Source organism: Topomyia yanbarensis, chromosome 1 (genome assembly GCF_030247195.1).
Source record: "Topomyia yanbarensis strain Yona2022 chromosome 1, ASM3024719v1, whole genome shotgun sequence".
NCBI lineage: Eukaryota > Metazoa > Arthropoda > Insecta > Diptera > Culicidae > Topomyia > Topomyia yanbarensis.
The window spans coordinates 21,103,476-21,175,564 of NC_080670.1; the positions used below are offsets into that span (position 1 = coordinate 21,103,476).

The 72,089-nt window shown below is 38.8% G+C and overlaps 1 protein-coding gene across 1 annotated transcript; it reads left to right on the forward strand.

Moving 5' to 3' along the window:
• Window positions 1-10,772: 10,772 nt before the first annotated feature.
• LOC131693746 (5-hydroxytryptamine receptor 1A) lies at window positions 10,773-58,241 on the forward strand. Its single transcript, XM_058981866.1, has 6 exons — window positions 10,773-11,415; window positions 38,311-38,930; window positions 46,974-47,076; window positions 47,154-47,279; window positions 56,933-57,101; window positions 57,552-58,241. The coding sequence occupies exons 2-6, from the start codon at window positions 38,465-38,467 to the stop codon at window positions 58,239-58,241; spliced, it is 1,554 nt and encodes a 517-aa protein (XP_058837849.1). The 5' UTR covers window positions 10,773-11,415; window positions 38,311-38,464.
• The last annotated feature ends 13,848 nt before the right edge of the window (window positions 58,242-72,089 follow it).

Below are 72,089 nucleotides of genomic sequence, written 5' to 3' on the forward strand. Positions count from 1 at the left end.
ATTTCGATTTTGAAATGTTCACTGTACAATACGTAATATGTAATATTTAATATCAGTTTTGGTGGTCGAATCTGTTTTGGCATGATTTTGAGTTAAGTTTTGCTTTTTTGTGTTTCGAATTCATCTCGTCAGTAACTAGCACCATCTGGGTGTCTAATTAGACGATGTATCTAAACTAGTACCCAAATTAGCACTAGATAGACACAAAAAATTCCAAACAGTTCACACGACATATGTGATTGTATCTTTTACTGCATGATTTTGAGTTTAGAATGAATTTAAAATAGAAACTAATTTGAAATTTCTCAAAAAGTAAAATTGGGGGGGGGGGTCCGGACCCCCACGACCCTCCTCCTGGATCCGCCACTGCCATGCACTCTTCTCTGACTGCATCAGATCTTGCTTTCTGAGCGCGTTTTCTGGTTTTTAGGCAGGCAGCCCGGAGGATGCTTAGCCTTTCGTTTCACCAGTACGTCGCACAGTGGTTTAAAACGCGAAAAACGTGATCGTTTTGAATAACTTCGAAATGGTTAGTTATAGCGATATACTATCTTCGGAAGAATTTATGACAATGAGACGCCCCATCTTTATAAGTCAAAAGTTTGATGATTAATCCTCCTATAAGTGAGATTCAAAATTTATTTCTCATATAATTAGAGATAGCAAATTGGTGTATTCTGCAAAGTTGTAGTAAATTCTACTACAAGAAACTTTACTAAAGGTGATAATAGTCTATCTTTAATAGTCTTTGAGATATAGAGCATTATTAGAGGAAATACCGAAAAAATCAATTTTTTCATTATAACTTCTTTCCAAGATTTTTTTGAAGTTCAAAATGTTCTACAAAACTATCACAATTGATGAAATACAAAATTTCGGTGAAGGAAGCAACTTAATATGTTGAGCAGATTCTGAGATATTTACGATTTTTATTCGAAAAATGGCCTACTTTGCACTCAAATAATTCATGAACGGGCAAAAACGGGCAGACCACTCTATATGTATTTGAAAGTACAAGAAAGATGCTGCAAGATTCTGTATGAATCACATGTATCCGGTTGTATCCATGGCTCTGGTAGATGGATTTAAAGAATATCATTTATTAGTCTAAAATATTGATACGAAACATATTCGGTAAAGCTGTTGAGATAAAGTGATGGTACCTTCGGCAAAGTGTCGGGGAATATTCTTCTTAGAAACATTACCGAAGACACCAGTTTGCCATCTTTACCAGTTTCTTAGATACGGTGCAATATTTATGGAAAGCCTACTAAAAGCGATTCATTCGGTAATCGCGCATGCTTTGATTACTTGTTTAGCATTGTCACTGTATAGCGTTACATATTCGGTGAACTGAAGAGATAAAGTGGGACTATGTTCGGCATTCTATGTGGAATGTTCTCACAAGAGACATTGAAGACAGAAGCTTTCTGTCTTGACTGGTTTTTAGATACAGTGCATTGTTCGGTGGTACAGAGAGTAATGCGTTATCTTATGAGCCATATAGTCGAATCCTAACAAGGAACGATTTTAAGTATAAGTAGGCTGTGTATTATCTCTGAAATCGGTTGCAAAGTTTGTCAACACAGAAGGTCAAGTTCCACAATAGAATGTAGTACCAGGGCTTGGAACATTAACATAAGCAAACCGTTTATGTTTGCTATGAACGACTTGACAGTTGAATTTGTATTGTTATATGAAAGAAAGCCTTTTAAAAATTTGTTTATTATCCACCTTCGCGATTACTGCAAATACAAATCATTCGATCCAATAAACAACAACTGACGTAATGCTATACAGTGACAATGCTAAACAAATAATCAAAGCATGCGCGATTACCGAATGAATCGCTTTTAGTAGGCTTTCCATAAATATTGCACCGTATCTAAGAAACTAGTAAAGATGGAAAACTGGTGTCTTCGGCAATGTTTCTAAGAAGAACATTCCCCGACACTTTGCCGAAGGTACCATCACTTTATCTCAACAGCTTTACCGAATATGTTTCGTATCAATATTTTAGACTAATAAATGATATTCTTTAAATCCATCTACCAGAGCCATGGATACAACCGGATACATGTGATTCATACAGAATCTTGCAGCATCTTTCTTGTACTTTCAAATACATATAGAGTGGTCTGCCCGTTTTTGCCCGTTCATGAATTATTTGAGTGCAAAGTAGGCCATTTTTCGAATAAAAATCGTAAATATCTCAGAATCTGCTCAACATATTAAGTTGCTTCCTTCACCGAAATTTTGTATTTCATCAATTGTGATAGTTTTGTAGAACATTTTGAACTTCAAAAAAATCTTGGAAAGAAGTTATAATGAAAAAATTGATTTTTTCGGTATTTCCTCTAATAATGCTCTATATCTCAAAGACTATTAAAGATAGACTATTATCACCTTTAGTAAAGTTTCTTGTAGTAGAATTTACTACAACTTTGCAGAATACACCAATTTGCTATCTCTAATTATATGAGAAATAAATTTTGAATCTCACTTATAGGAGGATTAATCATCAAACTTTTGACTTATAAAGATGGGGCGTCTCATTGTCATAAACTCTTCCGAAGATAGTATATCGCTATAACTAACCATTTCGAAGTTATTCAAAACGATCACGTTTTTCGCGTTTTGGACCACTGTGCGTCGGACGCCGGTAGTTCCTCGGCTCCATTTTCCTCGACATTGTTACATCACATGCCCTCGCTAATGTTTCCGACAGCTCATCAGCAATCGGAATCGGAGTTAGGCTGTCAACACGAAGTGCTTTCACAAAAAGTTCCTTGTCGAAGTCCTTTATTTTCCACTTCCACTCGCCAGTCCTCACTCTCGGTGTTACCGTACAAATTCGCCGACCAATGGTGTAGTGCAGAGATTTTCAACCGGTGGTGAATTCACCCCCAGGGGTAAATTAGACGAATGTAGGGGGTGAATTATGCGGGACAAATTTTAACTTATTATCCAACATTCCCCGTCGGATGTTTGTCTTTATATATTCAGCCTTATTCTGCACTATGACGGATCGCTTTTTCGAACGAATTTGATTTGCATTCTCAATAACGACATTAAATCTGTCGTAATACAGAATAAAGCTGATTGTTTCAGTGTGTCATGAATTGAGATGCTTACTAAGGGTGCCCAGCAACAGGTTCCGGATTGTAAAATTATGGTTTTCATCCAATTGAAAATCATTTTTTTCTGACAGGGTAATGGTGTTCAATAATATTCAGAAAGGGGTACATCATGAGGATCAGTATTCGGAAAGGGGTACTTGGAACGAAAAAGGTTGAAAACCACTATGTGTGTACCGCTCACTAACTCGCCGAATCATGTTATCCATGTAAGTAGGGGCCCACTACTCGGGTTCTTGTTTGCCCGGCGTACCCTTCTTTTCAGAGCGGCCTAGGTGCCTCTACCGGAATTTCGAATTTTCGTAACAACAAATAACAAAAGTAAACAAACAAGTAATTTACTAAATTTACCGACTTTTATTTCGCCGCTTCTGCACTTCACTGCTGCTGCTTTTGACGATGGCGGAAGGCGGGGGTTTATCCGACCGGCCGGGACTCCGACGGCCGAGTTCTCCTGCTGGTATCGTTGGCTGCTATCGCAGCGATCCTTTTCAATTAGCCAGGCAGGTGAGCAAGGCTCTTTTGTTGGAACATCCCAAGCGACGGGGCGAATAATCGCCGGGTCCACTTACTCCCCGTGAATGGCCCAAGTAGGTTCCGCAGTAACCTACCTAAGGGGGAACCTTTGTCCGCCCTGCTTCGTTCTCCTTTACGATTAACTGTGGAGGAGAACTAGGTTCGTTCGGCTGATCCTCCACAGTGAGAACGGCACTGGTGTTACCTGGGTCCTTTTTGTTTAGCCGAGGAAGCGAGTGGCTCCTTGGTGGTTAGCTTCCTGTTTCGGCGACCGTACACTAGGACTTTTCCGAATGCCCGGACCACAAACCTATACACTCACGGATTTAATTTGCCGTCGCACGCGCGCACTGCACTTCTATTACGGTGGCGGGAAACTGTCACGAAAAAAGAAATAAGTTTTTCGAACGTCTGTCCGTGGCTGTGGTACGTTACTATCTAGCCAAAACTCGATGGCCGCCTTCCACACTCGATTATTACAAAACAAACACCAAAAAAAACGCACCGCCGCATAGCTGTCATTGCTATGGCACAGCATAGTCAGACCACTTTTGCAGCGAGAGGAGAGCGGTTACCTACTTAAACCCTATGTTATTAATTCACAATTGTCAAACAAAAATTACTACACCTATCTGCACGCACAAAACCGTTCACAAACGCGAAACTATATAAAAATTTACAAAAAAAGTGAACGGTATCGAAACAGCCGTAAGCATAAATTTTCGTAAACAATACACTCTACGGAGAGAGTACGCACGAAAGGGTGTATTTCCACCCAGTGCTAAATTGTTACCCTGACGGGTTACATCCATCAGCGACGCGCTGCAGAATGTTATGTCGATGAAGGATTCTCGACCATCTTTACGGAATGTGGTAGCGGAACGTTCGTTGCACAGTCTCACATCCAGCTTCGCCAAGGCTTCCAATAAGCTGTAACCTCTTACGTAGGTCAGCCTGCTATCCACGGCCCAAGCGTTAAAGTATCCTCCTATAACAACCGGCGTTCGTCCGACTAACGAGTCGGTTAGTGCGTCCAGCATCCGATTGTACTGCTCTGGTGTCCATCTCGGGGGAGCATAGCAGCTATAGACGAATACACGCTGAGTTTGAATCGTTTGGAAGGTTCGGCTGATATATCCTACAACTTCAAGCGCGCCGATTACGCCAGTATTCTGAATATGCTGCAAGATATCGACTGGAATTCTGTTCTGGACTGCGACGATGTAAACATTGCCACACAGACTTTCAGCAATATTCTAAGTTACCTGATAGATCGTCATAGATGTCATTGTCATTCATTTTATTCATGTCCGAGGGGTTTGGGGATGGCTTGCAAACCGATGCTATCTACACTGACCTATCCACCGCTTTTGATAGAATCAATCACGATATCGCCATCGCTAAATTAGTTAAACTTGGATTCATTGGATCACTTCTCCGTTGGTTTCAGTCATATCTAATAGGCCGCCAACTCAGCGTGAATATAAGCAACGATCGCTCTGAAATGTTTGCAGCTACGTCTGGCATCCCACAGGGAAGCCATCTTGGACCACTCATCTTTCTACTGAATTACAGACTCAGTGGATCACGCTTGTCGTATGCTGATGACGTCAAAGTTTTCAACCGTATCTAGACTTTGGCAGACGCTCACATCCTGCAGAAACAATTCGATGTCTTTAGCGAGTGGTGTATCGATAATCGAATTGTTCTAAATCCCGCAAAATGTTCTGCAATCACCTTCTCGAGGAAAAGGGAATCTATTAATTTCGACTACAATCTCTCAACGCTGCTTATCCCGCGAGAATACTGTGTGAAGGATCTTGGAGTGATGTTTGTTTCAAAACTCACTTTCAAGCAACACGTCTCATATGTCATTGGCCGTGCATCATGAAACCTGGGGTTCATATTCCGTGCTGCCAAATCTTTCACGGATATCTACTGCCTAAAGAGTTTGTTCTGCTTCCTAATACGATCAACTCTCGAGTATTGTTCGACGATTTCGAGCCCGCACTATATGAACGGTTGTCATCGAATTGAAGGTATCCAACGCAAGTTTATACAATTCGCCCTGAGACACTGGCGGGATCGTTTTCAATTACCTAGGTACGAGAGCCGCTGCCAACTAATTCAACTCGATACCCTGCAGCAGTGCGGTAAAATATCAATTTCAAACGAAAATATTCATTTCAAGTGAAACTGCGAGTCTTTCACTGTAAGCATACCACCACTATATCAGTTGAGTTCTGCAGCCGTCTTCGTTTGAGTCACTCACTTTCAATTGAATAAGAGGTTCTGGTCATTTGACGTTTTTGCCTATTTAGTTTCTATTGAAAACCAACCTCAGATTGTATACTATTCCCCCGAAAATCATTCCCCAGAAAGCCATTCCCCAGAATTCCACTCCCCAGAATATCATCCCCCAGAATGTACTATTCCCCAGAAAGTCATTTCCCAGAATGTACCATTCCCCAGAATTCCATACCCCAGAATGCACCATCTCCCAGAAAGTCATTCCCCAGAAAAGTTTAACTTTTTTATATAGATTTGATCTTCTCAAACGTACTACTCGTTCTCATTTCCATCGAACGACATTCTTCGATTCGGTCACATTTGAAATGATTTGCATTGTGTTGAAACCGGAAGTTAGGATGACATTATTTATTCCGCATTTAAATAAAGCTAACTTTCCCGAAAAATCATTCCACAGAAGCTAAAATACCGAAGTGTTTTCCCCAGAAAGAACTATTCTCCAGAAAACTGTATCCAGAATGAACCAATGCTCATAAGTTCATTCCACAGATATAACCATTTCCCAGACATTCTTTTTGAAGTGGGAAATTTTGTTGATGAAAATCAAAACATTTTTTCATTATGTTGGCCATATTGCTCCCCTCGAAAAGTGTACTGGTACCAGCATTAGACAATAGTAATATTTTTACTTTTCTTTTAATAATATAAACATACATATAGGACAAATCGCAAAATTCAGTACAGGTGTGTTTTTCAGTGCCATTTAACAACAACCATAGAAAGCGGTAGCCCCTAGGGGCAGATCACTCTAAGAATGTATAAGAAATTTGCATCAAATTGAAAAAATGCATTTAATTTCCATTTTTGCATCAGCTTTGCACTGCCTCGCAGAAAAGTTTGTTTAACAAACGTCCTACGCTGATCTACTTTGTCCGACGTTTTGTTAAATGTAGGGCTAGTTTTTCTGTATGGTTTTGACATCTTACACGCAACACAAACAACATGGCACGCAACGCAAAAACATTGCACGCAACGCAAAATACATTATGAATTTCTTTTTTGATGAAAATAAATGCATTTAATTTCGCTGATTTTTAAAAATGCATCACAAGTGATCTGCCCCTAGGGTAGCCCTCTTCCTAGGATCCAAATGAATGTAACAGTGTTATGTAAGTAAGGTTGTGTGGCGAAACGAAAACTTTGTACATTACCTAAGTCAAGGAACTGATGCATGATGCACGATGTTAAGCTGGTACGGATAAGCCGTCGAAAGCGGCGGCTCCTCGCAAAAATATCGTTGCGCCAATTTCGCCAAAACACTAGCTACACCTTTTATACACGGTTCCAACCACTCATTTACAATTTGTCAACCCTCAGGCCCAGGAGCAATTGGTATATCCCCCGTATACTTGCGCATATGTCAGTGGCGCAATAATCGCAAATGCGATAACAGTCCCAACTAATAATATATTCAATTCAAAATGATCGCTAGCATTGACGAATAATTGTTGTCGAGTGTTATGTCTGTAACTCTGTACTATAAGTACCATTTGGCGTAAGGTATGAAAATACTTTCGAATGTATTTAGTGCAACCTGTTTGAGTAAACCGAGCAATCGGGTGGATCGTACATTTGCGTACGAAACATTCCCAATACAAAAGAAAGATAAATGCTCTAAAAACCCACGAAACCATTTGTCAAAATATGCATTCATTTCGATTTTAATATGGATTCAACCAAAGCTCCAAAGAAGGAATCAACATCTATGTTTGAATAAACCGGGCAGACGAAAAGATCACAAGTTTGCGTGCAAGAGTTGCTTGGAGTACAAATTCAAAGAACTGCTCATGTTTGAAAGAAGGAACCAAGTCCTATGTTCGAGTAAACCGGCTATACGAGAGGATAACAGGTTTGCTTGCGAAAGGCCGCCGCTTTCGACGGTACATCCTCAGCAGCTTAACACCGCATAAATTTCTTTAATTAGGTATGCGTAAACCTTTGGCTTAACCACAAATAATAAATAAAAACCATAACTTTTCTGGGGAATGGGGCATTCTGGGGAATGACTTTCTGGGGAATGGGGCATTCTGGATAATGGTTTTCTAGGGATTGGTACATTCTGGGAAATGTCTTTCTGGGGAATGGTACATTCTGGGGAAAGGAATTCTGGGGAATGGCTTTCTGGGAAATGGCTTTCGGGGGAATGGTATACAACCCCAACCTCACATTAGCACGGTCTCAGCCAGCGATGCCACATGTTTTTGTGAAATGTCTGTAGAAGAATAATTAAAATGTCTGCAGAAGTCTGTAGATGGTTGTGTAAATCCTATTTACACTAGATTATTACTTTAAAAGTAAGTTGAAATTAGAAAACTATTGTGAAGGAATCGCTCGAATTCGGATACAATTATTCTAGTGCAATTTTGTTAAACACTGTTACTCTTTTAAAAGTCTGTAGATTTCTGATTACGTCTGTAGGAGACCATCAAAAGTCTGTAAAATACAGACATATCTGTAAATCTGGCACCGCTGGTCTCAGCTAATGGAAGTGAACCATTCCAATGAATCACTCACATATGAATATGAATGAACACTCACTGACATGAAAATAACTCCGACCAAGATAATAAATACATACAGGGTGAAGGCTATGATAAGACGAGACAACTTAATACGGATACAGGTAGGAACATTTTTTCTCTGCATGAGTGAGGCTGTCATTTTTTTCGATGAAACTGATAAATCAAGAGGATATGAAAAAGAAAAGAATAAACAAATGACGTTTTTCTGTTAATATAAGTTTTGTTTTGGTAATAATTATTTTTTATTAGTAGTTTCGAGATAAAAAGTGTCCCTAAGTAATCGAATCGGAAGATCCGAGGTGAAACCCGGCCTTTTCTCTCTTTTCATCGTGCGCCAAAGAATCGGGATGCTAGTCCGCATGTTTATGTTCAGTACCAGGGGCCAGGCGGCCATGCTTAATTTTACAAGTATAAAATAAATACACTCAAAAATGAGAAATGTTCCGAACCTTTCTTTCTCTTTATCTTGAAGCAGTGGTCTCTGTATTTTTAGTTTTCTTGCCTCTTTTGTACCCTGGTGAATAATTGTTGACAGATGACTGTATGCAGCTAGCGAGGTTGGCAGTGCAGCCATTTTCTCTGTCATATTTAGATATGTTGCTATAATACACATAATAATGGCCGTTTTATTAACTCACATTTCGCCAAATTGTATATGGAACTAATCAATCCAACATTTTTATCACATACAGTCGTGATTCGCTGGTTGGACACTTTTTAACTCCTGTCGTGTTCCATTAACCGTCTATTTTACTTGTAAGCTGTTATTTGTTTCTGTCTTTTTCGTCTGTTCAGGTTTGTTCTAGTGGCTTATTTACTACACAAACACACAGCGAATGTGGCCATCACAGGATTACAAAGAACATTCAATCGTGTGACACACCTATTTGACTTTAATTTGACTCGTAATGTTATAAAGATAAGGTTTTTGAATTTTTTTAAGAATTGTTAGATTAAGACATCATTATTGGGGCCGATTGCGGCCTGTTAATGGTTTACGTTTATAAATAAATAAATTAAGAACCAAAATAATAACACAAATGATCTGAAAACAGTGAAATTCTCGTGTTTGAGCACAACGAAAACTCGAATCGAGTGCCCCTATTGTTGCACAACCATTTGACTCAATGCGTTAAACAAAGATGGCAGACGCTGCTCTAACCAACGGCTTCAAAGGGTGATACGAGAAACATGGCGAAAATAGGCTCATCACCCTATTTCCAGAATGATTATATTTTTCGATAGTTCGTGAAATGAGCTTTCAGCATCCGTATAGATATTGCATCTATCCACAAACAATAGCAGTTTTTAAATTCTTTCTTATAGAATGTGCAGTTGGGGTAAATTGACGGTGACGGACGCTGGGCAAGTACTATTTACAATGCAATAATAAACTCGAAAGCAAGAGAATCTTTTTCTTGTGTCACTCGTCAATGCAGAGGATATTAACATCGGCCAATCGCCTGAAGAATTTCGAAAATTTGGTTTTGAATATGGAGTACACGTCGAAGTTAAAATGCCGGGGTATTGAGACTGTAATATAATGGAAAGTGGTGAATAATACACAGTTTTATTGAAAAAACAATCGGCACATTTCATAAGGACCACTGATGTAATGGAATTTCCATTTGAATGCTTATTTTCTGGCATTCCGGCAACCGTTGGTGGCTTTTCCGCGTCACAGATTTTTGTCTCTAGAAATGTAGATAATGGGTTAAACATTTGAATAAAATTCAGAGATGTTGCTAATAGTCTGCCCTTTCATCATTCAATAGATTGCAATATCTACCAAAAATCGGTAAAAAATGAAAACTGAAAACACCACCAACTAGCCCCGGTTTCCTCTACTAGAATCTATGGACACGCGTTGATGTACACAGTCTCTTTAGTTGATATTTTCAACTTTCCAGTTAAGCACAATTTCAATTAGTTGAGCATTGCTTTTCATTACAAGCGTTTCGATTGCATTCATTCAATTCCTTCGCCAGCTTTGTAATCCAACGCCCGATCACGAACGGTAACTTTTCCTTTGCTGGCAGCGGAAAAATTTTCTCCGTTCCGTCCGCCCAATGGTGGAGGAAAATTTCACTTTCGATTCACCGTCGGCACGGTTGGTCCTCGCCACCTCGCCCAGGGCCCTGCTCTGTTCTCTGCCGCGTGATGTTCCGTTTTTCCTCTATGACTGTTGCAGGTTGGTAGGTGGGTAGCTATCACCGGGCAGCGCATATTTTCCACCGGCATTTTCCATCCTGATGGGCGCTCCGGTTCGAAACAGTTCAGTCGTTCGTTGACTACCGTTCCAAGCAGATCGGAACGGGCTACAACCGTCCGTTGGATGTTAGGATACAGCGAGGAATATGGGAATTTTTGGTTCGCTACTGCTGAGTGATGGTTGGAAAAATAAACGGAAATTAGCGACCGAACAGGATATTTAGCAGACCGTGCTATTCGTGTGATACTCGGGGCCGTAAAGTTTTGTGATTGAGGAAATTACATTTGGTGAAACAAACCTTTGTCAGTGCCATTAGCGGAGAAACAATGAGGAAATTAAGTAATTGTTGACATAATAAAGTGCAGACCGGACAATAGTTATAATGGTGCACCACGTGCATCGTTGGATCCTTGTTTCGTTTCAGTGTGCGGAGTTTGTTTGTCCGGCGCCGGATATTGGTGATACCTGTGAAATGGTTGCAATGAGGAAGAGTGAACTGCAATTAAGTAGAAAGTAAACAGTTTGTAAATTTTTCTGAAGCCTAGTTCTTCCACGTGTGCGGTGATAGCAAGCGAAAGGATCAATCATCTGAGAACGATGAAGCGAGTTATTTCAGTAACGTAGGCTAGTTTGAAAGTGTCGGTATAAACGCCTCAGAACAACCTACTGGCATCGCCGGTCTAATTGACGCTAGAAGTTAGTGATTACGGACGAAGTGGTAAGTTGAGTGCTACGTTTGGGTTTGCGAAATTATCACTTTATCTGAGAACAATTTTAATTTCTCGATATTAACTTAGTGTCCTTAAAAAATCCGGCGGAAACTGGTAAAAGTTCTCATCATTGAGGAATTACAGGATTTCGGTGAAGTGTCTTTTATTAAGGGTTTATATATGTAACCGTGGAAATTTTCATATGTTTTCTCACATTTCCATGGCGATCTGAGCACTAGAACTCAAACTACAGCTCTTAATAGCACGCCACCTCTTGAGTGCGTGCGTGTATACTTCCAACTATGATCGAAATTATCTTAGTATTGACTTTTTCGAAAAGTAACTTTGCGGCGAACAAGATATTTCGAAAGCCCTTGAACCGATCGAACCCCAACATTTTCAGGAGTTATTGAAAATCTCAATAACCAGTAATTGACCGAAAGAATTTCAATTTGAACCATTACTACTATACCTTTTGTCTAAAATCCAAATGAAAATTCTCTCAAAACCCGATTTTTTCGGAATCATTTACGTCAATTGTGTTAATTCATTAGAAATATTTCATTGCGTTGAATTCGAATTTCGTATTCCTATGATATTATTGAATATTGAATATAATGCAAAACATAAATTGTAGCCTGCGCAATTATTGCAATCGATTGATGTATAAAGATGTATATGTTATCGCTTTAAATTCAAAGTTATAGGCTGAATAAATGCCTATCACGCTTGCTTGCCCTGCTTCCACTTATCGTTTGATAATGCGACAAAATCTGCAACAGCCGTGTTGGTCCATGCAGGGTCGTGGCAACGCATGCTGTTTACGCCTTCAATTCGCTGTTAGAAATCAGCGTGCGGTCATTGAGAACAGACGTCCATCTTCAGCATTCAACTTGTGTACAATCTCTAACAGTTTCGAAGGTAGTTGGGATATCCTAACCAGGTGCGCTACTGGCATGTTTTTTTGTGGCTGAGTTCGACAGAATTGACAGCGGTTATTCCTCTACCCAGTCTAACTAGTCCGGAACCGGTTCGGACTTCCAGCATGAGTTCCAGCTTAAATGCATCAACCGATAGAGTCGGAATAGGTTGTTTTCTTTGAGCAAGATTCCATACTGAATCTATTCAGGATTTCGAACCGGTTCCGGAATGGATTTGACGGATAGTTGGGATAGGTTGGTGTGGCGGCGCTAGTGTTTATCGTATATTAATGTTTACACACGTTTTTTAAATATTTTTGTTCGATCATGGATGTCTGTTCTCTGTGATGCCGTGTTGTTCATCGTGTAATAACTTAGTTTCACATGGTGGGCTATCTTTTTTTCACGGCGCATGTTGCTGGGTACTAATAGTACAAGATGCGGTTTTTTCTTCGACAAAAACGAAGTCCAGAACACCTTTTTATTTCATTTTGTTATAAACAATTGTTTAAAAAATATGCAAAATTATAACGGATCGGAAAAATTAACAAACAGTCTGTATTTTAAGATAATTTCATTGGTGGTTAGTTTGTTAAAATCGGTTTATCAGCTCGTCCATAACATTTTTTTTAAAATACACGGACTAAAATCTTCAAATGTCAATATTTTGGAAATTTTTTTTTTTTCGTGGAATTTATCTGAACTTGATTTAGCAATGCCAAATGCTACTGAAAATTGGATCATGCATGAAATAGTAATTTCTCCTAATTTGGGTGGCCTGTTTAGGAAATTTTGACACAATAACGAATTTAGCAAAAGTTTGGAGAATTCTGCTAGGTCATGCATTGGGTGAACCACTATTACTGAATCATACGCCCAGAATCATTAGGTGCCCTTGATTTAGCCGTGGTCACTTAATTTAGTCGTGCTAATCTTAGCAGGACATTTTTGATGCGATACTTGGATGTCAACACATCGCAAAACTGGATCGATAATTGAATGTTTATCCTACCAGAGACCGAAATTGGCACATTCTAGGGAATGGTTTAATGCATTTAATCATAATCTCAGCTGGACGTCGGTTGGCTGCGGTGGCAAAAGACGTTTTCGCTGCTATATATTTATGCATAAAGCAACATAGGGCGGCGAGGGGTTGTTCATATACATAGGGTAGAGGTTGGTGTTTTGCGAAAATGGAATTATATTTAATGATGGTGTTTGCCATAAGTGTTTGGTTCATTTCGAATGGTTAAGGTTGCAATTCTTCAAAGTAAATTAGCTGAAAATGCAAAAAAATATATAAGAGTAGACACTCGTCAATTCATCTCGACCCTACTAAAGGATCATCCATAAATGACGTAGAATTTTTTCAGTGATGTTTAACATCCCCCTCCCCCATTGTAGCATTTCGTCAAAACCCCTAAATACCCCCTGGTAATTACGTAGCCTGAAGGTAAATCTCCCCGCCCCTTTTGACCGCGTAAAAAATTTAAAAAATTAAAAAACTATGTTAGTTAGATGAAACGGGTAAAGCTACGTAGCATGATATGACCCCCTACCCCCTGTCGTCACACATCATCACAAAATACAAAACTCCCCCATATAATGCTACTTCATTTATGGATGATCCCTAATCATTCCATTTTCTGATGAATCAACTTCAAATATGAAATAAAACAGACACCATTCCATGAGATCATCCATTTATGTAGTGATATACGTTCCTTAGAAATATATTAATATTTTGTAGTTATTTGCATTCTTCAAATCGACGTATTGACTCGAAAATATAGCTTGTTGACAATTTAGGTCAACGTGCATGAAAGGGTCATTCCGATACAGCACAAATTCGTTAGTTGGGGGTTCGCTAGTTGGGTGTTCGCTAGTTGGGGCATGCCCCAACTAAAAGACACTCTTATGTCAAAATTGAAAGTCAAAACGGTATTGACATTTAAAAGTCATTTATTTCAAGGGACTCATTGGTTGATTTCTGTGGAGATCTAAAAAAACATACTTTAGAGCATGTTCAGGAGTGTTTCAGTTCTAGATTCATAATTTTGACAGTTCTATTATATAAAACTGAAAATTTTAAAACTAGAACTTGCTGTCCCCAGCAGCAGTTGTAGCGGATGTTCTATTCAGTTTAAAATTCATGTCTCACCATTCCTTCAGCATTACTGCATTCAAATTTATTTTTCCCCAGTCTATCGGGTCTAAGTATCTGTGCTGAAAACTTTGCATGTATTTAAAACACAGTTCTAAACGTGTTTTAAAATCAGCAACAAATAGAACGGAGTCGTATAACAGTTTTAAATTTTAAAACAAAACTGTTCGAAATTATAAAACAAAACGCTCTGCTGGGGATGTGAATGTTTCAGTTCCAGTTCTACTTTGAAACTCCTATACAAAATAAAACGCTCCTGAACATGCCCTTAAAATTCAACAGATTTTTTTTTGGAATTTCTATTCCGAAAACAAAAAACATGAAATTTGTAAATGTGTTAGGTAATGCGCTTCTTTTATTTAGCATCAATTAGTTTGTGTAGCAGAGATGTTGATTGCTGACTTCTTGGAGGTTATCCCTGATGTATTCAATCACATTTTCAAATGACTTTAGCTAGTGTCAACTTAGTATGCTTGCGCTTCATCGTTTATTTTTCAGCGGCGTATCCATTTCCTTGTTATGTGAAAGAATTGTAAAAAATGTAATTAATGGCAAAGAGAACACTAATGACATTCTTTTTCGTACAATTCATCATTAAACTGGTAAGAAACAACCAACTTTCGTGAACCGCAAAATATTTGTGTTTGTTTTTTATCGTAAGAAAACAAACAATCAGCGTTTCCCTCGGGTAATTTTTGCCAGCTGTCAGTTGCCCCAATTAACGGATATGATTCGCTAGTTGGGGCGCAGTCGTGACCCAACTAACGAATTTGCGCTGTATTAAAAATCTCCGATGATAAAACGACCGACGTACTGATAGGGAGATTATAATTTTCTTGTGTAGGGTATTACATTTTAGCTTAATAGTATTTTAAATATGTATTTTAAATAATGTTTTATATAGCAATAATATAATATAGTAAATTTAAGTTTTAGTAATATAGTTTTATGGGTTCACTTACGTTTAGTCGTTCAACCTGTTCTTCGTATCAGATTGACACTCCCGGTAAGTATAAACAGCAATGTATGGTTAGTATCTGACTTTAAGGTAAGTTTTAGCGGTATCACGTTCGCAGGATGGCTTGCATATATCCTGTTAGGTAAGGTTAGATAAGCATTTTTGCAATTTTAAAGGTTTTCAGGAAGAAATTCGGTAGTTATAATTAATTGCTCACCCACTCAAAAGTGGTTTCTGCTACTCACCGAAGTGACACTTGACAGATGTCTATACCTGTCATGAGCCCAGTGGGTTTGTTTTCTACAGCTCGGGGACAACTTGACAGCTCCCATATATTGAACTAACCCGGTCAGTGTGGCAAGCAGAAAGTTAGCAAAAGTTGAGCAAAGCGAAATTGATGCTGCCAGACTTTCTGCGAGCATTTTGCGCGATTTGTGCGAGAATTCTGGCAACGAATTCGCTCAAATGCAACAACCGTTGCTGACAGAAGGGGTTAAACCAATCGATGCTGCTCACTTTTATCCAGAATCCAGTCAGAAATGTACGGCCAAGATCTCTGCACGCTTCCTGTCACATCTTTGTCAGATGTTTTGCTCGATTCGTTTCGACTTTTGTTTCGGATTTCTCAATATTTGAATCTTTAGATTTTTTTTATTGTGATAAAAGATTCAACTGCCCTGAACACGAAATCGCTGTGGCTTGTTTTAAAAGAGTTGTGACAGATTTTGTGTATGTTATTCCCCGCTTTTGAACCTGTATAACTTTACTATGGACAAAAAATGCATCTGCTATTCTGGGCAGGGAATTCTAGAAATATGCATAAGCATTCCAACGGAAGGCTGGAATAGATTACATGGAGAAAAAAAAAACATATAGCTGACCTATAGACACTCATAGTAATACACAGCAAAAAAAATCTTGTGATATCACATCAAAATCGATGCACATCACTCTTTAGATTGAGAACTGTGATATTACACGATTGGGCGCTAGATTCGATATTGTAATATTACAAGACTGATTGCTATACTGAAACGACGTACGCGAAATGATGTAATAGCAAAGATGTGTTGAAGAATGATGTGCTTGACACAACGTTATGACGAACGATGTAATAGCGAACGACGTAAAACGAACGATGTGAAGTGAACGACGTAATAGCGAACGATGTAATGGCGAAGGGCGTAAAATGTTACGATGTAATGGTCAATAAGGTAAAATGGTGCAAAATAAACGCCGAGCCAAAATTTGCACCCCATAAAGCTTGATTCAAGCATCTGTAATTTTGTCAAATCTTATTTTTATTGGATGTAAAATTCACAGTTTCCAGCTTCGAGATGTAGACATTATAAGCTTTAATACTATACAACGAAAATAGCTTTTGAACATACAAATTAATTATTTTGGAAAAAGGATATATTTTTTCGAAAGTTTTCTAAACAAAAAATTTTAAATTCTGAGGACAAAGTTTGAAGGTTTTAATGTTATACCTGCGGGTCAAAACCAGTGTTTAAGTAGATTTCTAGATGAATCAATCAAAATTTAAAAATGTCGTAACATATTTTGTTTATGAGCAAAAATTTAGCAATTTGTAGATCCCAAAGGTACTTTTTATGCAAGTTATCATAAAATTAAGTTAAAGTTTATTAATTCGACAATAGGGTCGCTAAGTATCAAAATTTTAAGCGTGAAGCTGTAAAATTTTCATCCAAGTATAAAGGCTTGTGAAAATTACAGATGATTGATTCAAGCGTTTCTGGGCGCAAATTTTTGCCCAACCTTTACTTTGCACTTGAGCAAAATCGATCGGATGCCATAAAATAATGCGAAAAGGATGAGATATAAAAACCTGACCAGCCAATCAAACAGATTTATTCTCCATTACAACGGATTGCCTTTTCGAACGAACGTAAATGATTTCTGGCGAAAAATTTCAGTAGGATATGAGTAACAAGGCGAGATTCGTTTTTTTATTTTCTTTTCTGTTAATAACTCAATCGTTTCAACATTGACTTTAAGCGACTATTCTGATCAAAACCGTAGTCTTTCGATCTGTACTAAAATTAAAGGAAAGTTTTATAGTGACGTAGTAATAACCGATAATGAAAGTAAACATAAAGAGGCTTTCAATATTTCACCAGATGAACTTAATTTCGAGCGTGCTGGATAGATTTCACTGCAGATTTTATATATTCCGATCACGATACTTATAAAATTTCTTTTCAGCAAGCTCAATTTATATTTTAAACCTAATGTGCTTCGGATTTTTTACTACATATGCATCTATCTGAAATATTCTTCAATCAATTTCTATCAAATGTACCTTGGTAGAAGTTCTTCAGGATCTTCAGGAACAAAATGGAAGTAAATTGATTAACGTTTTTTTCCTACACATGGTATATCTAACTGGGTTTTAACCCATTATGTCCTAGCGTATGAAATTTCATACGCAAAAACAACACATTTCTGGATCATGCTTGTTATACAATAAAGGCGTTTTTAAACTTCTGGTCTTCTTTTGAACGTTAATTAATACTCTATAATTTATAATGTGTACGCTCATTAATCTTTTTTTTATAAAGTTCCATTGTGTTTTCGAATGTCAAAGTTGGACAAACTTCAAACCAAAATATGAACAATACATACTATTAAATTTCTCTTCTAAATCACTAATTCTTGTTTCGGATTGGGAACGAATGGCCACGAGAGATGTGGCTCAGTGCGAAAAAATGGAAGAAATTAGTGAAACAATTGCGAAAATTCTGCTGGTAGTTCAAGGTTTGAAATTTCATACGCTAGGCTGAACCGATATCTTTTTTTTTCCTAGGGCAAAATTATTTCCTCTTTAGGACCCGGAGGGGATTCACAACTTTCTCGCTGATTTTAACATTGAATCAGTGCATTCAAGGTTAACAAATGCTTAATACGTTGCAAATCATGCCTGGTTCTAACCAGAATATTTTTTATGTAAATTCTTGTAAGAAAATGTTCTTTTTCGTAAAATAATTGCAAAAATTGAGGGAAAAATGGTTTGATGCAACGAACCAATCATGAGACGAAACGGCACGAAAAAGGAGAGATGTGTTCAAATCATCAAAAAACAGGTAAATGAATGATCTCGCAAAGTTGAAGATATTATTCGATTTTATGCTAAATATAAGGATATTAGCCGAATTTACTCTGTAATAATTTTTTGAAACCCTATCAGCCTAGCGTATGAAATTTCATAGTTAGTTTTTTGCACAAAAAAAACGTTCCAAAGTGGTTATTTTAGTTTTCCCATATTTAATTCGGCATAATATGAGGGCTCACGAAGTATTTTATAAATTATCAAAAGTTTTAACATCGCTGGGTTATAATGGGTTAAAGAAGTAGTGAAGACTGGGGCAAATTGATACTGTTTTCGTCTTTTAAGCAATACCTCACATGATATAGGTAGACAAGGGCCGCTCTGCGCAGTTTTTCTAACGTGAAAACTTCAATCGGAACCTTTGCAACCTTAGTTAAATTAAAAAGGGGGTTAGAGCATTTTGTCATCCATATTTAATTTTATCATTTTCTCATCCATCTATCATTAATATTCTACAATAAATTATTCCATTCGTAACCGAACGTTATACCGAGAAATAAGTGCGTTTTGTTCTCTCCGGTGTGGTTTATTGTTTTAGGCAGCACGAAGGTTCTTACTGTAGCAGAGACTATAGTAAAGCACTACAAATAAACAGTCCCATGAGTGATATTTATTACCTGTAAGGAATTGTAGCACAAATTGTTATTGCAATGCGCTACCTCACGAAACAAAGGTGAATCGACATCTTTTGAATCTGGTTCCCAGTAAAGTTCAGCCGGAAATGAGCAGGAATTACATTTTAAAAACAGTTGACTGAACAATGGCCTCTCCTTACAGTGATCGTATTCCTTGACTTATTAAATGGAATCACGGATTTGATTACTGTTTTACAGTAGAATTGCAGAACTATTATCCCCAAAATTCATTCATTAAAGCACTTGCTATTGTGATGCATATTCCCTGTGTGAAACATGGCTAACTTCTAATATAAATCTCAACTTCCACTACTCCTTCAATAGAATCAACCTCCCTTCGACGCCAGGCATCGAAGTTGTCGCTTGTCAAACAACAATCAAAGGCAGAGATAAGTTGAACAAAATTTGATGAAAGTTAAGAGACTTGGTCACTGGCGCCGTTATTCAATTTCACCAAGATTAGTCCGGATTCCGCCCCGACACAGAAGGTCTACCGCGCCGCGTCCTCTGACGACACCGCGAACGATGCACTGTCTTGATGGTGGAGTTCTCACTTGCTCTCTTATCATGTAACAATTAAGCCCCAGGGCCAGACAGAATTAAATTCAACTTGTTGAAGAATCTGCCAGACTGTGGTAAGAGACGCTTGTTCAATTTATTTAATAAGTTTCTTGAGCGTAATATTGCCCCTCGTGACTGGAGGCAAGTGAAGGTCATCGCCATCCAAAAACTAGGGAAACCAGCCTCCGACCACAACTCGTATCAACCGATTAAAATGCTGTCCTGTATCCGGAATCCAGTATCGCTGTTTGAGCATTGCCTTGGGTTGCATGGACTCGACCCATACGACAAGTCTAGAAGTGCTGGCGGGCGTCCTTCCGCTTAAAATCGATCTTCGTATTGCGTTAACCGTGCTCATCTCTGAGATACTTCTGATCCAACTGTACTTTTCGACACATCCATGAAGGAAGAGATTTGTGGAATCCTGGATCACATTCGCCCACAAGTGATCCCACATATTTTTCATAATAAATACCATCAAGTCGACTGCGGTAAAATGTTCTGCACTGGTGGATCAATTCTTAACGGGTTCGGTATCTACAATGAAAATGTTGCCGTCTCATTCAAACTCAGTGATCCTGCTTCAATTTACGTCTTAGAATTAGTTGCCATTCAGTATACTCTTGGGATCATTGACACCTTGCACGCAGACCATTATTTCATCTTTTCGAACAGCCTCAGCCCCATTGAGGCCCTCTTTGCGGCGAAATACGGCTTTCCCTTCCCCCACTAACACGTGCGGTGTACTTAAAAAAAAAACGAATAAGCAGCCTCGCTACAGCATCTTGGCCTAAATGAACAATTTATAATAACAAAAAAAATCAATTTTTATCGAATGTACCTTGCTAGAAGTTCTTCAGGGTTTTCAGGAAAAAAATGGAAGTAGATTGATGTATCGGTAAATTTCAGAAACATTAGTTTTGTTGGCAGTTATGTTTAGTTTGTTAATCTGGAAACACGATTTTCATTAAATTCTATTACTCGAACCTCTCGTACTTTACCTTATATGAATTTTCTATCATGTGATACCTGAGCGTTTTTACACTAGGAATAGGGAATTGAATAATTTATTGATATATGCTATTTAATGAAAAAATAATGTTATTGAGACTAAATGTCCAAAACTTTAATGTTTCTGAATTTTACTGATAAAAATCCATTTCCAATTTGTTCCTGAGGATATTCCACGTTCAACGAGAAATATTTAAAAAAAATGATTTGGGGATAATAGAGATTTATGCATGAAAATGTTTTAATATTTGATATAAATGACAAAATACCCTAGAACCAAACCTTCTCGTAATCTGAGTAAAATCGCAATGGTTAATTCCTGAGATTTTTCACACCACAAAAACCGTATAATATGAGGCAGAGCAGAAATATTATTAAAAATAGGCACAAAAAATGGAGACAAATTATCCCAAATTATCGACTGTTCATATTTTTCAATAAACGTACATATTTCCAATCAAATACTAAGATTCTTTCCTTTAAAAAGTATAAAACAAAGTCTCCTGAGAGCTATACATGCTGCCGTTCTACGCATAATTGTCCTGGGTTACTTTTTGAGCATTTCCACTTTCTTTCATCAAACAGTCTTTTTCAAAGTATATTTTCACAAAACAAATCATACAGTTTGTTCGCCGTGAAAAAATACCAAGACTGTTTGTCTCATTGTTGAATTTTCTACGCATAATTGTCCAACTAACAAAAAGGCTAAAAGAGAATGCAATAAAAAAAGAAAACCGAGCAGCATGCCAATCCATCGCACGAGTGCAACAATCTATCTAACCAAAAGTGTGTAAACAGATTAGAAATTGCTATATTTATTAAGGTTGAACAGAGAATGGGCAAAAATCGAAAACGAAAAAAGCAGTTTTTTCCACACCATGTGTTTGATCTTCATAAAAATCAATCAGCAGTACTGTAACAACATTCTACATAAGCTGATACGAAGATCTAACACAGTTAAATTTTGTTTACCATTGCGTAGTTCTTGACCATCTATTAAACTTTGTCAAATCCACCACCGTTTGAAATCATAATGCTAGAAAAAAATACGCGCTCTCTAGCGCTGCCAAGCAAGTGAATCCTAAATTGACTTTTTAGCAGCGTATAGGACTTCTCATCTCCAAGTACTTTGAAGCCCAAGCGCCGCATAGTGGAGATATCCCAAACTAATCTGCGACATAACTCCTTAAAAATCTCCTTACATTGTGTTTGGCCTACATAAATCTTGAGCGTTTTTTCAAAACGTCATATCTGCAATGAGTTACTCTCTGTTTATACTTTCTCTTTCGATTTTTACGGCGTCACTATAACACTTTTCACTTATTTTACAGTACAGATCGAAAGACGGTGGTTTTAGCTAGCATATTATGCAAAGAGCTGAGGGATAAATGTTAAAGTGACCGAATTATTAACAGAAGAGAAAGTAAACAAAGAGAGTAACTCATTGCAGATATGACGTTTTGAAAAAACGCTCAAGAAATATGGTGTTGATCCTATTTACTGCCTCGGTTTTTGGATTCACTTTTCATAGAGTGACGTTTTCCTCAATTCTCGACAAATATGTCAAATGGTCCTAAGTGCAAATGAGAGCCTCTCTTTGTTTACTTTCTCTTTCGATTATTGCGGCGTTAGCATAAAACTTTTCAAAATTGTTTCAGGATATATCGAAAAACTCTGATTTCGACTAGCATATTATGCTAAGAGTTAATGAACAAACGTATAAACGGACGAGTTATTAGCGAAAGAGAAAGTAAACAAAGAGAAACTGTCATTTTCACTTAGGACCATTTGTAATGTTTGGCTAGAATTACTTAGATGGCTCTAAACGGTATGCTAAATTAACTGGTGCAGTATGATTACACGGATGTAGTAATCGGTCACTGTTCTATAGAAAGTTCGATAAAAACTTTTTTGTCTTCTGCCCCACCTTAACTAATACGTAACACATGATCAACATGTCTTATGTAACCAGTTCCGTAATACTCGTATTCCTAAGTTATTAAAAACATATAAGGTGCAAAGCCCCAAGCTGTTGAAATCCGGCCTAAGAGCTTACTCATAAGAATCTGGTAACAAAGAATACATTCAAGAAGTAATTAGTGCAATAGGATCTCCTACTGAAAAACAGCCGATATAACGAGAGACGGCACTGAACTTGGCCAATACTCGAAAAAGGACACACCTGTGCTGTGCACCAGCAAATGAATTTATCACACCAGCACAGAAATTCTTCAGTATGCTGAATGGCTAAATATAGAACATTTTCGTAAACGGCGCGCGAATCTTTACGTTGCGCTGGAGAATACTGAATCGCAATCATTTTCGTCGTGAGTTAATCGTTAGCCACGAAAAGCGCACTTGTGTTGCTAAAATCGATGTTTTTGTTGGGAGATTTTCCTCACAATAGTATTAAGACTAACCGCATAAGGTAGAACGCTCCGATTGAGGCAAATCAACAAACTGGCGCTCTGGACTAATAAACCGTGTTTGCTGATAGTAACCGCTTGTAAGCAACCAATCGTTTAACAGCTCATTCTCCAAATTACCGGAAGAGCTCGGTTAAATATTCAGCGCCAGATCGACCATCGTGCAGGTGTCCAGCCAAACTGCTATACGACTGTAAATAGCAATTAAGTTAGTTTAAACTCATCCTTCACATAAGCATATCATACTCACATTGTTGATGCTCTTTTCGGATTTAAACTCAAAAACATACGAAGCAAGGATCGGAGTCTTAGCGATCAGCTGATTCGCAGGTTTCATGTTTCTCATGCTGCACATCATTTTCATCATAACTACTTTCTAAACAGCAGCACCAACAGGTTTCGTCCACAACAGTCCAGCGATTATCCGGATGCATTATAAACTATTAACGAATGGCAATTACCCGTCCAGTCACCCTCGAAGTAATGCAACGAATGTATCTTCAGGTTAGAGATATACGGACTGTATGACCAAAGGTTGATCAAGAAGGCTGTGAAGGCGTTGCGAACCAGGTATCTAGCCATAAATTCTTGCTTCTAGATGGTTGGATGAACAGCTAAAAGAAATTAATAACAGTGAACGAACACACTAGTAATCAACGAAATACTCACTGGAAAACTTAATCCACTTATTATGTTTGGATCTATATCCGGGATCAGTCGGAAGATATTGAGGGTGCCAGTCTCACCGGTAGCGAGCATGAAATGGCAAGTTCGTGAAAACCAGGTCTGCTTATTGGAGAATATTTTAGGCTACTGTGTTTGTCCGATTTTATTTCAGTACTCTAACGCACACACAATACAATAATTAGTAGCAAGAAAATTAACAAATTGTATGAAACATTTCCATGAAATTTAATTAAAAATTGATAATAAATCAAAACGAATTCGTGCGAAATTAAATACAAACCTCTATGATGAATAATTTCGCGAAAGCGACAGCAGAGCAGAGACACACACAACAGAATACCATCATCATTGTGTAAAAGTGACTGTATTCTAACACAATATCGCGCAGAGACAATAATGTAGCGTCGATGCGTGTAATATCACAAAACATTTGATGGAACGATTGATGTGCATATTTTTGTTTATAATGTTGCACCATATCGTGTGATAACACAAATATATTATTGAACAATTTTACACCGAAAAACAGAACAATCACCCAGCAGATTGATATTACATGATTTCGAAGGCAAGAGTTTCGTACATCATTTTCATTGCAATATCATACAAATACGGAGGCAATATCCATTAAAAATGGTGTAATAATCTCATTACATAGTTTTATGTGATATCAGATGATAGATGTATAATTGCGTATAAAACAGCACAATATTGTGATTGATTTATCATTACATCTAAATTCCATGCGCATCGATGGACATCGCATCAGTTATTATTACAATTCTTTTTGCTGTGTAGACCAGCGAAGGTACTTTTATCGAGCCAAACGAACTGTCAAAATCCGGATCCAAACGAGCATGACGTCATACAATGCAAACAAGCAGAACAAGTATTGCGATTTTAATTAAAAAAAAAGTATTTTGTTATTCACAATAGGCTTCACTTTTCATGTTCGTATTAGTATTTTTCAATGCTGTTTAGAAAGATATTTATTGTGTTCACTATAACTATACAAAAAGCATCAATCAACTTTGTGTTTTTGAAGAAATTGGATTTTTTTCTTTTCCTAATTTTTTGTTGCTCAGTGTAAAACGTATAACTTCTCTATTGATTCATATATTGAACCACTTGAAAAATTATGCTGATAAAAACAGATGATCGAATACAGTTGAGCACGTTCGAGCCTGCGCATTTTTGGCTGCTGCCAGTTTAACATGCTTATTTTTCTAGTTGCCAGTTTTGCGGTTTTTGCATCCGCGAGTCTATTACTATGAGTGTTTATAAGCTGACCTAGTTCAAACAAAATGCAACAGAATTGTATCACATTGTAACAAAATTGTGACACATTGTAACAAAATTGGCTTTCAACCCAAAACTAGTATGAATAAATAATAATCCCTAATCATGTATTTAGTGGTAAAGGCTAATAATCAGGGAATGTGAGATTATGAAAGGTGTGCACGCTTACCTAATAATCGCTGTCGTCATCACAAGACCATGCAGGAAGCCAATGCGCACGTCGCCGGTGTGACTTTCCGAAAATGGCGAGCTTCTCAAATTCGTCCGTGTCTCTGCGCCCCGTCGAGCCGTTTCTATCGTCCGATGCGTTCCGTCCGACACTAGAATTCAGGTTCTGCTTCCTCCGTGGCCGCACGCCGCCCACAAACAGTTGTTTTACTTCCAAGCTGATTTTCTCCGTATGATGCAAGGCCTTCCGTGTTTGGGGCCGCTGGAAAGAGGCACTGTCTGAGTTTTCAACTGTTTAACCTCACTTTAATCCCTGAAGCAGTCAGCAGCGTAATCACTCCAAAACGACCACGCGGAATACCATGAAAAGAAACACTACCCGGCTCGCCTTCTCGTGCGGGTGCGATTGCCACCGTTACTGGCCAGAGAAGTATCCAAAACTGATCGGGTAAAATTTCACGCCCAGACACTTTTCCGATCGAACACTACGTTTCTTCAGGTGTCACTTGCGACAGGGAATACTTTCGACGTCGATGGAGCAAATTGGTGGCCGCTTCTTTCGCGGTTCCTTGAGACTGTCCGCGAGAACTTCCACGCGCTTATCGCCTGCAAACGGACACCTCTGCCTTACAATCGCCGGCTCTAGAGAAAACTCAAATTCCTCCTTTTTTGTTTTCGTGGTAGCACACCGGACGGACTTTTTTTATTATTCTAATCCCTCCGCGGGAAAAAAGTCGCCTCCGACCGTACTCGATCCACCCTTTTCTCCGACTAAACAGCGGGGAGAAACACCACCGCTCTCGACCGTACTCGGTCAACAGACTACCTATTTTTATTTTGTCACCCGTTCTTCCGGGGATTTGTTTTCAAGCAAATTGTGCAGCGATCTTTTGTTTTCAAGCGGGCTGTCAAATGCTTACCTTTTGCAGTACACACTAATCTCCTATTCCTCCCTTTTAACATTTAAACATTCACACATTTTACTGTAACAAAAACTTAGTAGCATACCTGGTGGACCTGGTGGCTATTCCAATTACATTCGAATTCAAACTCGGGTGAGCTGCGTACAAGGCAATCGATTTACCAACTACGCTATGTGCGCACCCTCGTTAATTTTAACCCAACTGTTGTACTCAAGATGGACGTCTGTTCTCTGTGGTCATATTTTCCGTCAATTCAATTCAAATTTAAAAGTGCGGAATATCTGCTTGAAGGAATCATATTCAAATACGAAAATCGTTTGCACGGTTCCTGGTAAAATCTTGTTTACCAGACGTCAGCTTACTGGCGCCGTGGGCAAACATTTCACGGCGTCTTTCAAACTACGATTAACTCATATTCCAGGTGAATTCACTTGATTAAGTTCCACGAAGGCACGCCTTTTTCCTTTATATTCCACACATTGAGCGTCCTATTTACGTAAATATCCCACCGGAAATGGGACTGCTATGAGTAGAATTGTAACACATACTAGACGGTGATCCTGGCTCTCGCCACTACCCTATTCTCAGGTAAAGTCGAGATTCACCTAAGGAACACAACGAGATAACATCTTTCACAGGTTTACGCACAGATGAGAATATTTGAGCAATCCCGTCCGGCTGGGTACTGGAGGGGTACTCTCCTTACGTAAATCGTGTTACACACAATGTGTTTAACACCACCGAAGCAAAGCAAAGCGAGAACGTTAAGGTTGCACAGAGAATGCGTAAAATTCGCAAACGAAAAAAGCAGTTTTTTTCCACACCGTATGTCAGATCTTTACAAAAATCAATCAGCAGTACAGTAACAACATTCTACATACGCTGATTGATTTTTATGAAGATCTGACATACGGTGTGGAAAAAAACTGCTTTTTTCGTTTGCGAATTTTACGCATTCTCTGTGCAACCTTAAGGTCTTTGATTATGACTAATGCTTTACGGGAATATAATATTTTCCTTGACAGGTTGCATAAAACCACAGATAACAGACATTTAGGCTAGAACAAAATTTTCATAAAAAAGTGTAAACTTTGAAATTGACAAACGTTGGAAATTAGTGTTTCACTATTACCACCTCCGGAATTTTTTGCTATGCGAGTTTGACAGTCACATTCCATCTGCATCGCATCAATCACTGCGCCACCTACAAACAAAGCTTGCCAAACTCATTTCAGTCGTCTGATTTCTTTTGAATTTCCAGTAGCACACATTTCGAATCCAGCCTGAACGTCTGTCATCTGTGATGAAACATTCTAAATGCTTATGGAGGCTTATGTCGTTTTTGCTTGAAGCGTCAGTTTTAATTTTATTTTCAGTAATTCAGTTTTTTTTTCAGTAATTTTATTCAACTGCTGTCAAAATGTATGAATTGTTGGGGTTGGAGTTAGAACCTGACTCAGTTTCGGGGTCAAGCAAAAACGCCATTAGCTTTAATACTTCTGCTCAAAATAAATATGTTTGTCGTTCAACTTCTGCGAACAAGACAGCCATTGGCGGACTTTGATTCTACACGCACAGTACCTAACTGCAACTGGGTTCGACTAAATATTTACTTCAACATTTACGTACCTCAAACAAACTCTGACTTTTCTCGGCTTGCTAAAGTTAACAAACGTGTTACTTTGCTGAATTAAAACTTTCTCAAAACCGACGCTATCCTGTAACTGCGTAATGGCAGCGTAATTTTATTCATCCACGCTGTTCACCACTACCTTTGTGTGCCGTACAAGTATTTCATTTTAACTCTTGCCTAATCATTGTTACGGATTCTTGGGCTCGGCGTTGGAGGGAGATTCTTGGTAAAAGTTAATTAACTTTTTGTGGAACAGCAATCGCAAACTCTAAGGGGGATGTTTTTCAAAATTAAAATTATATCAGGGGGTATTCACCTGATCGGATTGGTGTCAGTTCTCGAGCTAGGAAGTTGAATGGAATTTTGATAGTTCAGTCGAGAACGACATATCCCATACCGATTCCTAAAACAAATATTGTCACAAATCAAAAAATGTTTTACATAGTTTCATCGAGGAATGTTAAAACATTTCCATAAGTTTTGTTGGGAATTAGCATAATAAAACGACGAATATGAAGTGAACATTCCATTTCATAATGTGTTATAATATGACCAGAGCTTACCACCCAATTTACTTGTTTGCATTGTGACGACTGACATCTCCTATTTTTCGCACCACCGAGAGCTAACAGGATCGCATCCAAAATGATGTCCAATCTAAAATTTTGCTGAGGCTTATCACAACGAACACGGACATTCAATAACAAGAATCAAAAGCTCATCAGCTACGGATCTCCTTTGTTAGTTGCGAGAGTAGCTGCTGCTTTTATCGCTCCATCCGGTCGGAGGCCAACGAACGGCACATCGTACATGTGTCGCTGAATGTGGTGAATAAAAGATTAGGTGTTTTACCTACGTTTGCTTTCCTATACTAAATACTCACTATTGTAACGTGTGTGGAACGAACTTTCCATGACACTCGAATGATGTTGACAGTGGTATTGTTAATTTGCGGGTTATTTCTCTTCTTCTTTCTTCTTCTTCGCTGCTGTTTGGCTTGTTTGTGAAACAAAGCCCAAAATGGCACAGCATATAAAGCTATATTGCCAGTTAATTTTCGTTTATAGTCCAATGGACTTTACTTTTTTGTGACTAACCGACGATAAACTCGCAGCGCCACAAAATTGGTCCACCACAGCACGAGTAATTCGCCCAATCAAGGTGAAAAAAGAGAATTATCTAGCACTCGGTGAGAACCAACATGTCGACACGTTGAAAATTTCAAACAGGAAGTGGGGTTATTTCTCGTGTTGCTTTATCTTTTGGAATACCGTCGAAATGATAGTGGTGTACCTAAATGCAGAGTGTATGTAAGGAGAGTGAAGACAACTGTCATGATTATCCGTCAGTGATATTCCAAACGAACAAACGACCTGTCAAAATACATGAATTTGACTCGTTTGGAATGACACTGACAAATAATAATTGTTCCAATTTTGACAGTGTCGTCACTCTCCTTATATGCACTCAGCCTAAATGGTGTTTTGAGGTTATGATAGAATTTTATGATTTGCACGCATTGAGATGTTTGGGTGTCTAGATGATGAAGCTTTCATGAGAATAACAGGTGTATAAGCTTAAATCTGTATAACTTAAATATATTAGATGGCGTTAGTGAGCATATGTAGCTACCATAGAAACGTCATACTTTTTTGTGGGACTTCGACACCTGTTTACATCAATCACTGCACATCATCAGTGATTTCGTATTACAACTTACATTTTCCCTTGCGTAATTATGTCTAAGTTTGTGCCACAAAAAGAGCATATGCGGGAAGCTCTACTTTTTTGCTTGAATTTGAAGAAATCGGCTGCCTAATCGCATCGAATGCTTGTGGAGGCCTATAGTGGCAGTGTGTTATCGATAAATAAAAATTTTAAAAGAAAATAAAAAAAATTAAAAGGAAACTGAAACTGTCAATGCTCACCGCTACCACCAACAACTAATCAAATAACGCCGTGCTTTGCGTGGAAAAAGTCCAGGTTATGAACAAAGACATGAAAAGTCCCCATCGCAAAAGTCAAAAACGGTCCAAAACTGCTGGAGACACTCAACTAGGTGGTGCTACCTCATCCCGCTTATTCACCAGACCTGGCCCCTTTCGATTATCATCTGTTTTCATCGATGGGTCACGCGCCCTAAGAACAGCACTTCGATTCGTATGAAGACATCCGAAAATGGCTTGACGAGTGGTTTTTTCTCGAAAGGTGAAAAATTCTTGTGGCGTGGTATACACAAATTGCTCGAGAGATGGAAAAGTGTATGCAAACTCGGTATTTTGGTGTAAGACAGCGTAAAGCTGAAAGTTTTATTGTTATCATTTCCGTTTTTATAATATAATTAGATAAACTTACATTTATCGGTTTTGAACTAGAATACAATGGCTTGTTAGTACAATTAATCTGCGATTTTGTTCGTTTTATCTCTGATATAGTATTAGCTTAGGTTTAGTATTTTAGAAATTTGGTTTTAAGCTGATTATGATTTCACTGTATAATTTTGGGTTTCACTGCGTATATATAAGTTTTAACTGTACTGACAACGATTTTACTGTGATTAAATGAATTTAATATAATAAAGTTTTTCTCCTCATGCGCGCGATGCCATACTCAGCACAATTTGAGAATGACAGCTCTTCTCCCGTCATCGTCCACGGATGACGTTTCAATCGAATGACAGTACTGTTCAGCACCAGTTACACCACAAAAAGCAGTGTTGGCAGCAACTACGATGAAACGTCCATAAAAAGACATGTGTCATACTTTGTTATAATATGCTCGTACAGCATCCTGGTATAGTTTTGAGCAATCCGATTTTACTGTCATGCTGGCTAACATACTGAAAACTTTCTCACATACAAATTCGTCAAGCTTGAATGTGCGCTAAAGTAAACTTTTTGGCAAAACCACATCCGGAGCTCCCAGTATTCTTTTCCATTATTCTATTGATTTTCGTTGGTGTTATCCGGTAATATGTAAACCAAAGACGCTGAATCTCTCTGGATAAAGACTCGCCATCTCATTCGTTTTATTACCATTTATCGATCAGTGTCATTCCAATCGAGCACGATGTTTGCCAAAGGGCTCAATCCGATCAATCCGAAGAAAATCGCTTCGGGTCATTGACAAGTCTCGTGCTCGATTGGAATGATACAGACAGATAAATGGTAAACAAACATTGGAGTCTTTATACAGCGGGATTCAGCGTCGTTAATGTACACCTTCTAGGGCTGTTATAGTTGGGGCTGTGGCCGCATTTGCAATGTTGGCGCCCTGACATATGAACAAACATGCGAGGGATAGACTAGCAGTGAAAATTATCCACAGGCCAGAGGTGTAACCAACCAGCAAATGAGTGTTTGGGACTGTGCACGGATTTCCCCAAAAACCTGACCAAAAGTCCAAAATGGTTTTGATTCACTTGCAAAGGTACAACACACGGTTTTTAGGGATGCAGATTACGATTTTGATATCAGATTTGCAAAATTCAAAATGGCGGATGCTTAAATGGCCGACATTTAAATCTAAATATGAGCAAATTTTCACGAATGACGATTTAATGGTTCCAGTGAATGCCAATAACGCGTATAATGTATCGAATTTTAAATCGTATGTAGTTAAATAATATAATTTGTTGATTTGGCCGCATTGAGATCTAGATGATGGTTTGTAAAATCCAGTAACTAAAAATGGATATGACAAAAATATTAACACAAGTGATATATTAAGTTAAAGCTAAGATTCGTAGTGTTATTTAAATTGTTGGGCCTAGGATTTGTCCAAAGCTCATTATTACGATGAAACTTCAATTAAAATGCACGCGTTATACTTGGTTAGAACAGGCTCGTACAGCTTCCTGGTATAGTTTTGAGCTAGGACAGGACGCACAAAGTAGAAAAAAGTAAATGTTACCGCGAACCGCAATGGCCTGTCATTGCAAACCGGACCTTTCTTTGACGATTTTCATTTTCGTGAAATGCACAGTATCTGGGTAGTATTGTATCAAGAAAAAATATTCTACTTGTTGCTTAGATGCATGCATAAGCATGAAAAAAAAAAATAAATATGCAAAATGCAACGACGGCACGTAACGTAAAATTTTATCATTGTGCTGAACAGTTATGGTTAATGTTGTTTTACACAGCCTATACAAACGATAACATCATTCATGTCATGTTGGAGCTCCGTTATTTTCGCCACAAATCTGTACCTCATCGGCAGAAATCTATGCCGCATCGGCACAGCATTATCATCAACATTTGCTTGAAATTATTTTGCAAGCTAGTTTTTCCCTGCAAAATAACATCAATATCGGGAGGTAAAAAGAAAACTCTTCGCATGTCCCGTCCCAGGTTTTGAGCAACCAAGTTTTGTTGTCATGCTTGCAACGACGACCCCTCCCCCTGGGATAGTAGATACAGAACACTAGATCATTGTTTTCATTCCGGTATTATCGTTTCATAGTGACTAATCCATTTTGCGTCTTATAGCCAGCAATACAATGGCCATTTTTGGCTGGTCTATTTTCATTAATTAAAATATACAAATTGTCTAAACCTATTTGTATTGAGTTTTCATTTCTTTGTGCGGCATATACAAACTTTATTTCATAACAATAACAGTCAAAAATTTACAAATTTGCGAAAATCGCTGTATTGAATCTAAAAATTATCTCTCACACATAAATATCATGTCAAAACTATTGAAATTGTTGTGCCGTGAATCAAAATTATAATAAGTCGCCACATACAAAATTTGATCCATATTAAACCCACACTTCGTGTACGAACTCGAACGCGCTATTTTGTACCAAAACACGTACACATGTTCGCCTGCACAACCGTACTCCATGTACGCACACGGTGTGTGTACACATAGGTTCGTGGCACCAGTTTTCTCTTTCTCATCATCACTAGCGTTGACTCTTTTTGCCTTGTGCGAATCGTTCTCGTGCACGCATTCGGTGTACGCACACGGATGTTTGAACTAGAGTTTGTACATCGTTCGCTTGGGTTCGATGTTCGAGGCGAACCTTTACATCGAGACGAATCATGTTTGAGATTGAACGCGTGTACGAAATGTTGTACACAAGTACAAACTTGTCGATGTTCATGGGAAGTCTGTCTATAGCAAATTTCACATCATTTTTCTGTCTGCCTCTCATTTTTTCTGCTGTAAATTGTATGCATGTCTTGAATGCATAAACATCACAGCAGTATAAAAGTGACGGAAATGAAAATATGCTAACTCTGCATTTTACCAATTTGAATCTCAACTAAATAGTCTGTTGTTACAAACAAGCCAAATTTTTCTGCGTGTACCAAGAATGTGAAACAATGACTTTTTACCAGAGAGACCGCACGTCATACCTTGACAGATATATACCGAAAACAAAACAAAGCCGTTGGTTAAAGCAGTGTCTGCCATCTTTGTTCTACGCATTGAGTCAAATGGTAGCGCAATAATAGGGGCACTCGATTCGAGTTTTCGTTCCGCTCAAACACGAGAATTTAACCGTTTTCAGTGCATTTGTGTTTTTATCGCTGTTCTTAACAACGGAGCAAAGCTGTTGATGCCAATTTGTGCGAATTCCATTGATTGTAGGTCGAGTAATCGATGAATTACTGAGGCACCCTCCTTAGTATGGTGAAAATAGGCACTTTACCCTACCTAAAGTTGAACTCTTTTGACTCAATCTCGGAGTATCGTGGAATAAGGTAAAATTCTCGACAAACATATGAATACGGCTTAAAAGCCAACTGTCAAAATTCTCTTTGAAAGGAAATTCCGCGCAAACCGTAACTCGCCAATCACAGATGTTGGTAGCAAACAAAAGAGAAAAGTTTTCTCTTTCATTAATTGCCATGAACTTTGCTTAGCTAGTAACGGTTTGTCCGGAATTTTCTTTCAAAGAGTATTTTGACAGTTGGCTTTTAAGCCGTAATCATATGTTTGTCGAGAATTAGGTAAACCGTTTTGAAGGTAGTTTCCCTTTAACCATGGGAAAAATCACAACTCATTGAAAGGTTTTTTATACTCAACCTTAGGTTAAATATACTTAAATTTAAGTAGAATTTATCTAATTTTGAGTATACCTCAAACAACTCGAAAGTATCCCACGGAAGACCTCGACTGAGTCGAATCTCTCGTTTTGTTTTTGACAACACTAATAAGTGTGAAAGGGACGTAAAACTCAAAAGTACCTAAATTTAAGTTAGAAGAACTTATTCTTTGGTTTGTTTTATTTTACAGTGTAGCGACACTCCTACCTGAATAGAAATGTACGCGATCGAAATCTCAAGAAAGATGTTCTGGCAAAGCTCTGCCTGGCAGAGACCCCTATGGCGAGTTTCACTAGAAACGTTCGAGCGAGAGGTAACGGAAGGGAGAGGTTTCTCTCGACTGTCCTGGGTTTCTATTAGCCTGATATGGTCACCCTAATTTTATTGCGAATTTTACTTTAAACAACATAGTGCCGTTCCTGACAGTAAAGGCAGCGATAGTTGTCATTCTAAATCCTACCAAATAACTAGTACTTTTCCAGACGTAACTCGAACAAATCTCGACAAACATATGATTACGGCCTAAAAGCCAACTGTCAAAATCCACTTTGAATGGAAATTTCAGACAAACCGTTACAAGTCTAACATAGTTCACAACAGTTTATGAAAGAGAAAACTTTTCTCTTTCATTTACTTCCAACATCTGTGATTGGCGTGTAATGGTTTGTCCGGAATTTCCAATCAAAGTGGATTTTGACAGTTGGCTTTTAGGCCGTAATCATATGTTTGTCGAGAAATGTTTGATGATTTTAAATTTTTTACAGTGTATTCACAATAGATTTCTCCAGCGACGTAAGCGGGATTTTATTTTTTTGTTTAATTTTTTTAATCAGCAATTTTGCGTCGTTTTTTAAGATATTTTCAGTGTTTTTTTACTTCCGTCTGTGGACCCTTTCCAAAAAGACGCGTCTACGGTAAAAGGCTGCAGAGCCGCTATCTTGTGGCAGAATTACTTGAAAAAAATATTTTTGCTACCTTAGAACTACACACCAAAAAAATCTGAATTTTATCGTTGACGTAATTGCAAACATGACACAATTCAACAAACCGTAATTTACGAAATGACGGAATATTACCGTATTCCGTTTAATTTTACATGAAACATATACTTTACATGCGCAATGACATAAAATTACACTTCCTACCATTCAGAACAAACGCTGTATGACGAGTAAAATTACATGATTTACGAAATTAAACGTCATGTAAAATTAAAATCAAACGTAAAACTAAGTCATTTTTGATGCTCGTATATGTCAGGGTCAGGAGACGCAAATTTACACTATATTTTCTAGGTGTGTAGTATTATAAATCCCAATTGACAAAAGCCCGAAGCATCTCTTTATTGCATCTAGAAAAATAACTGTAATATGCCTATTTTTCAGTGTTCTACAGTGGTGTAACCCCTTTCCGATCGGAAACACATAACAGAAATATTTCAAAACTATATCTCGCATTGCTACTTGTTATAAATTTCTATTATTTTCACTTCACAGAATATGTTACAAAAATTGTGTTCTGTTATAATCTTGTTATTTCATTCTGATCGGGTTAACACCCTTGCACGTACATTCAAAGTTGTAATGTATTCGGTTTTGGTTTGTAACCAGCTCTCAATTAATTAGACAAATGACTGAGTATCAGTTCCCGTCCCGCGCCGATTTCCGTTCATCGCTGCTCGATGGCAGGCACATGCTAACGGTAGCTTCATGAAAATACCTCACTGTCCTTGAACCGAAGATCCGCTTTGGGAGCGTACAATTCAAAACGAACGAAATGTTGATGGACAGTAGCCCATTTTCTGTCCAGATACCGCCAAACTTATCTGCTCCGATAAATAAATCAACCATCCGACATTTAGTCCCATCAGACTGTCAGCGTAGTTATTAGTGACTCCGATTCTCGTGGGTAGTTTGGGGTGTGTCACTGCTCTGTTCCGAATGAACTGTGGCCAGTTTCCATCCATCTGGAAGACTACCCCGGGGGTTAGCTAGCTTTCACGCTTTCTGCAAGAGAAGGGAGAATTTATAGCGGATGTTGTCGCTGTTCGCTGTTACACTGATAAGACAAGGTAGGACGGCAGATGTTGTTTGCCTGATCGATTTTTTACTCCCGCCAGTCTGCTGATGCAATTAATCGTCTCTAGCGCGATAGATGAAATAGCGTCTACCGGAGCGCTCCGAATGGGTATCGGTATCGCCGCGGCTTTCCGAAGGGAGAAAATAAACAGAAATGGATATTAGCTGATTTTACGTAGGCTTTTGGGCTGGTTAGTGGGGAAGGAAAACAGTGCTGGCCCGGTCCAACGGGGCGTATTATTAAGTACAATGGTTTTCTGTAAACAATGGATGGTCGCCAGTTTACCTTCTACTCGAATTTCCAACGGAATGGGTTGTACGCACGTTTGAATTTTGAGGAGCAGAACATTAAGTATGAATTTGATGATCAGTCATTTACTTAGCGCTAGCATAGTCCTGTCACTAAGTTAGTGTCAGATTCTGATGAGACGTAGTCGAAACGCAAATTACATAACTAGTTAGAGGTTTTATGCCTTTTACGCACAAATGTGATTTTATTAAATTTTCTCCTTAGTGGAGAAAAGTAGGTTTCCTAAAAAAAATTTCGTTGGAGAAGCATAGCACAATGATTTTTACGGTTTTATGATGTCAAACAAGTTAAATGAACATAAGAGTTGCCATTTAGACAGGGAGTTATATTTCCATTGAACCGTTCCACAAAAAACCTATTTTAATCCACCTAGCGGTGCAATTGTGCCTTTCTCAATCATGAATCACGAGAATGTGTGCGTTGTTTATATTCATTAAAAACTTTTAAATGCATATATTACATTTTATTATTATACATCACATGACAACTATATACAGGAAAATAAATCATTATTCGAGTTCTAAAATTTTGAAAAAGAAAAAACAGCCACGGTAATATTGAACTGAAAAAAGGTGCGAAATCGACAAAGTCTCAAAAAGTCGATTTTTCTAAAAAAATTTTTTTTCGAGATAACATAAAATCTCGACGTTTCATGCATTTTAAAGATGTTTGGCATCAAAAATACGAATTCGATTTCTGAAATTTCATGGGGTCCCCCCATGAACTGAAAAAAGGTGCGAAATCGGCAGTCTCAAAAAGTCGATTTTTATAAAAAAAATTTTTTCGAGATAACATAAAATCTCGACGTTTCATGCATTTTAAAGATGTTTGGCATCAAAAATACGAATTCGATTTCTGAAATTTCATGGGGTCCCCCCTTTGGAAAAAAAATTTGAGTTCCGGCTTATATGGGAATTTCATATGTGACCGGACGATTTAGTCTATATTTCCGGACCCATATAAGCGATCCGTACGAAATTTTATAAACTATAGCTATCATTTGGGACTAAGTTTGTGAAAATTGGCCCAACCATTTCAGGGAAACTGATGTGAGTTCGTAAATTTTGAAAGATGGCCGCTTTTCCCGGGCACTTCCGGAACCGTCTATGGTGGTCAATGTAGTCAACGAAAGTTTGTTTGGCCGTCGGTGACCTAGAACTGCAAAGTTAAGTTATTTGAGAGACATTTTAGCGAAATTTTTACCTTTTTTGCTTCCATCGGAGTATCGGTTTGAATCACAATTTGCTATGTGATCGCACGCCACAACCAGTAACTCCGGAACCGGAAGTCGGTTGGGGATAAAATTTAATAGCCATTTACGGGGACGCAACATCTTTCATTTGAGACTAAGTTTGGTTGATTCGGTTTAGCCATCTCCGAGAAACCGATGTGACTGTTAGCCTGAATTTGGATACTTCCGCCGGGGCTTCCGGAACCGATGATGGTGGCCAATGTGACCAAAGAGACTTTGAATGGCTGTTAATGACCTAGTACTACAAATCGAAGCAGTTGTGGACACATTTTGGAAAAATTTTCACCATTATACATTCATTGCAGAATTTCTTAAAATCGACATTTTCTGCGTGATCGTACTCATCACCCTGTAATTCCGGAACCGGAAGTCGGATCCATTAGAAATTCAATAGCAGCCTATGGGAACGTTGCACCTTTCATTTGGGACTAAGTTTGTAAAAATAGGTTCATCCATCTCTGAGAAAAGTGAGTGAGATTGTGTTCGCGTACACACACACAGACGCACATACACACACAGACATTTGCCGAACTCGACGAACTGAATCGAATGGTATATGTCACTCGGCCCTCCGGGCCTCCGTTAAAAAGTCGGTTTTCAGAGCAATTGCAATACCTTTCTATTGAGAAAGGCAAAACGTAAAATGATACACAAATTAACACAAACAATTTATCAATCTTCCACAGACCGCCCACCAACGCCGTCTGTAAACAGCAGTACACCCAACCACTGATAGCCCCTTAATTGGCCTGCCACAATCGTACACACACGTTCGCGCATATATCATTTCGCTTCCAGCCTGACTAGCTTCACAATACACACCTATTCCTGGCCCCCGCGATGACCAACGTAAATAGTTCCGTCGCAACGACGACGACGGCTTCCATCACGATTAATTACACCGGTTCATTCACGAGCTTGTACCGGGAGATTTACGTCAATCTGCAGATCGTTAATGGGGATCTGCTTAATTTTAGCGAGCGGCTTGTGATAGATACCATCGGGAACGGTTCCTCCGTGGGACCGTCATCGGTATCGGATAGTAGTGGCAACGGCAGCAACAGTGTTGGAACTACTACCAAAGAATGCACACGGATTTGTCTGTCCTGGGAGAAGATGCTGCTGCTGGTGATGTTCTGCACGCTGATCGTTATCACCGTGATTGGGAACACACTAGTCATTCTGTCGGTGGCCACAACCAGGCGATTGCGAACCGTAACCAACTGCTTCGTGATGAGTCTCGCCGTGGCTGATTGGCTGGTTGGAATATTTGTTATGCCGCCGGCGGTGATACTGTTTGTCGTGGGTAAGTATATTAGTTTGCTTGAACTGGATTGTTCCGAGCAGGGCTGGCGGAAGCACTGTTGGGAATTTATTAAACTCCACACCTGAAAAATTGTCGTGTGTGGAATGTCACACATGAAAATTCAAAGCATATTCTCCACAGTATTCTCAATTATTTATTTGGGCAACGGTAACATATAGGAACAAATACATAGTGGTGCAAAATTTTACACAAGATGCATTGAAATTCTGCTCAGCTACTCTTCTGGAACCTGCATATCATCCTGTCTCAAAAATTCTCAGATAATCAAGCTGATTCTGCGTCCACGTGCAAAATCTTAGCAACGCTATTGTGACGTACAGCTGCATATCTTCGCTTGCGGTAGGTGAAATGATCTTTAATTATGTACGCTCAAGTTTAGTTGCCGAAAATATGTTTGGGTATTGGCTTTCACAGTCTTGTATAAATATCAAACGTCTTATTTTTTGATTGTCCGACGTTTCGGCCATTTTTGGTGGCTTTTACTGGGTTGCTGAAATTTACTCCACGATAACTAAATCGAAACTATAGAGTTCTAGGCAAACCATTTCACACACACCACTTGCGTGGTTTGTTTTCCTCCAGCTGCCATATTTAAAACTATCAGCCAATTTAATCATTAGAAATAGCTCGCATAAAGTATTTATAAGGGTGCTAAAATGCTCTTTGTCGCTGTAAAAATTCCATCATGAAAATAATCCGACTGAAAAGTTATTTTCGATTTGTTTTTCTCCACCTATGACAGGTGGAGGAAAACAAATCGTCGAACACACTAATACAGTTACAGATTGTTAAGTATTCTATAAAAGCCTTAAGGGCCGGCGTTATACTTTTAGCCCAAGTGGGTAATAAGCATAGGGTGAGCGATCTTTTATTAGGGGTTTGTCCCTTTTTCGCAATACACGCGCTTGCATTACATGCATTAAATCACTTGCGGTGCATTTGTGTAAAAGGAATTGTAGTACATCGATGCTTTGAAATGTGCGCTATCTTTACCCGAGATACATGCGTTGCAGGTTTTTAAATTTTTGCATTGGTCCAAAATTTCAAGTGGGTAATTACCCACTCGGTTATTTTCGAGTGGGTAGTACTACCTATACTACCCACGATATCCGCCGGCCCTGATGCTGCTTATGGCATACTTACTGTGCTGACAGCACTGCCATTGCACAGTAGATGTCAAATATGCAAATCGCGTGTGATCGGATTCTTTTATTCAACTCAGGAACTAATACTTTGATCAAATGAAATTCGGTAACAATCAATGTGAATAATATATCCTTCATGGCTAAGATTGTGAGAATCGAGTCAGCAATATATGAGAAGCGGGTGTGATTCTAATTTCGGAAGTTGGCCATTTCCTCAAATTTCGGGGATCCTCAACAGTACCAGAACTCTGATTCCAATCAAATTGAATAGCAGTCAATATGGATGCTGTAGCTTTCATTTGAGAAAATAGAGTCAGAAATTTTTAAGAAGCAGATGTGAATTCACTTCAGGAACTTAGGCACTTTCCCGAAGCTTCCGGTTGCGCCGAAGGTGCCCAAAGTGGTCAATGATTGGGAACCAGTGAGCTGAAATTATAAGTCCAAGCAATTTAGAACACATTTTATAAGATTTTGCGTCTTTTAGATAATATGCTAATACAATTTTATATGGGAATTTCATGCATGATCGCACACTTCAACCCGTAACTCCGTAACCGGAAGTCGAAATTGAATGAATTCAATTGCAGCCTATGGGAACGATATACCATTCATTTGAGCCTAAGTTTGGCCATCTCCGAGTAACCGATGTGCATATTATTGGTCACATACATACATACATACATACACACACAGACATTTGCTGAACGCGACGAACTGAGTCGAATGTTATAAGAGACTCAGCCCTCCGGGCCTTTCTATAGAAGAGAAGCAAAATGTGAAAGAAAATTTAATCAAATTCATCTAGGCACTTTGTAGGACTTTAATCAAAGAATCTAAATCCTCTTACCTTTTTTATGCGATCACTTTAACAATCAGAAATATCCTGTAGTCAAATTGCATACAAATCAAATGAAAAGTAAAAGCACACTTGTTGTCGTTTGAGCATCTCAGACAAATAAAATGCTGTCATGCCACCATTATGGTTATTTTCGATGCTCTACACGACAAGACTGATATTAGTTTGTGTAGTGCTGCCGATTCTCGATAACAAAGGGGGGTCGAATTTGCCCCACCTTACCCTATAATATAAAGTCTATAGAGTACTTGACAATCTGTAAATGTATTAGTGTGTTCAACGATTTGTTTTCCTCAACCTGTAATAGGTGGATGAAAACAAATCGAAAATAGCTTTTAGGTCGTATTATCACAGACTAATAGACATAACACTCGAAAACAATTCTTCGGCCACTTTAGCGGTCATTTTGAATATATTTTTAGTTGGGACTATGGCCGCATTTGAGATTATGGCGCCACCGATATATGCGCATGTATACGGGGGATAGACCACTAGTGAAAAATTGTTCCCGAGCCTGAGGGATAACCCTTTTGCAAATACGTGGTTGGGACCGTGAAGAAAAGGTGGAGCTAGTGTTCTAGTAAAATTTGCGGATCGATATTTTTTTATGGAATTTCCTCATAGTGTTATGTCTGTTAGTCTGTGGTATTATTTTCATGATCGAAAATGACCAACCGGTATTGTACGTCTCCGAAATAAGTTTTAGAGCGACATAGAGTCTTTCAACATCATTTTCAATACCTATAGACGAGCTATTTCTAACGTTTGAATTGGTTGATAGTTTTATATATGACAGCTGGAGGAAAACAAACCCCCAATTAGTTCTATGATTTGCATAGAACTCTATATCGTCGCTGTTGTGCTATCTTATGACAAGCGCCATTTTCGACATTTTGAGGAAAACGATTATTAAAGTTTGAGATTGAATATCATGAAACTTATAAATGGTAGAAACAATTCAGAGAAGACAATTGATGCTTCTACCTATTCTGTATTAATCTCTCAAATATTACGAAGATCGGTTGACTATGTTGCGAGTTTTCACTAAAAATGTAAACAAAAGTCGCACTCACACGTGTCATGGACGCCCTAATAAACATCGTATGATTTAAGAGCTTGACGACCTGTTCAGGGTATCATCCAAACAATATGGTGTATCGTTGGTCTATATGGGTTAAAGTTTGTGTATAATATTTTTTTTATTAGGGCGTATATTGATGAAGAAAATTGTATACCGTGTCATAATCGTGCATGAAAAATTTTCCATAGAAAAAAATCATTGATTATGAACTTTTATTCATATCTTTGGTTTAATTTGGTCTATAAATAATCGGTTAGATGCATTTAGAATGAAATGAGTCAGGGAATCTAGAAAAAATAGTTATTTTTGGTTACAGCGTTGCCAAATAGGCAATATTTCCAGTTTAAAGCCAAAACTGCGTTTTTCTCCCAATTTATGTATTTTTCTTTTGAAAATTATTATGCCATTGTGTTCCTACGACATTTTTACACATAAAAGCAACAAAAACTTCATTATAACTTGAGCCAATCCCAAGATATATTGATTTGAAGCAAAAAACTCACAATTTCTAATCACTTTTCTCGCCACATTTCAGTAACCAAGCAAAATTCTGGAAACGCCATCTTGTAGAGATTCGTTAGACGAGTAATGTGGCATATCTAACTCAGTTTACCCCAAAATAGCGTTTGTCATAAGATAGCACAACAGCGACGATATATCGTATCCAAACAGCGACAATTCCATCCATACTACACGCAAGCATCTGCATACATTTTCCTAGTCTGGAGTAAACAACACGCTCGGGCGATTCGCCAGTGCTGCCACTCCCCAGGTCTGTACTGACTGTGGTGTTACCTCTAATGTCGTTTTTGCTTGAAGCGAAACTGAGTCAGTTTCTAACCCCAACTGCTGCCAAAATGTATGAACTGACAGCGGTTGGGGTTAGAACCTGACTCAGTTTCGGGTTCAAGCGAAAACGCCATAAGAATGTTCACTTTCTATCTCTGTCAACATGGTGTAATCATTGGTTTGTTGTCAATCGGATTTCGTTAGTCGAGCGCCAGCCTGAAGGAGAGCATTATCATTGTGCTTCCCAGGAGAATGCCAAAAACTGTTGTTCCATCGACACTTCCGCCCAAAAGTGCAATATCGTTGCACTGTACTGTCCTCAGGGGAAGTACATTCCAATGATTTTTGTACTTTCGATAATTTATTTTTTGGAGAACTTTTTCAGGGTTTTAGGTAGTTTTATTACAAAAATAATGTATCTGTATTCCGATCAATTGTTTTTCGGAATTATCGGCCTACAAAAAAGCGGCGCACGTGCATACTAGAAAAACTCTAGTAAGAGAACTGCGGAGAGAAAAACAGCATTTTTGGCAACGTATGTCCCGGCATTGTATGGCAACACGTCCAATGTTATAAGGATAGGCAATGTTCGATTGGGTCCCTTTGTTGACAGCTAAACGCGAATCCAATCGATTCAAAATGGAGTCTCCGCAGTTCTCTTTCTAGAGTTTTTCTAGTGCATACTAGTTAGTGAATACCTTCAATGAACTTTCAGATATTATGGTAGCAAATGGAGTGTATGTAAGAAGAATGAAGACAACTGTCTTGGTTATCTGTTAGTAATATTCTAAACGAACAAACGCCCTGTCAAAAAAAATGCGGACGAACATGGTCAGGCAATTTAAAAAGTTTGACGTTAGACTCAACTCGCCTGTGCTAATTGCCCCTCGGAACTGGTAAGTATATGTGAGTAGAAGTTCCGAAAATAAGTATTTTGGGGCGATTTAAGGGCGGGTTGGGCGGCAAAAAAATTACGGCGGCAAATCGCCCAAATGTTGCATTCGAAATAGCCCCCTAATTGCCAGCAAATTGAAGGACAATTAGCGCATCCGAGTTAGCAAATAGCTCCCCGTTAGCCAGCAACTTGCCCTTTTTGACTGGGCGACCTCTCGAAACCCGGTCAAAAAAAAAATGCGAACGAGCATGGTCAGGCGATTTAAACAGTTTGACGTTTGACTCAACTCGCCTGTGCTAATTGCCCCTATGAACAAATGCAATTTGCGAAACAGATTTAAAGGCAATTTCAATACTTAGATAAACTTTCTGGCGGCTGAATAAGACTTGGTTGTTTTTCGCGTTTTTCTAACATGGCGGTTCATGTTTGGCTGAAACTTAAAATTATTTTTTTTTTAAACTATTGGCGTGTTCGGGCTTGTACTTTGTTTGTCTAGTGCACTTAATTTAGACAACGAATGTGGGAAATTGTGGAATCATGTGTAAGTATAGTAGCACAAGCATCTCTGACCTAAAGTCTTAATGAACGTCAGATTGTGGTAAGTTTTGGTGTGCAATACCAATACCAATTTGCTAGAAAATTGAAGGACAATTAGCGCATCCGAGTTGGCAAATAGCCCCCCATCAGCCAGCAACTTGCCCCTTTTTTGACTGCGAATACATGGATTTGACTTGTTTGGAATGATACTGACAAATAATCATTGTTCTAATGTTGACAGTATCGTCACTCTCCTCCTCAGGTAGTAATATTTGTATTGCAATGTAAACATAGCACACAATGATAATAAACTATTTATCCGAATTTACCAGTCAAGGTTCCTAATTGTTAGTGTAAAACCTACATTTTGATACCATAAACGGTTCATTTGCACCACTCAATGGCAACGCTAAGCGCCGATTTGCAAACCTCTACGTTTTTCCATCGTTTTAAAATGTAGGGGTAATTTGAATCTCCCTACAGGGCAATTCAGACCGCATTTTTTTAATTTTTTTTTACAATGGAATTATGTTTATAAGAGACTCCTTAAGAAGCAAAAAATAAATAAATTGCGTTACAAAAACTTAATCTAGTCAGTCACAGCTGTCGATTGGTGACCCATGTATTTTCTTTACTGTGGCGTGTGCAACGCAACCGCAAGCCGCTGAACGGTGGTTGATAGAATAGGGGGTCAAAATAGCCCCGTACGCTCATTTTGAACAAAAATTTTAAGCGTCTCGAGAATATCTGTGTTTTCACCCAAAGCCATTCCATAAAATAGGAGCCTCAAGCGTTCCAAAATACTTAGCTATTATTTTTTCACTTTTATTTGTTACTTCATTTACGATTTTGCTACTATAGTGTTGTTTGTTGTGAAGACGGCAAAAAATGTATTATTTCTAAAAAAACTGCAGAATGAGATTCATCTGTGATAATTAATGTTTCAGAATGGCGCTTCCACGAATATGTATAACAGTCAGAAAGTTTTATTTTCTTCAACCAAAAGACAAGAGTTCGTCTTCGTTTTCTCGTCAGCAAACCAGAGCAATATTTGCTTCCCGGGACATCACTCGGGACATGTGGCTTTAAGCGTTCACATATGTCGTGTGAACTGTTTGGAATTTTTGTGTCTAACTAGTGCTAATTTGGGTACTAGTTAGATACATCGTCTAACTAGACACCCAGATGGTGCTAGTTACTGACGAGATGAATTCGAAACACAAAAAAGCAAAACTTAATTTACATGTTGTTATTTATTTCTTTCTTTCAATATTAAGAATCGTGTTAAAAAGATTATGTAACTATTTTGAAGAGAACCTCAAATGCTTTGCGAGATATTCCAATTAAAACTTCTCCGTTTTGTAATCCCCGCGAGCCTTCGATTGGAGTGTGTACGAAAAAGTTTTCCTTTCCTGCGATCAAATATGATTTGGATGATATGAGCTCATCGTCCGAAAGTCGCTATCTGTGCTGATGAAGTATTTTGCAAAGAAGAGCCCTTCCTAAAAAGAAAACAAAAAACCGAAGTGCTAATCTGCTCCTGGGAGGATGAATAAATAAGCTGCAGGAAAGCGTCAGACAGTGACTAATGTCGTGATTAATTTAATGTATAATAGAGTGAGTTGTACTTGGGGGACCATTTAGCGCCTGGAGGTTTACCGTTTGTGCCAAGTGTTATACATAATGCCAGGCATGATTGACTCTCATATTTCTTATCCACCGTTTATCATTACATACTAATCTCTCAGCATTTCGCTCTTGCTGATTTTCCAGTCTTAACTAATGCCTCAGTCGACTGGATTGCAAATTAGAACGAAACTACATCAGCGACAAACGAGACGCAGGGAACATATCTAGAACCGAATTAGTTCCTGTTTGGAGCCTGAAATAGAAATCATCCTTTTCTTGGTAGCATTGTACTGGTCCCGTCGAAAGGAGAGAATAGAAGCTGTTGTGTCAGAGGTGAATGGCCGCATACTAGGGTTTCGAGTTGTTCATTCCACAAGTGTGTCCACTTCAACATAAATTGGCAAAGAACAGAACCATGAATGCTAAATATTACCTTACTTACATCAATTAACAGTGGTTCCCGTCGTGAGTTGATCCCCTACTAGGATGGATCCAGCAGAATCTTAACACTAACCCAGCCATTATTCAGTATATTAAGAATCAATTTCGAAATCTGTCGAAACAGAACAATGAAAGTTTCACAGCGAGATGCGTGTCAAGACTTGAATCTGCTTAGGGCCAATTTATTCACCCTCGCTTAACTTTTAAATTAGTTTTAATAGTGCGTTAAACCTGGTTTAAAAGTTAAACGTAGAAGAAGAAAGCGGTCCTTAATTATTCCTGAAGAGAGCAAAAACCATGATCCGAAACGTCGATTAAGTATTGATGTACCTACTAAACAAAGAGATAAAAAACAATTGAATAGACTTGATTATATAAAATTTGATGTGTTTCGGATTTCGTAAAAGCAGTGTAATTACTCACGCTCCAAATCCGATAGAAGTAGATTGAATTTTGAAGATAATATTAAACGGCGAAAGAAAAAATAACACCGGGTGGGCGAGAGTGATTTATTTTTATTTCTTTTATAGGCCTTCGATTGGAGCATAGAAATGAATTACCAGTTGTATCTGATTTTGTCTGTCACTTTCTTTTTCTGATTATTTATTTAGCATAAAAACTCAAAAAAATACATTTCCCCCTCCCACAGACAAATGGCAGCTCGGTTGGATACTCTGTGATATCTGGATTTCGCTGGACGTCCTTCTGTGTACTGCATCCATCCTGAGCCTGTGCGCCATCAGTGTTGATAGGTGAGTGTGCTCTCAACCGTGCAAACAACCAAAAACATGTCCGAGTTCATGGAACCAACCATCTGGTCAATTCGCAGATATCTGGCGGTCACGCAGCCTCTCACGTACTCGAAGCGGAGGCGTTCCAAGCGGTTGGCATTGCTAATGATCTTCGTTGTCTGGCTGGTGGCACTGGCCATTACGTGTCCCCCCATTCTAGGGTGGTAAGTTGTTTTTATTGATTAGGCTTTTTTTTGTTTCGGTGTTTGTTAAGTTAGGAATGGACAAACGTGGTCGGGAAGAACGATTACCCATTAGCGCTGATAGATTTGTAAAATGCGAATGTGACAAATAGGAAAGTTGTCATACAAGAATTCTGCCACACACCATTTGATGTGAATATTAAATAGTCGTGAATATTACCGTGATACACTGGTCGCGTTGGAAGATGGATTTTGGAGCTGATCCAACATCAATCATAAGAAAATTTCATCGAAACATTAAAACACCTACTCCTCGAAAAAGATCTAGGCCATCACCAGCCACCTGACACTCGACGTACTACCTCACGCTCCTGTTTAGATTAAGCTGATTTACTGTAAATATTTGTTCTCTTTCTGTTTTCTTGGCAAGAGATGGTTGTGTTTGATTAGGGTTGAGGATTCTCTTCGGCAAACTTTGCCCGATGGACTGAAAGTAAAGCTGATTCAGTAGATTGTGGTGAAAATGAATAATGAGCTGTTAGATAGTACGTACACACTCAATTCAATTCGGCAATTTCCGAACAACCGTGTAAATTTCGGAAACTAATATCTCAGTCAAATGATTTTCAGTCAAACATTTAAAAAACAGGTATTTCAAATTGGGTCATCAATGATTTTTAATTGATTTTCTAAAAAAATGCAAATACGTCCTCGTTTGACACAATCGATCTTCCTTGATAGTAGATTTTGCCACATGGGTTAGCTTTTTTGACAGTTGAAGGGTAGGGATCAAGGTAGTTCAATGGAAGGTGTGGTCGCGGTAGTTCAATTTAATAAAATAATTTTTATTTGTTATTTTGCGTACGAAAAAGTGAAAAAAAAGTTTTTTTACGTATCTTTAACGTTAGTTGCATCGGAAAAAACAAAAATAGCAAGCCTAATGACCCAATCATTAATTTAAAGTAAGCCCCAGTAACAATAGGGATCTTCAGGGGTGTGCGGGTTAAGGCATATTCTGATGCAGATTGGTACCGTGAGTTAATATCTCAGTCCTTTTTCAATTTTTTGGCCCGAAACTATTGAAAAAAACATTTTTTAGTTTGTTTCCTTTTAGGACAATAACACATCCAAACCCATGAGACTTGCACGACTCTATAGGTTGCCTTATCAGATCTACCATAGTTTGCAGATTAAACTTGGGATGGCAGGCTGCTAGCGGATTGACAAAGTACCAGATCATGCTGTGTGGGGTGCTGTCCCGGTTAACAATGAGGCGAACGAGATATTAGCAGATACGTCATTTAGTAGGACAACTGTCAGTTTGCTGGTTGAATTTAATTTGGTTTTTTTAAATTTAAAAATCATAAAATAACAATTAAGGCTTAAGAATGATATGAGTGTACTCGTAAGGACACCCGCTACCAATACATATGAAAAACTGGCACAATTTTTCCAAATTAAAGATCCCTATTGAGGTTTTATGGTGATTTTATAGTCACTTATAAAACTTAGATTGCACTTGTAGCATGCTATAAAACTTCAATTGTTACTTGGGAAGCTTTCATTTTCCGGCTAAATTTAAATTTTGTTGAGTATAAAAAGTGTTATGGTTTATTTGACAATAATTTATTGAAGAAATGTTAATGTGCTGCAGTGGGAATGCACCGAAAGCGTTTCTAATTGAAATTTCACAATATATTTATAGGTCAGCATCGATCTGTAACCAAATGCACTTAAAAATCTGTATGACACAGATAAATCAGCACAGATGAATGGCAGCTAATACTGAGATCTCAGCTTTTGAGCTCACGCCAAGAGTTGTAAAAAAACTGACATTCGTCCGAAAAAATTTAGTGTGTATTGGGTGGTCAGCAGAAGTGGCTCTAAAACTCGGACTTTGAATAATGAGAAATGCTTTGATATAGATTTTTATTTTACCCGCTATCTTTACGCATATCTCGTCTGGTATTTGTTTTCATGCTATGAACTAACGAAATATTTCTAGGTTGTGGAAGTTGGTTTTCAAGAAGTTTGATACTAAATCTGATATGATGGAAAGAGCTACAGCTTGTCGAATTGAAAACTGACTGATCGACAGTTTAGTGAGAGAAATAGACAGACCTATTACATTCATGGACAATATAACTCCAAAAAACTACAACGCCATAATATTCATTGCGTCATTGATGAAGATGTTTTTCGGTCGAGATACTTTTTAAATGCGTACGTCCTTGGAAAAACGTGTTTCGTGTTCTCATCTATCGTGGGAAAAACTTCCGAACACAGATCGCATGACCAAGGAAAACTATGTCAAAAGTATGTACAGTCATCACCAATTTCACACGGTACAAAGAAGAGTGCAAATCATCGCGATTGATCGATGAAATTACTACAATGTAATGTAAATAACAAGAGGGTGAATGTTTTAACGTTTCTTTGAAAAATGAGTGAAGCCAACATAAGCTGGCTTTCTGGCTCGGCTAGTTGTCAAAAATGACAGCGAACGCGCTTTAAGCAACGTTCACATTGCTGCGAGCCAATGTTGTTAACTCGACCTGAAACTTTTCGAATGCAAACAAACTTCATTTTGATGTGCTTAACTGGTACTCAGGTTATTAAAGCGTTCGGATTTTGTGGAGAAGAAGCGATGCAAGAAAAAGCGTGAATTTTCATATATTGTTATTAATTACTTGTTTTGATTCCAACTTTTAAACAGTGTTATACAGTTCATGTGAACATACCTTGAACATTTGAAATGTAGCTAGCACTACTGGCATTTGGTGGCAGCTTCAGGCAACAAACAGTTTTCACGGGGCTGGTAAATAATGAATCTGATACCTAATCATTCATGGCTTTTTATACGAAGAAACATTTTTTTTAATCCTTCACATTTATTTTGTGTACATGGGCAGGGTTGCCACTATTTTTCAAAGAATATCTGGCAGATCATCTGAAAATGTCTAGCAAAATCTGTCACTTAACAGCGACCTCAAAATTATCGAAATTTATCAATCGATTTTTGATAAATTTGGGAAAATATGCCCCAAATTTCCAAAATGTGTGTGCAAACACTTCTATAATTAAAAAATCTGGCAGAATGAGAGGTTTGTCTTTTTATCTGGAAGCTGCAAAAAACTCTGGCTGTGCCAGATAAATCTGGCATAATGGCGTCTCTGTACATGGGAGCCTTTCGGTGTAAATGCGTCTGAGCATCATATATAATCCGACGGGTATGTTTCTATTACTTTTGGGTAAGATTCTATTGTCTTTTCGGTAACAGACCACGCAATTGCGCATTGCGCTATTAAACTCATATTCCCGCAAAGGTAGTAAACGGTGGAATGACGAATTTCGGTTGCTGTTCATGTATGTGCATCACACAATCAAACACTTTTTTTAGTATGTGTCAACCTCGGCTCTGTTCGTCTACAGGATAATTCGACCGATTTCTATGATAGTATTAATACCAAGTCAAACGAACTGGAATCCTGGCGGATTTCTGCCCAAATTCAGGCTGGAATCTGCCCCAATATTTTACTGGGTAGGTTGGATAGTGAAATAAAAATTTTAGACTGTTTACGGATCCGGCCTAGTTGCCAGATCCCGATCCAGACCAATTCTCGAATCCGGACCAGTTCCCAAATCCGGATCTCCCGAATTCGGGCCAGTACCCAGATCCGGACTAGTTCCCGGATCTGGACCAGTACCTAGATCCGAACCAGTACCCGGATCTAGCCCATCCATTTTTCCCCTTATCAAGTCTGGACCTGAACCAGGCCCAGACTTGGTGCTTAGATCCAGACAAGTGTCTGGATCCAGACCCTAGGCTCGTACATGACGGGAAGGACTGTTCATTAGAGTGGGACATGGTTATATGAAAAAAATAAAATTTGGCTCCGAGTAACTTTTTGAGTCCCATTTAGCTCCCAGAAGAACTCTACAAATTTTCAGCTCGATCGGTGAAACTATATTTTTGCGCCCGCGGTTTAAAGTTTACATGGGATTTCGTATGGGGAAATTGTTTTCTGCAAATTAATGCTTCCAAGAGTTGCCCCTTACCTCCTAAAAATAAATAGATGTCTGATTTTCATAGAAAATTTGTCCAGGAAACAAAGTCTAGAAGACTTCGAAACGATTTGATGCTTGTGGAAAAAGTTATTAAACAAAAACCGATTGATGTTTTGAAGATTGATGAAAATTTCACTTTTCATAGCATCACTGCTTCTGACAGTCTAATTATATACAAAAAGTTTCAACTTTCTTTTCTTATGTACAAAAGAAGCCTCAATTTATCCCTCCAAACCTTGCGAAGTGGCCAAATAGTGTAGATAAACGATTTAGACACATTAAGGGAGGATTAAAACAAAATTGCGTATAATTGGACAACCAACAGCAGTGGTGCTAGAAAAAATGAATATTTTATCAATCGTCAGAGCATCAATCAGTTTCTGCTTAATAACTTTTTTCTCGAGCGTCAGATCGTTTTGTGGTTTTCGAGACTTTGTTTCTTTGTTAAATTTCCTTTAAAAGTCATTTAACGATTTATTTTTAGGAAGTAATGGGCGACTCCTGGAGGAATTATTTTGTAAAAGTTAATTTTCCCATACAAATTCCCATGTAAATTTTAAACAGTGGGCGCGAAAATATAGTTTCACCGATCGAGCTAGGAATTTGCACAGTTGTTCTAGGACCCAAATGGTACCTAAAAAGTTGCTCGGAGCTGGAATCTAATTTTTGTCCCACCCTACTGTTCATGTTTTGTGCAGTCGCTACCTTGCTGTTAACGTCCGTGATAGAAAAGAGATTTTAATTTACCACCAGCCGAAATACCCCACCACTATTCCGAGTTTTTTTTTCTGACTGTGCTTTGAAGCTAGCCGAGTGTGAGCCGACCTTCAAATACGGAATGTGTCGTGTAGAGATAGTCGAAACTCGTCTTTATCCACATTGTGTTCAATTCACTTGATGCGTAATACAATGACAAGTGAAGTGCTACACACTTCCAGACAATCCGACGCGTTAATATTTATTGATTGAGAATTGATGAAACATGAGTGGGACCATTCATAAATTACGTAACGCAAAAATTACCAAAAATTGACTCCCCCCTTCCCCCATGTAACAAATTGTCACAAATTTCTTTATTCCCCCTCCCCTATTACGTAACAAATTCCTTGGAAAAATTTTTTTTCTTCGGTAAAAAAATGTTACGTAACGATCTAGCTTACTCCCCCTCCCCCCTATGTCACAATATGTAACAACTTGTCGAACCACCTCCCCCTCCCCCCTAAAAGCGTTGCGTAATTTATGAATGGTCCCAGTGCGTCGCTGAGAAGATTTGAATGGGTTGATATTACCGGTTGGGGAATTTTTTGTTGGGACCGTTTCAGCATTTTTGCCTCGCGCAAAAACCAAAAAAAGGTCACAACATCTTGTTATCGACAAATTTGTACGTTTTCCGTAACACATGGTTCGATGTTCGAGGCGAACCTGCACATCGAAACGAAATATGTTTGAGATTGAACGCGTGAGCGAAATTTTGTACACAGGTACAAATTTGTCGATGTTCATGGGAAGTCTGATCTGGGGTATTAATTCTATTTTATCAAAGTGGAAAATGCAGTTACATCGTGATCAAAGCAATAATATATCGCAAATATGAGTTCAATGGAAGCTTGTACTTATCGTTTCGATTCCTCTATCTGTATCCATCTGTATACTTACAATTTATGAATCCCGCAGTAGTAACAAAAGAATCTCTTCGTGTGCCCCTCATTGACTTCCCACGTTGATCGAACCACGTCGCCATACAGCTTTCAGCATTCTAGAAATTTCCTTTCCGCACGCCCCGCACGGGAGTATCTCAGCCAGACTCAACTTCTTGCACAAACAAGAGTCTTCCATCTGCAAAATCAACGGCACTCCCTCGTTCGAAAGATACTTGAACACTCGAAAATGGTCAAACCGATAGATACGAAAAAGGAACCACTTTCATGACGCCATGTTGCCAATTCTCTCTATATGCGCACGCTATCATTAGTGACATAAAACGACTACCCGATCAAACTCGTTAGCAAAGAAACGCTTGTGCTCTTCGCGATAGTACAAATCTGATGACACATGAGAACATGCAATCGTGCACACTTACACCCACGATGTAGCATACATAAATGCCCCGCTGATTATGTCAATATGTTAGCACGTGTGAATTTATAAACGCAGTCTCAACTGCGATTATTCCTACGCCCGTTTCCATGCGATCGTGAGTCGGTCATGTCCGAAAGCAACTACTTTTAGCCCTAGCTGCCCAGGTACATGCCCTCAGTTTTCATCTAAAAACAACCTCCTATACACTAGAACACTAAGCGCGTCTTGGCCGGACACACGAATATGCAAGTGGTTACATGGTTACACAAATGTATTTATACACGCGAAGCTACATAAACGCGACACACACACAGACTTCATCGTAATGAAACCCGTTTGCTTACAAACGCTTGAGTCTTGCTCGATAATCCAACCCTAGCCATAAACGCGAAAATGTAATTGCGATCAGGATTATTTAGTAAAAAAGATAGTTTTTAAATTTGTTGTGCCGATGCAGATGGTGTTAGCATATTCATTCAATTTCCATTTTCTAAAAATTTCACTGTAAAATACTGAAAATTGAGCGAGTGACAGTGAATCTCCGAAGGCACCTCGTCGAAAACTTGTTTTGCATGTACATACATTATAACTCAAAATCTACTGAGCCTATCGTTTTGAAATTTTGCACAGTTTATTCTCTGTGGTTCTTCTTCACATTATTGATGGGAGCTTTTATTTTTTCCCTTTTTTTTTGAAATTTTCAGTAGCACTTGGTAGCCGAAAATTCTATTTTCGCTTAAAACGTAGCTTTTACTTGTTATTGTAAAAATAAGAATAATTATGTTTGTGCAAAATTTCAAAACGATTCGTCCATGAGATTTTGAGCTATAGTGTACACCGCATTTTTTCTAGGTGTCTTATGATGATTCACTGTCATTTGCCCAATGTTCAATATTTTACAATGTAAATTTCGGAAAATGTAGTTCGAATGTTGCATTATTGTATGGCATTTGACTGATTACACACAAATATTCTTTGTATCGCCTCAACAATTGTAAATGTCTCCGTATCGCGAAAAATCACCAAGAATACCTTACTCCTTTTTAGGCTTTGATAATTTCATTAGCGAAAAAACGAAGACTGCATATCAAGAAGACTGACAACTCTGTTCAGAATCTGGAGACAGTAACAGCAACGCTACTTGCGGGTAAAGGTGGTACTTCCCATAGTGATGCACACACACACACATATACACTTTTATATTAAGTTTCGTACCTTCCTGCAATAGAGGTGCTGTAACATCTGTCGCTTGTCGTTTGTATGCGGGAAGGAAAGAGATATCAGTCTTCTTAATATGTATGCAGAAAAAAATATTTTATAATTTTCAATTTATTTTCATGCACATATTTGGACCATGAATATAAATGTAAAATTAAGTTCCACCATAAATACAAGCAACTTGTCGTACTTTCTTCAAGCAATTTTATTATAATTTTATACGTTGATTGAAAATTGATGTTTCATTAAACGGGACACCAACGCATTTAAATGTATTTTAAAGCAATATTGCTGTAAAATAAAGGACATGTAATAACACGAACGAAAGTGTAGAATCATATGCTTTTTGATGCTCCCATTGAATGCATTGAATTCAACTTAATTTTTGATTCAAGCTTTCTTTACATTCGTATCGATTTACATGTCGTTTAAATTTCATTATTTTTTGGTGTGTGAGGGACCAGTACGTTACTTTAGGCATTCACACAAATTGTGACTCATTGGATTTAATGCCTAACTGGTGCCAATATGGTGGTAGTTTGTATTTATCGTCGATCTGGCCCTAGGTTGGTGCTAGTTACTGATGAGATAAATTCGAAAAACGAACATTCCAAATTTATTTAAGGTTTTTACACTTATACAAATTTGGAGTAAATTTTGCAATATTCAAATAGCAATTTTTTTTGTAATCAGTGTTCCCACAGTTATTGGCATACAACCATTAAAAATTTTTAATATTGCGTAGACAAAACCGATCGCTGGCACAGTTGAACAGTACCACAGGATAAGTATAGTGGTGGATGAAACGGATATTCAATAGTTGAATTAGTTTACTATTTTCAGTAAACTTTCTCCGGTAATCTGAGTCTAAATATATATATATATATATATATATATATATATATATATATATATATATATATATATATATATATATATATATATATATATATATATATATATATATATATATATATATATATATATATATATATATATATATATATATATATATATATATATATATATATATATATATATATATATATATATATATATATACCACAGTAATGTTTCGATTATATCACAGTTTTGTCTCGATTATATCACGCTTTTTGAAAAACAGAAAAGGCACACTATATTTTGATCAAGTTAAGCCACATGTGTCCTGGTACTTTTAATATTTTCCTACAATTAATTTGCTTATTTACATGTAGGGTAATGAGCCTATTAGTGGGGTTCGGACTATTTCGTTAAGGGTTTATATATGATGAGGTCGGTCAAAAAGCCGAACTTTTTATTCTTTTATCTTAAAGTATTAATTCTTAAGAAAGTATCTTAATTTTTTATGGAGGTCTAAGCAGTAAAAGCAAAGTTATAGCACTGTTCATCTTATTCCTTTACGTGGGCGGAGGCCTAGGTGTAAAACTTTAAACGTGAATAATCTCGAAATCATATTTTGCCAAAAACGTTGTTGTAATCACTAGGATTGTCGAAATATCTTTCGACCGATTCCAACATTTGTTTTAAATTCTTCGTAACTCATTTGCCGTGTCCTAAAGCGGGCGCCTGGTATATATTTTATTCGCTTAATTGTTAGTTATCCGCAGGAAAATCTAACAAAATAATGAGAAAAACAAAATACGCAAGATATGGTAGGTATGCCGAGATATGCATTTTCTCTTGAATTGATGTGAATACTTTTCTTTTGGAAAAGAATTGGAGATGTGTCTATTTTTATGAACGTTGATACAACGAAGAATGAATCGTAGTCTCTTCGAATACATTGATTTTAATAGTGAAAATATTTGCCAAAAATTTTAAAGTACCAGATCTCTTCATGTTTAGTTTTGGGTAGTTCAACGATTTTAAGAAAAGGTACGTAAAGTGAAGTTATGTTGGGAAAAATTACCCGCTGATGCCATACCATTTGACCCAACGCGTTGAACAAAGATGGCAGACGGTGCTCTAACCAACTGCTTCAAATAAGTGGTGTGATAATAGAAACATGGCAACAATAGGATCATTACCCTACTATGATTAATTCTTTTTGAGTAACTTTAACTTTTATGACTTTTTGTTTATAGAAATACATGGCTTAAATGTAATTTTTGTTTTGTTTTGAATATATCACGCTTCAAATATATCACGCTAAAATACAGAACGACCGTGATATAATAGAAACATTACTGTATATTATAATGGCACCACATTGCACAAGGGATCACTGTTGTTAGCAATACTTCCTCGTTGCGCGTTCATCAGTCGCCTGAGAAATAATTTATGTTCCCTTCTTTTCCGCTTCACAGGTACGACCAGGACCGGAAGCGCAACGAGTGCCAGTACAACCAAAACAAAGGCTATGTCGTCTTCTCGGCGATGGGTTCGTTCTTCATCCCGATGAGCGTGATGCTGTACGTGTACTCCAAAATTTGCTGGGTGCTTACCTCCCGCCAGCACCGGATGACTACAACCGAGGTGAGAGCTGATTGATGGGTTGTTCGAAGCAATTTAGTAAATTGGATTTATTGGAGGATAAGCTTGCATGTTTTCGGATTTTATTTTTTGTCGGTTTCGAAATTGCTTCGGGTGAAATCCGCTGTCGTAAGAATAAATCCAATTATTTTATTCGATTGCTTGAAAGTGTGAGTCTATTAAACGTGTTCGTTCAATCGAGATAGTTCAAATGTTTAGCTTTCTAATGGTGCATTGTATTGATGAGACTGTAGAAATCTCAAATCTGTGGGAATGATGTAAATTGTCTCATTGTTTGGATAGGATCTTCTTTGAATACGATACTACTGCTCCTTTCATTAAGAGTGTTTGTCTTAACCATTTATCTAATCTGTTGGCTCAACCACACACACACATATACAAACATTTTCATTCTAACCAATTACAATGTTTGCAATTGTTGCTCCCTTTCAGGCTACGGAAAAGGGCTGCGATGTGGATGCCGACAATTACTCGTCCGAGATAGACACCAGCCCGAAACTGGGAGGATATGTTGTTCGAACCAATTCATCCCCCTACACCCAATCGCACCAAACGCTGTATGAGTTTCTCAGTTCTGCACGGACCACTCCAAGCACAGGTCGGCCACAATTAGCTAGCACTAGAGGTGCAACCGGGCCAGGTTCTGCTTCGGCCGCAAGCACCACCACTAGCGGAACCACCAAGTACGGCAACAACTACGAGATGCGCCCAATCAACTCGGTACAGTTCTGTGCCAGCCAAATTTCACTAGCGGAATCAAGCGTATCGAACGTGACCGTCAGTAATGCCACCAAGATCAGACTAACCGGTAAACGCATCCCCATCCGGATATCGTCCCTGAAGCGCGAAACCAAAACAGCCCAAACGCTTAGCATCGTGATGGGGGGTTTCATCGCCTGCTGGTTACCGTTTTTCATTTACTATCTGCTGATGCCGTTCCTGCCCGAACAGTCCCAGCGAAAGGACCTGATGGCATTCCTGACCTGGCTGGGGTGGATGAACAGTGCCATCAATCCGTTCATTTACGCTTTCTACAATGCGGACTTCCGAATCGCGTTCTGGCGGCTGACGATTAGAAAGTTTTACAAAAATAAGCACAATCTAGCATTTTTCAGACCTTAGGAATAATAATAAAATTATATGAAATGTAAAAATATATGATCTAAAGAAAAAGATAAATCAAAGAAACCGTTATGATGTTTATAACAAACTGTTCCGTGTAGTTTGAATTCAAACAATGTTATCATTCCTTAACCCACCGGAATCGCACAAATAGTACGAGGACGAGCAACTACCTAAGAATTTCAGAGCGGCGTGCACTCAGTACACTAGCGCGAGTGACGGAAGGTTAAAGCGAAGTACGAAACCTAGCATAGTGTGAAAAATAAAAATCACGAATTCGAGGAATTAGTTTGTGGCAAAAAGGGTTGTCATGAAAATTTCATCCGAAATATAGGTGGGGAAAAGCACATCAGCACACTCCCGTGGAATGATTTCAGAGTGATGTCGAGAATATAAGTTTGATCTAAAACCAGTGCACAGTAGAGTGGGACAAAAAATAGATTCCAGCTCCGAGCAACTTTTTGGGTACATCTGTTCAAATTCTTAGCTTGATCCCTGAAACTATATTTTTGCGCCCACTGTTTAAAGTTTACATGGGATTTTACATGGGAAAATTAACTTTCACAAAATAATTCATCCAGGAGTCGCCCATTGCTTCCTAAAAATAAACCGTTATATAGCTTTTGTAGGAATTTAACAAAGAAACAAAGTCTCGAACACTACGAAACGATCTGACGCTTGAAAAAAAAGTTAAGCTGAACCCAATTGATGCTCTGACGATTGATAAAATATTATTTTTTTTTTGGCACCACTGTTGTTGGTTGTCCAATTATATGCAATTTTGTTTTGATCTTATCTTAATGTGTCTAAGTCATTTATCTATACTGTTTGGCCACTTCGCAAGAGCTTTGAGGGATAAATTGAGTCTTCTTTTGTACATAATAAGAGAAAGTTAAAAATTTTGTATATAATGCGACCGTCAGCAGCAGTGATGCTATGAAAAGCGAAATTTTCATCAATCTTCAGGGCATAAATCGGTTTTCGCTTAATAACTTCTTCCACAAGCATCAGATCGTTTCGTGGTCTTCTAGACTTTGTTTCCTTGACAAATTTCCTATAAAAATCAGACATTTACTTATTTTTAAGAGGTAACAGGCGACTCTTGGAAGAATTAATTTACAAAAGACGTTTTCCCCATACGAAATCCCATGTAAACTTTAAACCGTGGCGCAAAAATATAGTTTCACCGATTGAACTAAAAATTTGCAGAGTTGTTCTGGGAGCGAAATGAGACTCAAAAAGTTACTCGGAGCGAAGTTTTATTTTTTTCATGTAACCATGTCCCACTCTAGTGCACAGTGGTCCAGGAAGCGAAATTAGCGGAAAATAATTGATTACGCTTTCATCTTTGGAATTCGAGATTTGATGTCTTGGAATCATTTATTGTGTGTGACAAAGCGCATCTTTTGGCTGAAACGGTTTCAGGGTGGTCCTTAAAATGTCAAAGTTGCAGAAATTATTTCAAATTTCAGTTAAGATAGAATGATACTTTCCTCTGCAATATTCTAGAAAATCAATTCTGAGCAACTTTGTTGAAGATTTGAATTTTGTATCTCAAACCGTTTTCATTTTATAGTGAGTTCCATATCATAACATAGGGTGTTTCACAGTTTTTTTCCGTATAGTTTTTTAGCGCGATTTTTTCACAAAAGTACTCTTCTGTGTACTTTTAGAGCATGATAGGGGGCAACTTGCTGAAGGAAGAAAAATTTTATCTTGTCTTGTTCAAAAGTTATACATAATTTTCACTGAAAATACGCCCTTTTCAAATATCGATATCTCAAAAGGGGGCAAACGAAAATTGGTATTAAAAAATTGGAGAACGCTTTTTTGTCTTTCTAAAATAAATCAAATTTAAGTGAAAGCATTTTTGCATATATTCCTACAGCGCTCATATAAAAAAAATATTTGTTTTACGCAGATTCTATGAATTTTTGCCAAGACTTCTCAAGAATGCAGGCTGTTTCATTTTGTAGATAGAGTAGCGACCCTATTTTGGGCTTATTCTTTAGGGTGCCGCTCTATATCACTAATGACGACCTATAATTTGCTTCCAATCATCGCCAAGATTTCATAAAATCTTCACACATTTACAAGCTTTTTGAAATACAGATATTGTTTTAAATATTACAAAACTATATGTTTATATATTGCGACAAATTGAATTGGCACATTTGATAATAAATGCTCAAAAACGTCGAAAAATATGTATTACCCAAGTTTAATGTATGCTAATTATGTACTGTAACTGAATTTGTCAATAAAACTGACTGAAAACTAAGCTTCTACAGTATCAGGTTTTCGTATGTTTTATTTACAGTAAGGTTTTTACACAAAATTGCACCACCTTTTATTAAAGTGTCATTAATCCCATAAGAAATACATTGCGACGAATCGTGCGCCGAATAGCGCTACGAATCTAGCTGCGACGAAAAATGATCGTCGCATCTCCTTTGGGAAAGTACGGACAATACCTTTTCACATTTCTTATATTACTTACAAAAATCAGAAAGTTAACAAGAACGTGATGAATGCATATTTTCATTGATTCGCCGAACCTCTCAGTGCCATTTAACGACTATCAGGCTTATTTTCCCATTTTTTGCATGGTTGATAAATTCACAAACGGAACGTTACAAAACGCTCGATTATCTTATCGGGAATATTATAACATTCTTCTTCAAAAATATTGATGGTAAATAATTTCGTGTGTGTTGACAGCTTTGAAGAAACGTTTTCATAACAAGTGACGAGACAGGTGACGTCTTGAAATCACGGTTGCCAGTCAAACTTTGACAGTGTATGTTTACTATGGCGGACTTCCGACTGGTGTTACCGTTTTCTCGAAATTTTCAGCTATTTTCGATATAAGCAAGGGGTGCATTTTGCCCCGGGGGTGCGTTTTACCCCATCTTCCCCTATACTGAACTGTATTGTGGTTCGTTCGGATTGAATTTGAATGAATGGTGAAAGCTCTGCTCAAGTTCCTATCGAAGAGCACTCCCAAGTCACGGATCGAGGCGACGCTTTCAATTGTTCTTCCTTTTAGGCTGTAGTCATAACGTCCTGGAGTAAGCAAGCGTCCGAAACTAATTACTTTGCATTTATTAACGTTGACTTCCCTTCCGTTAAGCGTGCACTATTCTTGAATAGCACAGATATCTTCTTGCAGCACTACGGCGTCAAGTGCAGAAGCGATAGTTCGGAAGATTTTGAGATCGTCGCGTCCCAGACTTGATCCGACTACAGATATCATTAATAAACAAAATAAAAATAAGCGGATCCAGATGACTGCCTTGCGGGACACCCGTGGGTGTTCTGGATGTGCTTGAGCGCGTGTTTTTTTATAATCACGGATGCCGAGCGATCGGAAAGATACGACTGCAACCAGATAGTCAGCCAGGCGGAAAATCCCAAACGCTTTAATTTCAGGATTGCGATGTTGTGCGGTAGTTTGTCGAAAGCTTTGGAAAAATCGATGTAAATTTCGTCCACCTGATGACGCTTCTCGACGGCAGGAAACAACTTAGAAGTGTAAGCTATCAGGTTAGAAGTTGTTGATCGTTTCGTGACAAAACGATACTCCGAGATAATGTGGGATGCAGCTGCATACGTGACGTTGTAGCACCTTCAGATAGTTTGGATCGTTGCCTAGAAAAATGCAGAAACTATATAATTCATTATTTATTTATTATAGTTAAATATTCTAACAATATTTTTGCAACTTTTCGTATAAATCTTAGAGAAGAAAAGACAATCGCGTAGCTAATTTGATCCAGTCCTAACCTCAATATTGAACCAGCTTCAGATTGGTCGTTTAGCCAACCATGAGCGTTCATTATATTTACAAACGGGATGAAGAACAGTGCTGCTGAATCTACTTTTCATTCACATCATCATATCATGCAAATTGAATGAAAGTCTTGAATGACGATATGGCAATGTGTATTGTTAAGAGAGACATGAACAAAAATTAAATTTAATTTTTAAGTGCAGATAGCATGGTAAATTCTTGGTTGAGGTGCGATATTTGAGCTAAAATTATTTTTAGCAATTATGAAAAGCATACAAAAGGAATCTGGCAACGATTAACGCTTGTTGTCTTTAGATTTACGGCAAGGCATAATCGAGAAGAGCAAGAAGTCTGTTGTAGTGTCTTCTCTTGGGTAGAAATGTCACCGTTGGGTTTAAATAACCTTCTTCTTCTTCGTTCCGGTTATTTTCCGTCGGCCTATTTCCGCTACGAGGCCAAACACCGACCCCAGAAAGGTGACGCTCCCACTATCTGGACTGGATATCGACCCATCAACTCATGGACCGGGGACCAACGGCTTTACTTCCCTTCCGAAGGAAGGCGTGACCACCGATTTTTCACACCTCAGAAAAATCTCAACGACCTCGACTGGGATTGATCCCAAAACCAACTGGGGTGAGTGGCGGTCACGCTTACCACCCAACCATCGGTGCCGTCTTAAATAACCCTAATTATCACAGTAAAATTTACCCTAAATATGTAAACAAAGCGATTGAGCAACTAAATATGAGGTAGTTTTAACGTCATCTTTGAGTTCTCTTTCGGTAGCGTGCACGCTTTGGAATGGTGGAGCTTTGCTGGAAGCAAGGAAATTCTAGCATGCAATGTCTCATGCAAGCATGATTCAATTGAAAAGCCACTCCTCTAATCCGGCTCGACATTGAAACGGAAAAATGGTCCCATGACCTACAACCTTGTTAGTCCTCTTTGTTCTGTCTGTAAGCTTCACCCCACCAGACGGTGGTTGTATAAAAGGGCTATCCTTTTGTTTATTTCAGTTAGTGTAATGACACCTCATTATCATTAGCTGTATGGCGTATATGTTTCGTTCCTTTAGTAATATTAAAAAATGAATGCTTGGAGACGAAACAGTTAGTCAATCTACTAGTAAATATCGCCAAATTTCGTTAGTTTCAAATGCGATTCTAAACATAATAGAAAAAATGTGCCTATTTTAATCCGTTTTGTCAATTTACCACACCATTTCATAGATTAGTTGAAGTACAATAGGTTTGTCCCAGTATTAGGACAAACTGGGGCAACCAGTAAGAAAACCGTCCCTGTATTATCTTCTTTTTTTCTTCTGGTAGCAAAACGGAGTAAAAAGGAGCAAGTTATTTTTGCTCCTGTTTGCGCCGTAGCAACTTGGGCGAAAGAAGCATGTTTGTTCCAGCCTAATTAATGGATGACGGCAAAATCTGTGTCAAAGTTTTTGCTTCGATCCAAAGAATGAATAGGGTAATCGGGTCTAATAAGCCCCCTTTAAGCAAAAATGGCTATATTTTGACGTTGAATGCTACGGTCTCCGCATTAACTACCCTAATTTAGTTTACTACTGTATAGTTAGAAATTAGCGCATATTTTTTCTTGCGAACATCCTTATAAATGTATTTCTCAAAGATACTCAACTTCTAGCTTCTTTATTTACTGAGAGCGAAAAGTAAATTACAGTGTAATAGGCTCCACAATAATGAAAGAATCCTCGATTTACCTGAAAATACAGTTTTCGCAATATTTATAGCTCACAATTGGCTAAATAGTTACCTTGCATAGTGCTACCATCCAAAACGTAGCGGAGCGTTTTGACCGTTGATCAGCTGTTGTGATAATAAGAATAATTCTAAACCCACGAAGATTTTCAAAACAATTTCAACAACTGAGATAGGAATTTTAATATTATAATTAGTAACTCAAAACAGTTCCACAATTTTTTTATTTCTATTATAGAGGTTTTAACCTTCAGGTCATTCGCCTCTTCGGGTTAGAAATATCTCTTATGAAAAATTTCTAACACTATGTGCGGAGTCGGGATTCGAACCCAGGTGCGCTGCGTACAAGGCCATCGATTTACCAACTACGCTACGCCCACACCCTTATAAATTCCACAAAATCTGACTCTAATTGGTTTAAATGCTTTTAGAAAAATAGTGAGAACTTACATCGAAATACCACTTTTGAATCTTTTGTGTATTTTGTTGTTTTTGTTGTTCATGTAATGATACTGTTACCCATCATTTAAACGCTTCAGATTATTCTGGGTTTCTTAAAACAGACAAGAGGCGTTTTTCTCTGGTGGTGGGACGTATTATACCCTCTTACTCTATAGCTATGAAACTGGCTTGAAAAACAGAAGAACGCCTATGTCTGAGTAAAGCGAAAACTCGAAGCTTTTCGTTTTTTCTTTCTTCCATTTGAACTAATATCAAAGCGTTGAACAGAGTTGGCAGACGTGGTGCTAACTAATCTGTTCAAATGGGGCCGATGAATAGAACGATCAAGGTAAATAGGAAACCATTTAGGTACCCCACCCGATTTCACGACTTGCATTGAAAATAACAAGCTAACCATTTTTAATTGGTTTCAAGATTACAGAACCGATTCGAAGCAATTCGAAAGGACTCTGGCACGCAACGTAGTAAACGAGGTGCAAACGGTAATTTCACAATTCTCATCATTGCTTCAAGTGCCTTCTAATTAGTGGGAATGCGAAATGAAAAAAAAGATCCGTGCAACGCGTGCGATTCAAATGACCTTGAGCCTTTCAACTATGGGCCGATCCGTTCTGCATTCATAATCGAAATCACAGTGAAAAAAAAAAGTACTGAGGCAATATTTTTGCCGGCGAAATGGCCGATCAAATAATTTAAAGGCCATTTTATTGTCAGTCTTGGCACTTTTCCCTTCGAGTGTTAGTCGAAAAAGCGCCCGGGAAAACGAAGCGGTAAAACTGGAAAACTAATTAGACACGGATTTGTCTCTGAAAGTTTTCTGCTGATCTGTTGGCCGGTTTGGGGTTGAAAGGCGGCGGGAGAGGTTGCAAATTTTTGCAATTCAATTATGTACCTAGTTTGAAATCTATGGAAACGAAATGGAAAACAGCTTGGCCGATGTAATTTGTTTGACAGCTGGAAGTAAATTCGTTTGCGAACGGTCGACAATTTGTTGGAGTTTTATTTTAACATGTAGATTAGCAAAAGTGATACCATTTATAAACATGTGGTCTTACAACTACTTTAGAAACATATGTGCGAGTCAGTTGGTTATTGAAGCAGACAACATATGCAATCATATTGTCGACATTGAACGGATGGACAGCACCTAATTTGCATCCAATTTGGCTCAACCATAGCAAGCAACTACTCTACATTGGGGCGGACACCATAGCTAGACTTACTGCTGGAGAGACAACCCGTCCAGACTGTTAGGACGGAGTAGCATACAGAATTGATAGTTTTGGTACATTTTCTTAACTGCCACTAAGAACGCACTAAGATTAATATCGTTGACAATTTCATAGTATATTCAGAAACAGGAGCACACTGTTCTGGAATGGCTCGAAGTATTTTTACTAAAGCACTTGCAAAAACGTGAAAATATCTTGCCTCCACCTTTCACTTATTTATTCCATAACGAACACAACAAATGTGCGTTACGATACTTCACTATGCGTTCCACTATCGAGACGTATCATTGTTCTCTTAGGCAATGTTCGCATGAGCTATTTAAAGATGCGACCAGTTGCAACATTTTAGTCGCTTTTCCGAATTACCTACTCATGTCTCGCTGCTACACTATCGTGTCGTGTTTACCCTATGATGTCCTAAAAATTAATTATGTCAGGAAACTTGAGAGTTTATCCTTCAAGGACTAGCGAAACCTTTCACGTGACATTAACTCTCCTGGATGCTATCTCTGAAACAGTTTGCAGAACAAGCAGAATTACGGCCCGCTGCAATCGGTATTATTCAGTGTTCTTGTGGGTAACATTTCACGTTTCATCTGCAGTTGTATTAAGTGATTTTGTCAGGAGGCCCTTCCAAGAATCAAGCTCCCCAAGCAACCTAGTTAGAGAAATGACACAGAAGATAGATATTGATTTCTGTCTTCTGTGTCATTTCTCCATGCCTAAAGTATGTTCTTGTCTTGTATTTTTTGTTCATGCCAACAAAGTTGAGGCACTGAACTCTTAATTATTGGAAATGTCTAATAGAAATTTCGTTTTACAATTTTAATTTCAGAAATCTGTACCATTCAGTACTTTTTCAAAATTCAAACTCTGCAATCTGTACCGTACAAAATCTGTACCAATAAAATCCGTACAATCTGTACTTTTGTTGATAAATCTGTACTTGTGGTAACATTCCGTGCAAGATATATTTCGTTCGTGTGTCAAAGCGAAATACAGTCGTGATTCGTTGGTTGCGCCACAGCCTATGTCCAACTAACGAATTTAATTCGCTAGTTGGACCGATTGACAAACTCTCCAAAGAAGACATTAGTAGTATGCATACTATAATTAGTGCGTCTGAACGGTAATCGAAGCATAATGTTGTTGCGTAATGTTCGTGCTGGGGCATCTATATGACCTTGCAAACTGTCGGCGATGAACAAAGCTCTTGCTGTATTCCTTCGAACGTAAAGAGGTTCCAGTTGAATCAGCTGACACCGGTTTTCATAGCTAGGTAATCGGACAGGATCTCTCCACGACAATCTACGAAGCGCGAAACGTAAAAAACGACGCTGTACGCTTTCAATTCTCTCAATGCCGTTATTGTAGTTTGGGCTCCTAACTTCAGGGCAATATTCTAGGATTGATCGGGATACAACGCAGTACAGCAATTTGAGACAATAAACGTCTGTAAAATTTTTGGATATCCTGAAGATGCATCCTAGCGCTCGAGACGCTATACCGACTGCACAGGAGACGTGTTGTTTGAACGTAAGTTGAGAATCCAGAATCACTCCCAGGTCCTTCACGTGACTGACGCGTTCGATTACTGTTTCTAGAAAACGGTACTTAAAATAGATCGAATCCTTTTTCCGTGAAAATGATATTACCGAGCACTTCAATTCGTTTTCGAGCTCTCCATCGAGACAGAGGTTGTTTTTTTCTAGTCCGCAGTGCTGTGTGAGGCGATAAAGAATAGTTTTAATCCGCATTCAAGGTTATTTTGCCAGTTCGGTTCGGTCCTCAGTCTTTTGTTCGCGTGTGAGGATTAAACAATAGCCAGCTGTATAAGCTGGATCGGTTCGTCGTTGGACACCAGTTTAAAGCTAAGTGGTTTTTGTCTTTTGTAACACATTTATTGCTTTCTTCCGTCTGCGCGGGCGCTGACCCCGTGCGTTGACGTTTTCTATGGTTCCCTCTCCGGATGGTCAAATGGAAGTTGAATCGGGTTCAACTTCTAAGGCTCCCCCCCGGCCCAAATGCTATCCAGAACTCTCAACTGGTCCATTTGTGGTCTTCTTTCGGCCCAAGACTAAATCACTGAATCTTCTTCAGATTTCTAGAGACCTGACGGAACGGTTCTCGGCTGTGACCGAAATTTCAAAGGTCCGCTCGGACAAGATAAGGGTGTTGCTAGCCAACTCAAAGCAGGCAAACGATATTGCTTGCTGTGAGCACTTTACGCGGGATTATAACGTGTATATTCCGGCTGTAAGAGTACAATCCGAAGGCGTCGTAACCGATGAGAGTTTGACGTGCGAGGATCTGCTGAAGTACGGGGTTGGCCGATTCAGAGACCGCTTACTTCAGCCAGTTAAAATACTTGAGTGCAAACGTTTGCACTCAGTAGTAGTTGCGGGGGATGGTTCAAAAACGTACCCCCAATCAAACTCTTATCGGGTGACCTTCGCTGGTACCGCTTTGCCAAATTTCGTCCTCTTGCACAAGGTTCGTCTGCCTGTGCGTCTGTTTGTGCCGCGGGTCATGAATTGCACAAAGTGTAAACAACTGGGTCACACAGCCACCCATTGTAGCAATAAGGCCCGCTGTGGAAAATGCGGGGAGAATCATCTAGATGATTCGTGCAGTAGGCAAGCCGAAAAGTGTCCTTACTGTGCGGAGAGTCTGCATGATATCTCGGCATGTCCCGCGTACAAACTACGCGGGGATAAACTGAAACGTTCCCTTGCGGGACGATCCAAACATTCTTTCGCAGAAATGTTAAAGAATGCTACGCCACCATCCTCTGCAAACATCTATACTCACTTGCCTCCTGACGAGGGCGAGGCTGGTAACCCACAAGAGGGAACATCTACTAGGGTGCCTAGAATTTATAGGAAGAGGAGGAACACTTCCTCTCGTAAAGTTCCTTGTAAAGGCCAGAAGGTGTCCCTTGAGGGGGCTCCGAAAGTCACATCTATTGGAAGTGTTGCAACCAAACCGAAGCAATTAGCTCCTGGTCTCGGAGGATTAAGCTCAGAGAAGGAGTTCCCAGCACTTCCAGGAACATCAAAAATCCCAAGTGTTCCTTTGTTTCAGTTCGAGAGTAATCACAGCACTGGAATTATAAAACTCTCGGACATAGTGGACTGGATAATAAAAACTTTCAATATTACTGATCCTATTAAAAGTCTTATGTTAGCTTTTCTCCCTACAGTGAGAACATTTTTGAAGCAGTTGACTGCTAAATGGCCCCTCCTCTCAGCGATTGTATCCTTCGATGGCTAACTCATCGAACGAGGTCACGGATTTGATCACTGTTCTACAGTGGAATTGCAGAAGTATCATCCCGAAAATCGATTCCTTCAAAATTTTAATAAATAATTTGAGTTGCGATGCATTTGCATTATGTGAAACTTGGTTAACTTCCGACACAGAACTCAACTTCCACGACTTTAATATTATTCGCCTGGATCGAGACACCCCCTATGGAGGAGTGCTTTTGGGGATCAAAAAGAGCTATTCCTTCTACAGAATTAACCTTCCCTCGATAACAGGTATTGAAGTTGTCGCTTGTCAAGTAACAACCAAAGGCAAAAGCCTTTGCATAGCTTCCATATATATTCCCCCCAACACCGCGGTTGGGCACCGACGGCTACAAGACATCTTAGAATCCCTGCCAGCACCGCGACTAGTTTTAGGAGACTTTAACTCTCACGGTACAGCATGGGGTTGCCTCTATGATGATAACCGGTCTTCCTTAATTCAGGATCTTTGCGATAACTTCAATTTGATAATTTTAAACACGGGTGAAATGACACGGATTCCTGCTCCTCCAGCGCGCCCGAGCGCCTTAGACTTGTCCCTTTGCTCAACATCGCTGCGGTTAAATTGCACGTGGAAGGTAATTCCTGATCCCCACGGCAGCGACCATCTGCCGATTGTAGTCTCAATCAATAACGGTTCAAGGCCATTGAAATCAATCAATATTTCGTATGACCTCACACGAAATATCGATTGGAAGAGCTATGCTGCCGCGATATCCGACAACATCGAATCTACCCAAGAACTTCCTCCGGAGGAAGAGTACAGCTTTTTGGCTGGCTTGATTCTCGACAGCGCGAATCAAGCTCAGACTAGGCCAGTACCCGGCGCGAACATACAAAAACGTTCTCCCAATCCCTGGTGGGATAAAGAGTGCTCAGACGTGTACGCAGAGAAGGCCGCCGCGTTTAAGACCTTCCGGAACGACGGGTTACCCGCCAGTTTTCGACAGTACGCGACGTTAGACAAGCGAATGAAGAGTTTGATGAAAGCCAAAAAACGCGATTATTGGCGCCGGTTCGTCGACGGATTAACGAGAGAAACATCGATGAGCACTCTTTGGGGAACAGCCCAACGTATGCGAAATCGAAACAGTACTAATGAGAGCGTGGAATATTCAAACCGTTGGATATTCGATTTCGCCAAGAAGGTTTGTCCGGATTCCGCCCCGGCACAGAAGATTTACCGCGCCGCGTCTCCTCACGATAGCGCGAACGAAACACCTTTTTCGATGGTGGAGTTCTCACTTGCTCTCTTGTCGTGTAACAATAAAGCTCCGGGGCCAGACAGAATCAAATTCAACTTGTTGAAGAATCTGCCTGACTCTGCCAAGAGACGCTTGTTGAACTTATTTAATAAGTTTCTCGAGGCTAACATTGTCCCACTCGATTGGAGACAAGTGAAGGTCATCGCCATCCAAAAACCAGGAAAACCAGCCTCCGACCACAATTCGTACCGTCCGATCGCAATGCTATCCTGTATCCGGAAGTTGTTCGAGAAAATGATCCTATCCCGCCTCGACAATTGGGTCGAAGCAAATGGCTTCCTGTCAGATACACAATTTGGCTTTCGCAAAGGCAAAGGGACGAACGATTGTCTTGTGTTGCTCTCAACCGAAATTCAAATGGCCTATGCTAGTAAAGAGCAGATGGCATCAGTGTTCCTAGATATAAAGGGGGCTTTTGATTCAGTTTCTATCAACATTCTTTCAGAGAAGCTGCACCAGCATGGTCTTTCATCGACTTTAAACAATTTTTTACTAAACTTGTTGTCGGAAAAGCACATGCATTTTTCGCATGGTGACTTATCGACATCACGATTTAGCTACATGGGCCTTCCCCAGGGATCATGTCTAAGCCCCCTTTTATACAATTTCTATGTCAACGACATTGATGAATATCTTGACAATTCCTGCACGTTAAGGCAACTTGCAGACGATGGCGTGGTGTCTGTTACGGGACCCAAAGCTGTCGATCTACAAGGACCATTACAGAATACCCTGGACAATTTGTCTGCTTGGGCTATTAAGCTGGGTATCGAATTCTCCACGGAGAAAACTGAGCTAGTTGTATTTTCAAGGAAGCGTGAACCAGCACAACTACAGCTTCTATTAATGGGTCAAACTATCGCTCAGGTCTTCACAGTAAAATATCTAGGGGTCTGGTTCGACTCGAAAGGTACTTGGGGATGCCATATTCGATATCTGAAACAGAAATGCCAACAAAGGATCAACTTTCTTCGTACAATAACCGGAACATGGTGGGGTGCCCACCCAGGAGACCTAATTAGGTTGTATCAAACAACGATACTGTCGGTAATGGAATACGGATGCTTCTGCTTTCGCTCCGCCGCGAACATACATTTCATCAAACTCGAAAGAATTCAGTATCGTTGTTTGCGTATCGCCTTAGGGTGCATGCAGTCGACCCATACGATGAGTCTCGAAGTGCTGTCGGGCGTTCTCCCGTTGAAAAATCGATTTTGGGAACTCTCATATCGATTGCTCATTCGATGCGATATCTTGAACCCGGTCGTGATTGAAAATTTCGAAAGGCTTGTTGAGCTCAATTCTCAGACCCGTTTCATGTCCCTGTACTTTGACTACATGGCGCAGAATATTAACCCTTCTTCTTACAATCCCAACCGTGTGCATTTCATAAATACTTCTGAATCTACTGTTTTCTTCGACACATCCATGAAAGACGAGATTAGTGGAATTCCGGACCACATACGCCCACAAGTGGATTTTTTATAATAAATTCCGAGAAGTCGACTGTTCTAAGATGTTTTATACTGACGGATCAAACCTCGAAGGATCCACTGGATTCGATATTTTCAATCAAAAGTTCACCGCCTCCTACAAACTCAGTGACCCTGCTTCAGTTTACGCCGCAGAACTAGCTGCCATTCAGTATACCCTTGGAGTCATTGAAACATTACCCGCAGACCATTACTTCATCGTTTCGGATAGCCTCAGTTCCATTGACGCTATTCGCTCGATGAAACAAGGCAAGCACTCCTCGTATTTTTTGGGGAAAATACGGGAGCTACTGAGTGCTTTATCTGACAACTCTTTCCAGATTACCTTGGTATGGGTCCCTTCTCATTGCTCCATTCCGGGCAATGAGAAGGCAGACTCCTTAGCTAAGGTGGGTGCCTTAGAAGGAGACGTTTACGAAAGACCAATTTGCTTCAGCGAATTTTTCAGTATTACTCATCAGAGAACCCTTGAAAGTTGGCAAACTTCGTGGAGCAGTGGAGAGCTGGGAAGGTGGCTACATTCGATAATCCCTAAGGTATCGACGAAACCTTGGTTCAAGGG

Bases quoted from the DNA above. Each gene is read 5' to 3' on its own strand.
- LOC131693746 (XM_058981866.1), top strand. From the start codon at position 38,465: ATGACCAACGTAAATAGTTCCGTCGCAACGACGACGACGGCTTCCATC. The intron at 47,077-47,153 runs GTGAGTGTGCTC...GTCAATTCGCAG, and splicing joins TGCGCCATCAGTGTTGATAG to ATATCTGGCGGTCACGCAGC. The intron at 47,280-56,932 runs GTAAGTTGTTTT...TCCGCTTCACAG, and splicing joins TGTCCCCCCATTCTAGGGTG to GTACGACCAGGACCGGAAGC.